The sequence below is a fragment of the Papaver somniferum genome, chromosome 9 (assembly GCF_003573695.1).
Source record: "Papaver somniferum cultivar HN1 chromosome 9, ASM357369v1, whole genome shotgun sequence".
Lineage (NCBI taxonomy): Eukaryota > Viridiplantae > Streptophyta > Magnoliopsida > Ranunculales > Papaveraceae > Papaver > Papaver somniferum.
Genome location: NC_039366.1, coordinates 133,430,366 through 133,502,454, shown reverse-complemented (window position 1 = coordinate 133,502,454; position 72,089 = coordinate 133,430,366). Strand labels below are relative to the sequence as shown.

Genomic DNA, 72,089 nt, shown 5'->3' with positions numbered 1-72,089 from the left:
ATATTTTTAAGTTCTTCTTCATCTTCATACTGTTTCTTATGCAAATCTTCATAGTTCGTAATTTTCTTCGAAACAATCTCCCTGCTATTGTCTTCCATGGATTTATCAAGGTTAGTTTTCTTTTTTCTTCTTTATGAGTTTTGCTGAAATTGATCTTGTTCATTGCTTTATTTGATGTTGTTTATGTGATTCCCATATTTTTGTTATTTCAGCAAAAGCACCTCCAACACTAGATTTACAGTTCAGAACCCCAACATTCCCAAATCACAGCATAAGGTTGTTGCGCATAAAAGAAAGTCTGCGAATGAGAAGGTAGTAAGAAACACTATCTTTTTCTAATAACAATATTGTTCCCTCTGTTTCTTATCTGGATTGTAATTCGCAGGGTGATAAAGATGTTAATAAACCTCTCAAGAAATCTCGCCACCTTAAAACTTTTCCAACTTCTGTTCCCTTCCATTTACTCATCTCTTCTAAATCTTCTGCGACATCTTCGCAAGATAAACCTTTATCTCCAATTCGCGAAAAAACTGCCTCAGACTTCATTTCTTCAGCTGACCTATCAATGATTGAAACTCCCCTTGTTGATCTTGTTGTGAATGAAACCCCTTCTCTTCCCATTGAGAATGTTTCTCAACCTTCTATCTCTACCAGTTCTCTACCTAAGTCTCTTCCTCTTTCGAAAGAAACCGTGGAAGGGATAGATATTGCCTTCAAAGTTTTATCTGAAGTTTTGGATGATGTCAAGAAGTCTTCTATTGATCCTATCAAGTCTAATGTTTGCGAAATTATGAGCAAGCATTTGGGTTTTGACAGAGCTGCTTCGCAGACATCTTTGGAAAAAGAATGTAATGCTCTTCGTCTCGAAAATCAGAAGCTTCAGAATGTTTTACTGGATCGTGAAAAACTTCGCAAGAAGAATGATGAATTGAGAGGTATGATTTTCTTATATGTGTCTTTAATTTTCCTTTTTAATTGTTTTATCCTTCGCATATTTAATTATCCTTGAAATCCCTCTTTCGCATGTTAAGCTTTAAACCAGAAACGAATAATGGAGAGATATCAATTTGAATCTGCTGTTGAAGAAGCCCGTGTTGATAAAGAAATATTGATGGATCAATATAACCAATTAGATAACCTCTATTCATATTCTCTTGATCATATAAATAATCTCACCAATGAAAATACCCAATTAATTCAAAGACAAGATTTATTAAGTAATGAAGTATCTCGTCTTTCTTATTCTTTAACTAAAGTTAATTTAGGGATGGAAACTTTATCAGATGAGAATAAAACCTTATCCCAAGAGAAGAGAACTTATTCAAACAAGATGGCGATATCTTTGCAACAACTTAGTATTCTTCAAAAAGTATGTGATGACCAAGAGAAATATCTTCGCTCTTTGAGAAATGAACTTAAAGAAGTAACAGAGTCATCTATCGCTGAAAGAGATACACTCATTCAAGGTAGAATATCTTTAAGTGTAAAGGCGAATCAACTTAAAGAACAATATTCCAAATTAGAAGAATCTTATTCTTCTCTTGGGAAGAAAAATGCCTTTCTTATTTCTAAAGAGAAAAATCTTCAGTCTCGACTTAAAGGTTTAGTTGGAGATAAATTTGATGACGCAATGGACCGTTGGGAGAATAGTTGTCTGTCCTTGATTCAACACCTTATTTCGTAAAAGGAAGGTAGTCATAATAATTTCACTGCCTTAATTATCTTTTCTTTGTCATACTTCTCTGAATTCTTTATCTTAATGAAATTTTGTATTCCATCTTTCGCAGAGTCTGAGAAGAATCTTCATTCTTCCATTTTTGTTTTGGAGGCTAAATATGCCAAAATTCGCAAAGAAAATGCACTGCTCGTTTCTACTCTTACTGGTTCTCGCGACCGAGCAGAAAGAAGACTTGATTATCTTGCTTATTTTAAGGATATTCAAGATAGGAATCATCAGAGAGCACTTCTTCGCCAAGTTCATCTCCGGGCTGAAGTCCTTGTAAATGACATTTTATTGTCCAAATCTCTTCCTCCTACATCAATTGATCCTTTAGAAGTAGATGATGATGAAGTTCCTCGTCCTGCTGATAGTGATTATGATTATGAAAGCGGTGCAGAGGATAATTTCTTGGAAGATTAAGAAGAGATTCCTTCTAAAGAAGCATCTGCTGGTGTTAATCAGAATGAGAAAGAAATTTCTCTTGAAGAGGTAATTGCTGGCGATAATCAAGATGCTAGTCAAGGGGGAGATCTTTTTCTACCGCCATAACTTTCCTTCCTTCAAAATTTCGTTTATGTATTCTTCCTTTGATGTTTTCATGGAATTCATTAACCATCGTTTTTGTTATCATATTACACTCCAATCTTTTGTCATCTTCATTAATTCTATTCATCTTTCTTCTAACTGATCCACTGATTTATTTAATCACTTTCTTGATTTATTAAATCCCTGTTTCTAGCGCCATTATGTAGTTGTAGGAAATCCTACACTACACCCCTCATATAATTTCATTGTTAATCAACCCATTTTTAGGTTTACACTCTTAATTTTATTGACCAATCTTTGAATGTTTTTACAAGGAAAGATAAAGAAATCAAGAATGATCTCTGCTCTCGACTTTCTCTCTCCTATTTACTTGTTTCTTCTTCAAAAAAGATCTCTCCCCCTCTTTACAACTCAAACGACTATTTATAAGGAAATACATAGTGGATGACAGCTAATCTGTCCTTTATTTCGGGAATGGTCTAAGACATTCTCGCAACCTTACAAATGTTAATTTCGCAAACTCTCTAATTTTCGCAGGACTATCATATCTTTCTCATGATCTTAGCTGACGTCATTTATTTTATCATTTCTGAAATTGTTTTGCGACGCTGTTGTGCTGTGTCATTGATAATTTTGCTGAATCATTGTCATTGCGAGATTCTGATCCTACATCTGAAAAGTTGGGGACCAATCCAACGAATCAGGTCAGCTGTAAATATGAACCTGCAAACACTATAAAATTCCAAAAAGATGTGTAAGTCCATTCCTAATAGAAAACAATCCTTAGTCGAGATAAGTAAATCACTCACATGGACAACCGACATAGAATCCATATTAGTTTCTATTCGAGAAGCACACTCTAAATCAACTGAAATACGTTCGGTCGACACATTATCTTCCCTAGAAATCATAGGAATCAATGCATTGACAACGTAAAAAGGCATAAAATCATCCAACTCGGCACAATGGTTTAAACATGCATCTAGTGATTCATCAATAACTCTTAAGTCTGGTTCTAAGTCCGCGGAAATAACATCTGTTAGTGAGTTACCTTGATTAACTATTCGAAGTCGCAATGCGTTGACAATATCAATAAGCATCGGGTCATCTGAATCAGCTAAGTGTGTTAAACAAACCGATAAAGGCTCAAAATCATCGGTACAAGTTATCTGACCAATATTAATATGTTCAACATTCACATCTACATTCATAAAATCACAAGATGGATCAGCGAAAGAGGAGCTCAACGGGACAACAATATCATGAATCGACTCATCATTATCTGTAACTAGAATCTCACTATTCGAATGACTAGAAGGTATCTCATGATGAACGTCTACTGTCTTAAAGTCGTTAGACTCAACAATAGTATCTTCTGTATAAATATGTTCTTCTAAATCATCATTATCTGAATAAATGACGTCTCTAACACAACTCTCGTCCTTTTGAATAGACAAATAATCAGTTAAATGATCATGAGTAGGGTAAGATACAATAGATTTAGATATTATATTGGTATCATAATTCCTAAAATCACTTCTAGTGTCAAGTTCATTTTCACCCTGATGGTATTGGGGTTGATACTCATCTGAATAACCACCCATAGCAAAATTATGTGGATTCCAAGTTTCATACCTGAGACTATTATAATCAAGAACTTCCTTATACCGTGACCCATACATGTATTCCCCAAGCGTCATAGACGACGTCTCGCGTAAAGCACTCATCATTCTCAAAAAGGCTCCTGAAATAAAATTCTTAAGCACAAAACAAGTCAAAAGGAAGAAAAAAATCCTAAAAAAATAAAAATACTGTACAAAAAAAAATAATATAAATAAACACCTAACTATTTACAAAATCAAAAATACTAATTACAATATTCCACAACCGCTCCCCGGCAGCGGCGCCAAAAATTGATGTGACTCAATAATGTTGTAGTAAAAAGGTTCGTTGAGACTTGTGAAAGCAATGGATTTTTAGACTTATAAAACTTAAAAGTAAAGAAAACTTATTACAAAATTGACTTCAAGATATGAGAAAATAACCAAGACACTGATTCCACTATTACACATGAATTAATGATGGTAAATAATCCAAAAGTCTAATTATCTTTTAAGTCCTTTATATCTTAACTCACTAATAATCAAGCAAATTCTCAAACATCAATTGTATCCCTTAAGCATAGATTATCTAAACAAAGCATAACTGTCTAATTGAATCACAACTGATTAGGAAAATTACGCAAACAATTTAAAACTCTGCAAAAGCAGTGATTGAGTGAATTATAATTAAATATTAGAGAAAATGTAATAGTTACCAAATTATTCATGCGTAAATATCTTCCTCATTGCCTTGGTTGTGAGAGAATTAGCACATCATCATGTTGGAAACACGCTCGAAATTCATTATTATTGCTCAAAAATGGTTTACAAATGATGAAAAGGGAGAAATATAATGAAAATCGGGTTTGTAATAGTTATATGTTTTACTGTTTCTCTAAGACCCACGCCTCTGTGTCGCAAACGCTGTAGCAAATAAGTCTGCCTCTGTTGTACGACCCTCGGCTGTGAGTCGTTATCACTGTAGAAAAACGACTGTCTTTGCTAGTCTGTTCTTCGTGTTCTTCAGCTATGCAGCAACAAAAATGGTGACTCTCTGCAACTTCAATTTCTCGCCTCTGTGATGTTCTAAATCCTCCCAAAACTCTCCCTCCTAGTGGTTTCACATGCTTGGCAGATAGTGACCATTCCCTTGGTTCGTGAACGGCAAGATGGTGTGCCAGCATGAGTTATGGACTTGGTAGTCCACTTGTTCCTTTTGTACCTTGAGCATCACATTGGTGCTTATTGTCATTTCATCTCCAATTTAAGCGGTTTATTCTCCGGTAATCCAATTCGCTTGTACTTTCTACAAAAGCACTAAAATGGTATCGTTAGCAAAGATATCGAGTCCTAGCTAGTATAAATATGGGTATAAAATGTATCACTTCCGTGCTTATCACTCGTGCAGTGGGATTCCATGTTGATAAAGCTTTCCAATTCTGCGGCACATGTGGGCATTTATGTAGAGGAGAGTATGCTGAATAATGCTTGTGGAACTGATCTAGGTCTTCATCGATGAACCTTCCAATGGGGTCATCAGCTCCGAGAGATTCCAACCATTTAGTGTAGTACTGCCGAGGCGAGACTACCCACTCATAGCATTTGATGATATCTTGGTCATGAGTGTGATTGAGTCCCCGGATAAAGGAAACATAGTTGAAAGTTTCTAATATGGAATTATGAGGGGGAATAAGACTTTCCTGCATGCGGAATCTGCTGATAAATTCATGTGCGCTTTCTTCAGGCTTTTGTGTGAGCCCTATTAAGGATTGGACCTTCTCCAAATGCTCGAAAGGTTGATCATCTTCTGAGTCGGAACTTTCCTCGACGAAGAATTTCATAACTAAAGATGAATCATGTCATATCCCGGATCCTCCTTAATTATGAAGAATTTAGTTTGTGTCCAGGTTGAATAGTTTCTTATGTTGAGAACGATGTAACCGTAAGCATCCCTGGAGATTCCTTCATGGTCTCTGACTGAGACGGGAGCATGAGTTGCTTCTTGTCAAGTGATGCCAGCAGCTCTCAGGGTTTTCAGCGGGATGATGTTGACAACAGTGCCAATGTCGACCAATGCATTTTGAATTCATTTCCCTTGAGCACCATAGTGATAAGTCCCCAGTCGTACATCTCCTTGTCCGTCACTGGTGGTTCAGGGAGCGTTTCCTGAATTGTCAGTCGTTTTCCTGACACAATATGGTTCAGTGCAGTAAACATATCATCTCTCTGTGCCTTTGACATGTACAACAACTCGCAGACGTGCTCGATTAAGGATTGAACTGCTTCCTTGACCGTCTGTTCGGAGGGTGCGAACGTTCTGATTAGGAGAGGACTTTTTTGCACTCCTTCAGTCCCCAGTTCCCCTGAGTCGGCCTTCTCTTTGAAAGTGCGTTTCAAATTTCTGCAATCACGTGTTGGATGACTGACATACCTATGAAAATGGCAGTAGCGTGCATTTTTCATTTGTTCCGCAGTTGGTTCCTTTTTGACAGGAGGTAGTTTGATTGCACCATCTTGGATCCAGACTTCCAGTAGTTCGATCACTTCTTCAATGGGAAGTGGGAAATCAGGAACTTCCTCATCATTCTGTTGTGATTGTGCATTTCTAGTTTGGTTGTCCTTCCTTGGAGCTTTTGGAGGGTGAGATGTTGGAGAAGCATTCTTATCTTGTTGTGCCTCGGCTTTTCTCTTGCTCCCTTCAGTAACATTCATGGAAGTTTCAACGTTGTATTGCTTGTTTATCAGACGCCGGGCAGCGCTGCTTCGATTGTCTTTTGATTCCTCTACTTTGACAGTTTTCGTTCTTTCTAGCAATGCGGGAGCATTAGTTGCTGATCGCTTGGCAGCTTCATGAAGTTCCGAAAAGGTCTGAAAGCGAAGATTCTCCATCAAAGATCTGTAAACAGAGATCATCCCATTGATGCACAAGTACACTAGTTGTTGTTCAGTAACGTTTGGATCATGAAAATCCAAAGCTTGAACCCTGAACCTCTTCACATAATCATTCGGATTTTCGGCAGTCTTCTGAGCCATCCTTCCCAAGTCATAAAGAGTAATTTGCTCAGAAACGAAGAAGTACTTCCTGTAGAAAGCATTAATCATTTCTCCCCAATTGGCTATGCTTCCTGGTGCGATGTTGTTGTACCAAGTGTATGCTCGACCCGTCAGGGATTTGGAAACTCCTTCAAGCGGACTACATGGTTGTGTTCATGTTCTCCCAATGCTTCCAGGAATCGAGAGACGTGTTCTCGAGCGTTCCCCGTTCCATTGTAGAGTATGGACGTGGGAGAGGTGTAACCCTTAGGGAGAGGAATCCTTTGCATGGCTGCAGGGTACGGAGGCTGATGACGGTGCACGGTTGTTGTGTGACCCCTTCCTCGATTATCCACAAAACGCTCCAAGTCTTCACGGGTGATGAAACCGGCGGGTTGAGGTTCTGCAGCTTTGCGGGTTTCATCATCGTCAGGGACTGGAATGACTTCGGGATCCGTTGGAGATGTTTCCTTGTCTTTCCCTTTGTCCTGAGTTTTATCCGACTTCTTGTCAGTGAGAGTTTTGAGGTAGTTACATAGCTCCTTCTGAGTAGCAGCCATATCCGTTTGATTCTTGGCGAGAACCTCCTGAACCTTCATGAGATCAGCGATAATAGGAGGATTTTCTCTGATTTCCTCAGGATGTTGACCAAAGAGAGGATGATTTTTGACATTGTTGTGAGGAGGAGTAGTGTCTCCACTACTGTTGGAAGCAGGAATAGTTTCGGGAATTCCATCGTTGTTGCTAGTGCTAGCATTATTCTTGTTACGATTCGTAACTGATCCTGACCTAAGATCAACCATTTTGCGAAAAGTGAGATTGCAATCGAGAGATCAATCTCCCACTTTGGTCACCAATCTGTGGATGGGGAAAAATGGGTCGCCGATTTTTTGGGAAGTGAAGAGACGAGCGTGCTGTCGAGACTCCTCAGCTGGGAAAAATTTTAATCCTCACACAGATGCACCACTGCAAAGGGGGTGCTTAGATTCGGGAAATCAATCTATATGACTCCGGTTTAAACCAAGACAATGGTCGTTCCAGTGTCAATTCGGTCGTAAAGAGGGAGATGGGTTGATCTGTAGAAGGAAAGCTGGGAATTATGTGGGATCAGTGATGATCGAGGATTGTGGGTGTGTTAAAGGTTTATGCAATATTGGTAAACTGTTGAGTTCGAATAAGCTCTGGGTGATTGATGAATTCTTGAGAGTAGATACTCGAGAAATTCTGTGTAGACGAGAGTCTGTCTTTTCATGTTTTTTCAATCATGTATTCAGAAACTTATTTATACTGTCAGAATGATGAACCACTAACCCTTGTAAGTGTGACGGTTCTTGAGTGAAAGAGTGGGAAAGTGGGAGATCGTGGTAAAGTCAGTTCCATGTCATGCGGAGACTTCTGATCATGCACCCACTACTTTGCTAACTCCTTCAACCTTTTGCACGACTTACGCACATTTCTCGTTGTGGATGAATCCACGTGCCGTAGGCCGCCAGACCAAAACCCTAAGTGATATCCCCCCATTTGTGACGTGATTGATGTCTCAAAAATTGTGGAGTCTATAGGGTAGACGTGTGTTGATTTAGTCAATTGTCGACTAATTAGACAAGGAGTCTAAGTTTTGGTGAATCGAGCATGAATGGTGAATGCTCATCGATTCATAGGTCGAACATGTAGTTCTCTGAAAAGATGTTAGTATTGTTGATTCATTGATGAATTACTGACTAGTTGAGCGATTGAGAAAGTATTGCTCAATTATGCGAATTATGAGAATTTGATGAGCAACTGAGCAAGTATTGCTCAATTCCAATGTTTTTAAATCGTAAATAGAAACGTGAATCGTTTTTTCATTTTCTTGAATCGAATCGTATATTGAATCGTGAAACGTAGATTCATAGTTTATTTTTGAAATGTATATTTGCTTAAAAGTGGTATTCAATTATGGGAAACATTTAACAAAAGTCGCAAGTAAGTGATTTACTTTGAATAATTGTTGGGTTAGTAACTGATATATTTTATGTTGTTTCAATATTAATCACAACAAGAAGCTTCGCTTAGTGGTTAGTGAACAGGTAAACAGACTGGGATGTCTGAGGTTCAATCCCCGTACAACTCCTTTCTAATTAAGATTTTTATTTTCGAAAATTCGAGTGGAAACAAGAGGTTGACTTGGTCAACGATTTAAGAAAAAGTCAAGAAAACCGAGTTAGTAGACTTTCGATTCAGGCCATGCGATTCAACTCGAGTTGCTTCAAAATGAAGCGAATCGTACGAGTCAACTCGTGACTCGTATGAGTTTAAAATCCTTGCTCAATTCTGCAAATTATGAGAATTTGATGAGCAACTGAGCAAGTATTGCTCAATTCACCAAGTTAATGATTTTTGATAATCTGTCGTGCAACTGAGCAAGTATTGCTCAATTCGGCAAATTATTGATGAATTGTCGAATATTGGTCAATATTCGGACAATTGAGCAAGTATTGCTAAATTCAGCGAATTATTTACTGGTGGCGTGACCCAGTAAAATATTAATTAAAATATCGGTAGATTACCGAATATTGTGTAATTAATTTATATGTTGATTGATAGATCAATCATAAATTTATTAGTGTTTGAAGAGTGCTCAGAATGATGGTTTCACAGAGCGTTCATTCGAAACCCTAATTTTTGATCAATTCTCCATCACTTGGAGAATTGCTGAAAATTGATCATGAGTGAGGAGGGACCGACCATATGGGATGATGAGCGACCATGTGATGCCCAGTGCTCCAGTGAGCACGCACCAGGATTCTCAGTTTGAGAGTTGGTGAAAAATCATGAATAAATGGTGGATTCACCATTTACTGAAAAATATTGTTGGGTTCAGCATTAGGTGTAAAACATAGGTATGAGAGATGGGACCGACCAATAGGGCATGGGACCGGCTCTTGGTGGTCACATGACCAGTTGTTGGTCGTTTGGAGAGTTCTCCAGTTGGTTGGAGAGAGTTCGGGCCCAGTATGAGTAATTGAGCAAATTAGGTCAGAATTGGGAAAATGTGTGGGACCGGCTTCGTGCAAGCCCTAGGAACGACCTGGTCGGTCATGGAGGCACGCACATGTTTCTATGATGTCCGTGTCTTCATACTGAGAGTTTCAGTATTTTCTGATGCGCATTTTAGCAATATCGTGAATTTTCAGAAGAGTTTCATCTTGGCTGAGAATTATCGATTTTTTGGTGGAATGAGCATGTATGCTCAATTCATCAATATTTTAAAAATATTAAAATAAAAATATTTTAATATTTATTTAAAATTGTTGTGAAAGGCTAGCCGGCCGTGTGACCATGTTGGCTTTTGGTTTTTCGTGGTTCGAGCAATATTTGAGAAAATGTGGAGAACTCACGAATTTTACTCAAACCCAGGAGTTTCATGAATTGGGGAACTAATAATTATGAGAAATTAGGGATTGCAAGTTGTGGGACCGTCCATGGCTAGGGCATGGCCGGCCGGCCAGGCTGCCCGGTCCCGCACACCTTTCCCTATTTTATTATTATTTCTTCATGAATCCTTGAAGTTATGGAGAGTCCTTGAAGATATGGAGAATCCTTGAAGATATGGAGAATCCTTGAAGATATGGAGAATCCATGAGTTTTTGTTAAAAACAAGGAGTTTAATTATAAAAAGCTAAGGATTGTGAGGTGTGGGACCGGCCACGGCTTGGGCATGGCCGGCGGGCTGGGTTGCCCGGTCCCGCACACTTTTCCTTATTTTATAATATTATTTGGAGAATCCACCAAGTTATGGAGAATTCACGAGTTTTGCAAAACAAGGGAAGTTGCTGAAACCAAGGAGTTTTCGTGAGTTCACGAAATAACAAAAAAATAAGGAAAATAACGGGAGGGGAGCGGACCGACCGTGGCTATGGCACGGCCGGCCGGCCGGTGGGCCCACCGTGAGCGCATCCATTATTTTATTATTATTTTAATGTTTTCTCCTGTTTTGCGAAGGATTCCCCATTATTTCACACTTTTGGACTCTCATTCGTGCGTCCGGGTGCTTAGTCGTGCATCATTGTCGAGTACACTTGCACCATTTTTTTTGGGACTTACTCAGTGATGGTCCAGATTCCCAGATGTTGAGTATTTATTATCAATTTATGAAATCAGTGAAGAATAATTCATGAAACTGAGTAATAAAAATGAATAGTTGTTCATTATTAATTCATAGATCATCTGTAGATTCAACTACGAATTCAGAATAATAGAACGATCATTACCACCCTATGGGATCATAGATTCGACCATAGAATCGGAGTAATAAAGATTTATCTATTACCATTTCATGAGATTAGCCGTGAATTCGATCATGAAATCAGAATAATGAGATAATATAATGTTTTATTGCTATTCCATGGGATCAGGCCGTAGATTCGACCATGGAATAGGAGCAATTGTTGTTGCCATTCCATGGGATCAGGCCGTGAATTCGACCATGGAGTAGGAGCAATTGTTGTTGCCATTCCATGGGATCAGGCCGTGGATTCGACCATGGAATAGGAGCAATTGTTATTTTCATTCCATGGGATCAGGTCGTGGATTCGACCATGGAATAGGAGCAATAATAGATTATTCTGGGAATTCAGTAGTGAATGTCACGGCAGAAGTAATCTACTTCAGAAAAGATATTAGCCAGTTAAAGCGTCACATCTATTCTGAGTGGTGCATAGTCAGGGAGTCACGATGTTGTTTACGACCTGAAGGTGTTAGTGTTCTCAATTTATGGAGAACCGCTTGAATCTATGCACTCTCTCCACATAATCAGGGAACGGTGAAGTGTCACCGATGTCCTGAAGGCGTCCGCTGCCCAACTATTCTTCTATGTGGAGGCGGGTCACTCTCCTACAGTCAGGGAAAAGTGAGTATCACCCACGTCCTGAAGGCGTTAAGTTCTCAATCTATGGAGAACCGCCCAAATATGTTATTCCGCATAGAGGTCACGATGAAATGCTGGGGATCGAATCGCTGGAGGCTTTTCGAAAACATACTCATCATGGCTTCGTAAAACATGAATTGTTGCATGCCATAAATCCGTGTCAAAAACATGCCTCATGATTTTACGGTTTTTCCCTTTGTTGAAAATCCACCATCTACAGCCGGGCCTATACCTGGTACAACAACATCGCACCAGGAAGCATCCCCAATTAGGGGGCACTGTTTAACGGTTTATACAGGAAATATTTCTTCGTCTCTGAGCAGATTACTCTTTCTGACTTAGTACGGATGGCACAGAAGCATGCTGAGAATCCCAATGATTATGTGAAGAGGTTCAGAATCCAGGCTTTGGATTACCATGATTCCGACGTTACTGAACATAATTGGTGGATTTGTGCATCAACGGGATGATCCTAGTCTACAGAGCCTTACTGGAAAATCTTCGTTTCCCGAACTTATCGGAACTTCATGAATCGGACAAGCAACTACCGCTCCCGCCTTGCTAGAGAGAACAAAAACTATCAAAGTAGAGGAATCGAAAGACCCTCGAAGCAGCACTGCCAGGCGTCTGATCAAAAAACAATACATTGTCGAGACTTTCGTCAATGTTGCTGAAGGGAGCAAGAGAAAAGCTGACCCACGACCACATAAGAATACTCCTTCAGTGTCCAATCCCTCAAAAGCACCTAGGAAAGATGGTCAAGCTAACAATGCACAACCGCCGACTCGACATCAACAGAACGATCAGGATGCATCTGACTTCCCCTTTTCTATTGAAGAAGTGATTGAATTGTTGGAAGTCTGGATTCAAGATGGTGTCATCCAACTACCACTTGTCAGGAAGGAGCCGAATGAGGAACAAATGGAGGATCCACGCTAATGGCGTTTCCATAGATATGTCAGTCATCCAACAAGTGATTGCCGAATCCTGAAGCACATATTCAAAGAGAAGGCTGACTTGGGAGAACTGAATTCAACATCCTCAGTCGTACATTCATCCACTGATGACAGCTCTGATTCAGAGGAAGCAGAAGACACTCCAGCGTTTGAGCATCTGGAAGCAGCCAAGGCCTTAATGGAACTGACGCAAAACCCTGAAGAAGATGCACACACTTTCCTCAAGAGGTTCCGCACTCAGGCAAGTCTTATTCCTCCTCATAAGTCCATACTATCAACTTTCAAGTTTGCCACACTGGTCCGAGGACTTAATCCTGCTGGTCACTTAGCACTCACCAAACACTATGAATGGTTAGTTTCACCTTGGAAATATTTCACCAAGTGGTTAGATGCAGAACCTCTCAAAATTCAGCACTCTACCGACACAGTCATCTCCAGAAATATGGCTAAGTTTGATAAATAGCATCCTGGATACCCCCCTTTGCAAGAGTGTCCATATGTACCACAGCCGTGGAACTCCACGACTCGAGGAATTCCAAATCAGCATAAGATATTCAAGGCACGGACAACCAAGCCTAACAAATTTAAGGAAGGAGATTTAGTTTTTAAGGCAGCTAAGCGTGATCTCCATTCTGCAAGAAGCTCTAGTTGGGAAGGACCTTTCATGGTTGCAAGATCCATAACTAGAGGATACTACAAGCTAATCAACACAGATGGCAGGACCATACCAGTGATTCATGAGAATTGGCTCAAAGCTTTTGATGTTTGAGGTATTCAACTGCTCAGATATTTCCTACTCAAGATACAAAAGCATCTAATTGGTTTTTAGGATTTTCTTTCACATGTATTTTCAATTCCTCCAAAATGTTTGCAATAATTGCATTCAGTATTTGAATTCAACAATTTATCAAAGTCTTTCATTTTAAATAATATCCATCAAATTCAAAAGAACATCCTCAATTATCTACCAATCCAAAACCAATCCAGAAATCAAAACCAAAATAAAACTTCACATCTCTCGGAAGTTCAAAATTCAAGGCATCATGGAAAGAAACTAAAGAACGTCAGCAAAATAAGATTTATGCGTTTCTGCATCCTACAAGACTTGCAAAGCATCTTTCACCACCTCCAGCTTCTTGGTCAACTCTGCAACTTCAGCCATTTTCTTCATCACAGTGTCGTTGGTGAAAGGCGTATTGTCTTTTACTGCTTTCCTGATAGCATCAATCTTTTGACGAAGCCACTTCAGATTGAAACCAAGTTCTTCAGCCTTCTTTAAGTTGTACTCCCAATCAAAGAGTACATCTCGAGTGACAGTATTCTTAGATGTGATACTGATATCATTTATAACACACAAGATAGCTTCTACTTTCCTTGTCAAGAAATAAATATGCTCTGGATCCTTGGTAACAACGATGTGTCCATACATCTCCCACATTTTCTTGTACATAGCAGCATATCCGGTGGGAACGCTAAATCCGCCAAGAAACTTGTGATATGGTAGTAGCTCACCAAATTAAAGAGAAAAAGAAACCCCTGCAGTTGGATACTCGTGCACTATTATCCGGTTCTCAGTCACTGGAGCGGCAACATCAGTAATCACAGGGACAACTTCAATAGGAGCAGCTTCTTCCATTCTCGATTCGGGTTCCACCATCTCAGGCACAATTGGAGTTTCCGCCACCTCCACGACATCAACAACCAGATTTTCATGACCCTGAGGTGCAGGTATGGAGGTCCCATCACTGGGATTTCCCAAACCATCATATTACTGGATCCATTATTCCCAACTTCGACATTTGGCACCTAATGTGAAGATTACATGGGATAAGAATGATTCAAGCATGGAAACCCAATACAACCATAAAATTCAGAAATTAAGTGAACTAACATCATATAATTTCCTTATTATGCACCAAAGACATGCGCAAATAGTGTAGAAGTCATGAAACACGTTTTCAAACGAGCTCAGCTGAGGAGGTTTTATACTGCCTTGTATTCAACGGTGAACTGGGAGCGATTGGTAAATAATTCAAGGTTGGGTCATATACCATTCTCTTTGTATGAATGTTATCTACAACATATCCAAATTTCATAGCAATCGGATGAACGAGCTAGGAAGTGTGGCCAAAACATCGTACAACATGCAATCTGGAAAAGTTCTGAAGGTCTCCTGGAAGTTCACTATTTCGCCCTTTTCAGGCCCTAAACATGCTCAAAATTAAAAAAGCTTCTTAAATAAAGCTTGGAAATTTCCTGGGCTTGAAAATGCATATGCGGATCATGAAAATCCTACTTCAGATGAGGATTATACAACGTTTTTAATAAAATATGAAGTCTGAAATTTTCTGACGACGTATTTCGGCAAAATTATCCATAAACTTACATTGATTCTCAATCATTCATTCACAAATGAGTAATTTCATAATTATATAAAGAAATTACATGAGATATACTTACTAGTGGAGTCTCTAAACCATTCGAAGGTTCGACAACACCGGAATCTCCATTAGCAATTCCGTTATTCCCATTCAGTTGGGAATTTCGGGAATCCAAATTCCCATGTCCCAAAGAAGATTGTGCTTAATCAACGCGCTGCTTGTCTACAATTATTTCCTCCTGTATGCACTAATATTATCATTAGTTCATTCAAAGGCATATTACGATGGCTAGCACAAAGGGAGATACTTACGTCAACTTCCTCATCAACGCTGGATCCCTGAATTGTTCGACCAGGAGCAAAGCGAAGACCGTCAATAACCAATGGATCAAATTTCTGAAACGAATTAACAATTTTCTTTTAAGATCCTAATTACATGGACGGGAAAGTCTCAATGACAAATAAAAGTGCTAACAACTCACCAAAGAAGCGGCAGGGGACTGAACATTATTCGGTATCATTCCATGAGTTGTCTTGCTTCTGCCTTCTCCACCCTGGGGACTTTCTTGAAGGCCTAAGAAGTTTACACAGACTCAAGGCCTTACATCAAGGCCATCCTACACCAAGTTAATGATTGATTAAAACACGTCCAGCTTACTTTCATCAAAATCGTGAAGAAAAGGGCTTACCTGTGTACATTCCGGAGATGTATTCCTCTTGTCACCACGAGAAAGGTACTTTAGCCTTGGTCGAGCATTAATCAAGTCAAAGTAAGGGAAATCTTGTGCTGGAGATTTAACATCCATTACAAAAGCATACAGACGCTCAAGTTGTTGACGCCAAAAGTCTATGTAACCCGGAGTCACGAAATTAGCACGATCATAGCATGTGAATAAATACTCATTTACCTCCACATGAGTGCAGTCCATATCAGCCTTCAAATACTCAACTGATGGTTTGTTCATGCGGTGACCGGGGATACACTGGTCGAAGCCCATCTGCCGAGCCGCCCTATCAAAGTTATATTCCTCTACCCGGAATCTCCCTGCATCGCTGATATTATGTGGCCAGAAGTGCAACTCAATATGAAAGATCTCTCTCCATCATTCAAGTCGGTACTAGTCTTCAATGAGACATTTTATTCAGCAGTACTGAAGGTGATCAATTTCGAAAACAGATCAGGAACCAACACCCAAGGGTGAAAATTGAACTCAAGTTCAATGCCCAAAATGTCAGTAATGCATATCTTGTGTTGCGGCTGCTTTGTGGACCATCTCATGATCCTGGCGTTGTCTTTCTCGAGGAAAGCATGGCGAGTGTCGACATTAGGGCCTTGCAAAACACTACGGGGAATCAGAGCATACTTTTCAAGATGCTCCCACATCAAATCTTGGAGGAACATAGTATTAGCATATGTTTCGATTTTCATGAAACCGTTAGAGACGCTAGAGTCAATAACCAAGGAGTCCAAATTGGCCAACAGCGAACCTAAAAACAGACTACCAATTGGAAGTTTTCACCTTTGGCCATCCTAATGGAAAAAGGAATCACCAACGGCTTCAACAAATGTCTATTGTCCTCAAGAACATCTCTGGAAAGCCACAAGCACAAGAAAGCAGCGATGGACATGGTACCATCAACAGGTTCTTCAGGAATTATATCTCTCGGCCACCAGTATCTCAACCATTGAGCATAGCAAAATTTGGGAGACCCGTTGAACTCATGCATCTTAGCTTCCAAAGTGCGAGATATCAACTTCTCCTCTGTATAGAGTTCTCCAGCGAAATTGCCGGTGACTGGAAGATGCAACAAAGCGACTACATCTTCTAAAGTAATCATGAACTCTCCCCATCTGCATATAAAGGTGTGAGTAGGGATACACCAACGAGCAAGCAAAGCCACAATACCTGGTATATGATTAATGGTCAAATCTCCAGCAGCTTGAATGGATCGTGTTACCTGTGCACTATCTAGCAAGGTCCTTACACGGCCGTGCCCTAACATATACCTTGTCCATACAGAGAAGTGCGTCAGCGGCTTCCGAGAAAGTTTGAGTTCCACATGAGAAGCCGAATAATGCTTTCCTTCCAAACAGAACCGAGTTATTGCTGAAGGGGATACCAACTTATTCATAGCAGTGGTCCTGGGATTTATGAGCAACCGAAACGAGGAACCTAAAGGACACTTTTCAGGCCTGTATAAATACTCAAAGAATCTATCTTCGATGTTTGGAATGTTCTTGGGTTTAAGAATTTCCTCCTTTCCTCGAGAAGTCCCAGAATCGCCATCCCTGGAGCAACCATCATCTCTAGAAGACGCATCTGTGGAAACATCATCTCCAAAAGTATCTTCTCTGGAAACGTCACTTTCAGCATCATTACGGGATCGAGTCATCTCCGCCAAATTGCTGCAACATTCTACACGAGTTTCATCAATACAATGGAATTAAGGCAATCAAACAATTACGATGCTCATAATCAGCGTCTACGAAAATGGTAATTCTAAACTCTTACCTATTTACGTTTCACAAACTTAGTGATAGCAGCGTGAAACTCCGCAAACTTGCTTACTCTTTCAAACCTGCAAAAGTAAGCGGAAAACTTATCATCCAAAAGTCAACATTGACTTTTCACGAAACTATGAACAATTCACATAAACCCTTCATGTGAATAGCCTGTGATTTTATACCGCAAAACATATATCATAAAATCATGAAACACAACTGTTTATCTCTAACAATTACCCCAGCTTGCTATTTTATTTTGTTTTATCAAAAAACAAACAAATAAAAAAAAAACCACTTGCGCATCTAAAAAAAATAAATTACGTGGGTTATTATTTTTGCTCAGTCGAGCATTCGTCTAAGAGCGAGGGTGTTTTAAATATTTGCAAGGATCCATATATCCCAAATAAAATTTAAAAGTTCATAAACAAATTTTATCATGAACTACAGGTCTTTTCAAAATTTCCTTTAACCCTAAGGATCACTAATTATTACTTTTATTACGAACAATCCTACGTTTCTAAAAGTATTTGCAAAGTTCATGCTTTGAAAGTAAATTTGGGTTTTCATGAAACCTAATAAACAAAAAAAAATTCTACTGCAACTAGACCATGTCTACGCAAAATTTTATGTATCTCTTTCATATTAGGGATTTTTGCTCGTTTACTAAACTAACGAAAAAGCGACATACATACGTTTTCCAAAAACAAATTCTTCATAAATCCTACGCATGATTGAAACTATGGGATTTTTTGTATTTTGAAAAACTCATGAATCATAGGAACGAACAGCAAAAAAAAAAAAATCACTGACCTGTCGCCGACCGAAAACTGGTCGGACGTTGATCAGCGGCGGTGATAGGCGTCGGTTCTCCGACAAACTTTTTCCTTCCCTGCTGAACTCGTGAAGGTGGTGAAGAGAAGAGGTACACGGCTGGGTAAAAAAAAATTAGGGTTACTTACCTTTTATATTATTTTTATTTCAAAACCTAAAACACCTGGGTTTCCTATTTTGGGTTTGGGCCCACGAACGCTAAACTGACCAAAACTGGGCTTTTAACTGACCAAATCAGCAGCACCTCATCTCGCCACGCTCACAAAATAACGCTTTATCACGCTATTAGGATCCTCACTCAAATATTTGCATGTACATGACATCATTGCGATAAAATCGAGGATTCTTAACAAACCTTTGCATACTGAGTTCAATCATTGATCTCATCGACTGAAAATCACCATTTAATGCATTACTGCGAAACATTACTGTTTTCCACTAAGCATGGGACTTAATGTTGATGGTGGATTTTCAGCAAAGGGTAAAATCGTAAAATCGTGAGGCATGTTTTTGACACGGCTTTCAGGCATGAAATGATTCATATTTTACGAAGCCTTGATGAATATGTTGTCGAAAAGCCCCACTGGCTGAGCGATTCGATCCCTGGAATTTCATCATGCCCTCTATGCAGATTAACAGTTTCATGGCTGCAGGAGAGAGACCCCCCTCCACATAGAGGAAATGATTTGGGCGGTTCTCCTTTGATTGAGAACAAGAACTCCTTCAGGACGTCGGTGACACTCATTGTTCCCTGACTATGTGGAGAGACCGTGTATAGATTCAGGCGGTTCTCCGTAGATTAAGAGCAGTAACACCTTCATGTCATAAACAACATCGTGACTCCCTGACTATGCACCATTCAGAATGAATGTGACACCTTAACTGGCTAACATTCTTTCTGCAATAGATTAATTCTGCCGTGACATTCACCACTGAATTCCCAGAATAATCTATTATTATTCCTATTCCATGGTCGAATCCACGACCTGATCCCATGGAATGGAAATAACCATTGCTCCGATTCCATGGTCGAATCCACGACTTGATCTCATGGAATGGCAATAACCATTGCTCCGATTCTATGATTGAATCCACGGATTGATCTCATAGAATGGAAATAAAACAACTGTATTATCTCATTACTCCAATTTCATGAACGAATCCACAACTGATCTCATGAAATGGTGATAGATAATTTCATTACTACGATTCTATGGTAGAATCCACGATTCCATGGAATGGTAATGTCTGTTTTATTATTACGAATTCATGGTCGAATCCACAACTAATCCTATGAATTGATAATAAATAACTACTCATTTTTATTACTCCGTTTCATGAATTATTCTCCACTGAATTTCATGAATTAGTAATAAATACTCAACAACCGGGCATCTGGACCATCACTGAGTAAGCCCCACAAAAATGGTGCAAGTGTATTCGACAACGATGCATGACTGAGCACCCGGATGCACAAACGAGCATCCAAAAACATGGACAGATGAGGAATCCTACGCAAAACAGGAGAAAAACGAAAAATAATAATAAAATAATAGGAGGCGCCCAAGGGCCGGGCGGCCATGCCCTAGCCTTGGCCGGCCCCATGCCTCTTCTATTTTTTTTCCATATCTTATTATTTTCATGAACTCATGAAAAACTCCTTCAATTTAGCAAAATTCCTTATTTGTGCAAAACTCATGGATTCTCCATAACTTCATGGATTCATGAAATAATATTATAAAATAGGGAAAGGTGTGCGAGACCGGGCAACCTAGCCGTACGGCCATGCCCAAGCCGTGGCCGGTCCCACACCTCACAATCCCTAGCTTTTTATAATTATTGCTCCCCAATCTCATGAAACTCCTCCGTTTCAACAATACTCATGGATTCTCCATAATTTCAAGGATTCATGAAAAATAATATTATTATAAAATAGAAAAAGGTGTATGGGACCGGGAAACATAGCCACCCGGCCATGCTCTAGCCGTGGCCGGTTCCGCACCTTGCAATCTCTAGTATTTTATAATTATTATTTTCTTCAATTCATGAAACTCTTGGTTTGAGCAAAATCATGATTCCTTCATATTTTCTCAAATATTGCTCAAATCATGAAAAACCAAAAGCCACCATGATCACACGACCGGCTAGCCTCTCATGTCAATATTAAATGTTAAAATGCCTGTATTTTAATATTTACAAAATATTGATCAATCGAGCATACATGCTCATTTCAGCAAAAATCAAGAATTTCAGTCAAGATGAAACTCTTCTGAGGATGCACGATATTGCTCGAACTCACATCAGAAAATACTAACTCTCAGTATGGAGACACGGACACCACGTCAACACGTGCATGCCTTCATGACCGACCAGAGTCATTCCTAGGGCTTGTACAAAGCCGGTCCCACATGTTTTCATAATTCTGACTTAATTTGCTCAATTGCTCATATTGGGCCCAAACTCTCTCCAACCAACCCGGGGATTGCTCAAACGGCCAACAATTGGTCCTGTGACTACCAAGAGCCAGTCTCATGCTCTCTTGGTCGGTTCCCCATCTTTCATACTTAGGTTTTATCACCCACTGCTGAACCGGCAATATTTCAGTAAATGATGAAACCAACATTTAATCATCATTCTTTCACCAACTCTCAAACTGAGAACCCTGGTGCGTGCTCACTCGAGCACTGGGCACCACATGGACGCTCATTATCCCATGTGGTCGGTCCCTCTATCACTCATAACCTATTTTTAGCGATTCATCAACCATGATCTGAAATTAGGGTTTCGAATAAATGTTCTACGAATCATCATTCTGAGCAAGATTCAGGAACTAATGGATTTATATTAATTTGGAAACCAACATATGAATTAATCATATAATATTTGGTAATCTACCAATATTTTAATATTTTATTGGGTCACGCCACAAATAAATATTTCGTCGAATCGAGCAACACTTGATCAGTTGTTTAAATATTGATCCAGCTATTAATATTTAGTAATTTGTCGAATTGAGAAAAACTTGCTCAATTACATGTCAAATTATCACCATTCAGTATTTTGTCGAATTGAGCAATACTTGCTCAGTTGCTCGTCAAATTCTCAATATTCAGCAATTCGTCGAATTGAGCAATACTTGCTCAGTCATTCAACTGGTCAGTAATTCATCACTGAACCTAAAATATTTACACCATTTCATAGAACTACATGTTCGATCCATGAATCGCTGAGATTTATCACTTATGCTCGATTCAACAAAACCTAGACTCACTGACTAATCAGTCAACAACTGACTAACTAATGCACGTCTGCCACTCAGACTCCATGATTTGTGAGACATCAATCACGTCAAATTGGGGGATAACAACTAGGGTTTTGGTATGGAGGCCTACAGCACGTGGGTTCATCCACAACGAGAAACGTGAGTAAGTCGTGTCAACGGTTGAAGGAGTTAGCAAAGTAGTGGGTAAATGATCAACCAAGTCTCCGCAAAACCTGGAAATGGTTTCACCACGATCTCCCACTTTTCCACTCTTTTACTCGAGAAACCATCACACTTACAGGGATCAAGGTGTTCACAACTCTGATAATATAAATAAGTCTCTGAACCCATGATTGAGGACAACAGACAACAAATGATCACTAGCTATCAGCAATTGTCTACACAGAATTTCTCGAGTTACTACTCTCAAGAATTCATCAATCACTCAGAACTTATCTGAACTCACCAGTTCACCAAATATTGCAGAAACCCTCAACACATCCACAATCCTTGATCATTACTGATCCCACATAATTCTCAGCTTTCCTCCTACAGATCAACCCATCTCATTCTTTGCGACCGAATTGACTCTGGAACGACCATTGACTTGGTTTAGGCTAGAGTCATACATATTGATCTCTCGAATCTAAGCACTCCCTTTGCAGTGCATCTGTGTGAGGTTAAGCAGTTTTCTCAGTTGAGGAGTCTCGACAGCACGCTCGTCTCTTCACTTCACTAAAAAACCAGCGACTCGTTTTTCCCCATATACAATAGTAAAACGAATTTTGTCTCAAGATAGGAGATAAAGTAGACAGACTTTTGAGTGATAGATAAGTTCAAGTCTCCACATACCTTTTAGTCGATGAAGTTCCACCAGTTCCTTGAGTAGTTCTTCGTCTTTTGTGATGATTGCCGTGGAGTTCTTGAGCTCAACTACACTTTCTATCCTAGTCCGAGACTTAGCTATAATAGACTAGAAATCAAGACTTATAGTTTTGGTCACTAACATTGACAAACATGCTTGAGATAGCAACGCATGCGAGTTCAACCGAGCAGTGCTCTAACACATGGTAGAACTGATCCTTATCCACATTGGAAGTCCTGGTAGAACAGATCCCTACCTGTATTTGGTGATTTCGTAGAACCAATCCTAATTTATGTTGGGAGTCATGGTAGAACCGGTCCCAAGATCAAAACTGATTTTCTACATTAACATACTACTTACGGTTTTGTGTGAGTTTGGTACTAGAGTTTGCTGAATAGAAAGTTTTATATTTCGACATAATTTGAACATGCACATAATTCTTATCTTTAATCGTTCAAATATATTCATTGATACTCAAGGTGATCCCAAACTTAAGTATTGAAAATCTTTTAATTATATGTTTTTGATTTTCTAGCAATAAAAACATATCTCTTGAAAAGTTATATTAGTTAAGTGCTAAATTAATATTTGATTTTCCAAAGAGAGATTTTGGAATTACAGCTTGGATATTAGTTGGAAATATGAAAACTGGAATCAGGTACTTATTGCATATCTTGAGAATCTTTTGGTTTTGGAATTTCCTTGTTGTCCAAAAAATATTGACATATAAATAGTTGAGTTTGCATTTATTGCAAATTATCCTAAGAGCGGGAAAACTTTATTCGTGTTGTTTCTGGTGGAGCCATCTATCAGGAGAGGAAAGTACCATATTATGATAAATCTCTTATGACCGCTCATTTAAAGACTTTGGTGGGATCAAGAATCTCTACGAGTACCGTTGGTGGGAAACTAGATAATTGCATTGTTATTTTAGTTTTCGATTATTGATTTGATTGATTAAAGGTTGTTGAAACTTGTCTTTCACCTAGTTTGATTATTCTTGAGAGCCTTCTTTGGAATATAGGGGTCACTCAAACTAGATTAAAGTACGAGATCTTTATATCTATTTCTAGATCCAAAGAGAACTTGTGGTCGTCTATTTTTAACAGACTCCGTTTTGTGTATGATCGATCATAAGTGGATTCAAGTTTGTGTTGTGCAGGTACAAAAGAAGGAGGAGGCTACAGATCATGTCCATTAAATAATCTCTTTTGGAATAGAAGGACAATAATGGTTGTTCATTCATGATCCGCAGATTGCTTCAACATCCGAGTAAACCACCGTCAAGGAAGAAGCAAGACGCTGCCAACTTGACCGCGTGGACGAAGAAGATGAGTTTTGGAAATTTTTCAGCTGGGATTCTAGTGTTGTCTTCCAGTGGCATTGCACCTCGCAACGAATTCTTTGTAAAACTGCAAATGAAACATCCAGCAGCCCCGCCCCCTTTTATTCCGACAGAAACTGTTTGTGCTAAACCAATAATGGTTGATTCCAAGGTTGTTCTTGGTGTTATCAAGAGTTTCCCTAAAGGAACTTGTGGTTGAGACGGTTTGCGTGCGCAACATTTAATAGATACATTGAATGGCTTGGCATCAGCAGTAGCTAACGAGTTATTGTCTTCAATTACAGGGGTTGTCAACGTATGACTGGCAAGAAAATGCCCCTATGTGTTAGGTAAGTTTATGTCTAGTGCATCCCTTGTTAGATCATAGATCGGTTAAACCCACCAAGCGTTGGTATGTCAAGTTTGGTTGTCATATTTAAGTACCAAAACTCATCTAGAGTCGCTTGATTAAATACTAGAGTCAACTTCGTTTAGGTTAGACTAGAAAGTCTAGGAATATTGAGACATACAAGTATTACTCCGAAGACCTGGAGAATGAGAATAAGAAACGACCTTCCACTTGAAGTTAATCATATTGAATTGATCTTATTTCCATTCCTAATGTATCTTTCAAGTCGTGCAATATTGTAAACATAACATGCAAAGCTGTATATATTGTATATAATACTCTAGTGGTGAGACTTCGTCATAATAGTATGATCAAAGTGTCAAGGAAAACATATTACAAAGTATAAACACTTATCTTTTGGAACTTCGTACATATGACATCGACATAATATATTGTATATATTTATTTGATTATGTGTGCATTATATAAGTGTGATTTCATCCTAGAAAACTATGTATCTTTGCATTAGTTTGAGGAAGTAGATGTATGAACTTGTTTTCATAACAGAAAAGAAAATCATAATTGGTCTTGCTATTTTTTGAATATCTTTTGGATGACCAGTGGAAGATGACTTAGGTAGAAACTATCTTAACTATGTTGAGACTTGACGTAAAATCGGTCATAGCCTACATAAATAGCTAGTTGTAATCGGTTATGAGCTATATTATAAATCAAAGTATAAATGATAACAAGCTATATTGGAATGGAAGTTGTAACCAGTCATAAGTTATTTTGTTAACCAAGATGAATTGGGAAGTTAGCTGTAATCAGTCACAAACTACCTTCGGGAAGCAAGTTGTAACCGATCACAAGCTAACTCGGGAAGCAAGGTGTAAGTGATCACAAGCTACTTTGTGAGAAAGGTGTAATCGGTTATGGCATGTATTGGGTATTATGTTATAACCAGTCACAACATACTTTGGAGTGATGGTTTAATCGGCTCCATGTATAAAAACAATAACCATGGTTCACATATTTCTTCGTGGTGTATGTGAATTAGGATTTTGGGTTTGTCAAGTTGAGAAGCTTCTATATGTCGACATATCTGAACATGTACATAACTCTTATCATTTATTGTTTAAAGATATTCCTTGATACTCAAGGTGATCCCTGGTCCGGAAAAGTGAAAAGCATTTAATTATGATTTTCATCATATGAGTTTTACTTACCAGCAATTAAAGCATATCCTATGGAAAATATTATTAGTTAATGTTAGACTAATATAGAAGTTTTTCTATGAGAGTTTTCGGAAATGTTGGTTAACATTAGTTGGAAATAGGAAAACCGAATTTAGGTACTTTAATGCATATCTTGAGAATATCTTCGGTTTTGGAATTTCCTTGTTTTCCAAACAACCTTGGTCTATAAAAACTTGAGTTTGTATTTTTTGCAAACTATCCTAAGAGCCAGGAAAATTTATTTCTTATAGTTTCTGGTGGAGCCATCTATTCAAATAGGAAAGTACCCTTATTAGGCGAAATCTCTTATAACCGCTCGTTTAAATACTTATGTGGGATCAAGAAGCTCTACGAGTGCCATTAGTGGGAAACTAGATAGTTGTAGTATTATTAGTTTTCGATTATTGATTTGACTGACTAACAGTTGTTGTACCTTTGATTGCACCTAGTTTATTTATTCTCGAGAACCTTCTCTTCTGATATAAGACTCACTCAAACTAAATAAAAGTATCGATGAGATCTTTAGAACCATGCATCTTCGTATCTAAAGACATCTTGTGATAATCCGTTGTTAACAGACTCTGTTTTGTGCATGACTGATTACAAGAGAATTCGAGTGTTGTTGTGCAGGTATTTGAAGGAAATAGAACATTTGAAGACGAAGAAGAATTCTTATTAGTTTTCGTATCTTGTGGATTTAGTGTACAAACCTTGATCGGATAGGATCCAACTATAATCACTTTATCTTTGATAGATTTGATTGATTAGTTGTTGCACGAGACCAACATCGCTTTATAGTTTCTCTTTGAGATCTATATTGATTGATTGTGAATCCAGAACTTGATTATTTCGGTAATCAATATTTAGATTGATTTGACCAGACAAAGGAGTTTATTAGATTAAACATAAGAGCCTTTCTCAACAACTCATCAAATATCTTTTGGCAAGATTGATTAGAGTGTTACCAGTCAGATTCTTCTTTGTTGTTTGGAATACGATCCAAAGGACTTGATATTCACGTGCGTGACTCTAGAAGTCGAAGGCGCAGGGATATTGAGGGAACTAAGTAGCTAGAGGTAGTATGCTTGGTCTCAACTATACGAAGTTGGTAGTAGATTTTGTATAGCGGATTAGTTCTGAGAGTATTCAAAACTGAAATAGGTCCAAGGGTTTTTCTGCACTTGCGGTTTCCTCGTTAAAAAAATCTTGTTGTGCCATTTATTTTACTATTCCGCAATTATATTTGGTTTATATAATTATATTTGATATCATCTAATTGTGATATGACTACGACATATTGGCTTCTCATATCATCTAATTGTGAGATGATTGCGGCATACTGGATTCTCATATCACCTGGATCGGTATTGTGATGCAAGAGATGATTGTGCCTATACTTGATGAGGCTAGTAGCATGCCACTGGATGCTCATTCGGCGATCAATCTACACGGTGTTGGCATATGCACCAATTACAAACTGGGCATGGACAAGAAAGTAAGCTACATTAATATGCAAGTTAGCGGAGCTTGCATAAGCCTAAGGAAAGTATGGCATGAGCCTGATTGGTGCACCATTAGCATGTACAATACAAATGCATGCTCTCAGTAATGCCTAAGTTAAGTAAATAGGCGAAATTAGGTCACAATGGCCTATGCGCAAGTTCAAGGAATGTTATATGCTTATAAAGGACCTAAAGGTCATAGATGCACATAAACATGCATTGACAATAGCCTTAATGGCTTTAAACCCTTTGCAGAACATGGGGTAAGATGGAATGGTGTGTAAGATAAGTTAGCTGCATCATGCTCTTCGAGCATGCTTGCAAGGGAAAATGGATGTTCATTTGCCTGGATTTAAGGCTCCGGTAAGTAGCATAATAATGACGCACCGGGGAAGTTATGGTATGCGCGCCCTAGCGCGCCAGACGTAATTTTCCGGTCCATCACAGTTGGTATCAAAGGAAGTTTTGAGATAACTCTAGGGACTATGCGGAGTTGGCTCGTCAACGAGTATTTTTCCTTCAAAAATGAAATAAATTTAGAGAGTAGGCAAACTTTTGTGTGGAAAAGAGTTAGTATCTTCCAGGCCAGTTACTTTGCGAATCGAGTTAAGATTTTTTTAAGTACTGTGAGTTTTCCAGGCCTCTATGGCACCCCACTTAAGGGTGGATATCCGGAAGACCGTTCGGAACGATAGACAGACATTGGGACTGAACATCCCCTCACCCATACGACATAGTTTGTGTTGTCAGGCCGAATCGCACCCCACTTACTAATGGCAACCCGGGAACCCGTATGGGATGCACATTCCGATGACATCTTCAACTTTGTGAACTTTAGGGACTCCTGAGTGTGTAGTATGTGATGCACATTTAGGATACCTTGTTGAGATATCCTTTTGGAAACTGGTCAATTGAGATTCTTGGTAAAGTTGTGGACTCATTTTGGATTCTTGAATTTGCGGTATGGGATGTTTGCTTAGAAGGTACTAACAGATGTTGCATGACAAACTGAAGAAACCTTGCATGAATTCTGAGCAACTGGTATGGGACTTTTGCTCAGGAATCCAAACCGAACAGTTTATCCATAATAGTTTTGTTTTGAATTTCGGGGACGATTCTTTAAAGGGTGAATGATGTAACACCCCGAATTTTTAGCATCGTGCATGCTCAAAGATGCGCCATGGCATGAGATGAAGCTTCATCTCAAGATTTTGTTGCGTTAATAGTAACATGGCGCATCTCGAAGACATATTGTCCAAGGGACAATGTTGCATCATCATTATGCGTTAGGCCAATTAGGTAGATGGCCTTGGGTGTTGCTACGCAATCATTGCGCATAATACGGCCTATTGGCCTAGAGCCAAATATTTCACAATCATTGTGCATTAGGCCGGAGCAGGATGGCCGAGTGCATGTTGCGCATTCCTTGCCAGTTATTCATAAATACATGACAACGACCATGAATAGTGAAGCAGACATGTCACCTGTTTTGGGATAAAAACTGATTCTGCTGTTTTTGGTAAATTTGGGTGTGTTGATGAGAAAAGAATTCAAACCCTAAACAAATGTACTGCACATGAGTACTTATAGACTCGAGAGATCAATCTTTAGGACTCTGGCCTAAACCAAGAAATGGTCGTTCCAGATTCAATTCGGTCACAAAGTGAAGGAGAAGGGTTGATCTTAGGGAGGGAAGCGAAGAAGGTGTTTGAGATAAGAATTGTTAGAGCATTGCTCGGTCGAACTCGCAAGCATTGCTATCTCAAGCTTGTTTGTCAATTTTAGTTGCCAAAAATATATGCCTTGATTTCTAGTCCACTTATAGCTAAGTTTTGGACTAGGATAGTTTAGTGTAGTTGAGCTCCAGACTCCACGGCGATCATCATAAGAAGACGAAGAACTACTCAAGGAACTGGTGGATCTTCATCAACAAAAGGTATGTGGATACTTGAACTTATCTATCACTCAAAAGTCTACTTATTTTATCTCCTATCTTGAGACAAAAGTCGTATAGATGTATAGACTTCGATCATACACATTTGCTATTTCGATTCGAGTTCATATCGCTTATGTATTTCTCGAAATATGTGTTGGTAAGCTTTTGCTTTAGCCGAATTCATCTTTACTCGTGACGAAAGTCATTTTGACATTTCAATATCTTGAAAATCGCTTTGATAAAAAATAGTTTGTAAATAACAACTGTATAACATCCTCTAAGAAAGTTTCAATGATTGAAATGAGAGTTTAGATTATGTAACCATCTTTGTATATAAGCATAGTGTGTTCGGACATTAGTGTATAAGTCCATAAACCGGGAACGTAAAGTGCGCATACTTGTGTGTGTACAAAATGGTTGAAGGAGACTAGGTATTAGTTTTAGGAGTATACACAACTTCTCCCGTCAAAGGATTGCAAATTAAGAAAGGATTTCCAAGATCTGGATATGTCCGTTGAGTCAGATCTGACTCAAAACAAACATTTTAGTATTCAAACAAGTACTTTTTGTAATCGACTCTAAGAGACGGGATCACAAGTGATCGGTATTTTTGCTAAGAGACGAGATTGAATACTCTCAGAATTAAGCCGTTATACAAAGAACAAAATCCAACTTCGTATAGTTGAGTTTGGTTGTCATATTTTAGTGAACCAAAACTCATTTAAAGAGCCAAAATCACTGAATGGGGAAGTCACCAATCCCTAAAAGCTTACCAACACATATTTCGAGAAATATGCAAGCCAGTTAAACTCAGTGGATGTTTCAAAAGAAAATAATTACACTCCTTGTTGGCTGAGGATTTAATCTTTATCATAGCGATTCTAACACAACATCCCTAAAGGTTACGAATGACACACTTCGGTTAGTTCTTGATTCTTGTTAATACTAGTTGGGCCAGTGGTACCTTGTTTACATTATGCAATCTGAAAGAAAAATAAAAACTCTGGTTCATGTTAAAAGTGATAGGTATTCAGATCCAGAGAAGTTTTCTCATGAGCAAGCAAATAACAATAAAATAAGAGCTTTTTAAGCTTTGAAAGCCCCGCCACATTAAATCAAAAAATACATCGTCACGGGATGGGGCGAAGACCGCGCACACCAAATCAAAAATGTATTGTCACGTCTCACCGGTGGGGCGAAGCCCCGCGCTGTCTCACACAAAGTATTAGCTTATAAGTAATTTTAAAGTGATCGAATGATCAATACGAAACATTCCGAGTCTACATCAAATGACTGTCTCACACAAATCGTGTAAGACCCTAAAATCTTGAAGAAGATTTCCAACCAGTTGGAGTGACATCTGAACTGGTTGATCGTTTTCATGATCAATTGCATGATAGAAATTTATGAGAACCCTGGCGTCAGGGATACGCCAGCATGACGTCAGCATCCTCTTCTCCGGCAACAGTAGCAGCAACAGCTGCCGACGACGGTGGCCTTCTTCGGCGACAGTAGCACCAGCAGTTGTCGGCGGCGGCAGTCTTCTCCGACATCCAGAATGGAATACTCTCAGAATTAAGCCGCTATACAAAATCAAACCAACTTTACACATAATGGAATACACATCAATTATATCGAAATTTTGTTAACCAAAACCAAAGACGTTAATTACTAATAATTAAAAATTGTCGAGAAGGATATTTAGCAAGGCCGACGCCCATAAGAAATAAGGACAATAATTCAATTGGTAACCAGGGTGCAGAGGAATGCAGGTGGTTCATTAAGTAATCATCACGTCCAGATCCCGTGTTACGCACAACAGGCTTTTTCAGTTTTTTAAATCACACATGAAATCCCATGTTCTCATAATTGGGGCGGGTATATATGTTTATTAAATCGCCACGCTATCTTGTTTAGCCACCAGAAGAATGATTGAACCCAAAGATGATTTCCATAGTCAATTGCAAACAGAAGGAGCACAGCACTAGGTCCAGGGGAGATCATACATTCATACCATACTCCTACAGCCATACTAGAAAGAATGAAGATGATCCTTATCTAGTATTCTGCTTTACTGACAAATGACGTGCAGAAGTGCCAAATTATCTCTCTGCTATCCTTGTATTGATACTTAATTAGTTTAAAGAGAAAAAGGTCTCTTTGTTGAAACTTGAAACAAATAAAGAAGAAAATCGAAGTTAGTGGAACGGGCAGTGTTATTCAACCGCCTATGGCCGGCAAAAGCAAACTGGGCAATAGATTACCATCACTTGCAATCATGTCTTTTCTCTTTCATTGACAAGGTCAAAACCGTGTAAAATTCCAAATAAGTACAATTCCCCACGGATTGTGTACAGAAACTTAAAATTTTTAAGAAGCACACAAGCTATCACCGGCAAATAAACTTATACCGGGAAAAACAACTCTAATCAAAGCAAAAGCACACGTCAAAAACCAAAAGCAAAAAAGTTTGAGGAACAAACAAAGAGCATCAGATGAGAAGCTCTTGACATACCTTTGAAACCACGATTATTGTAGCTCGCGAATTAAAACAAGAGTTCTAGCTACATTAAGGAAGACTTTCATCAACCTCTTCCAAGGGTTAAATCCTTGTGATTTTTCTCAGCATCATTAAATGTTTTTTGGCCATTTGCCTTCGAAGAGGGAGAGCTCAATCTCATCATAGTACCACACTCCATGAGCTTATCCATTGAAATCTTATTAGGATTAGTGAGAGATTTAGAAGAGCATTTCTTTATCTTACTAGATTAGTAAAATATTTAGAAAAACATTTTTTTGTGCTTAATGACCCGTTGGGGAAGAAATCCGCCACTTTAAACTTTATGCTCACATTGGTGTTGACTCCTTAAACCGGCTTAGACACAGCTGGTTTGTGATGCTAATAATCGTGTCTTCCACGAGCGACGGAGTTGAAGCAACCTCCTGTTTTTATTAAATCCCATGGAATCAGTTATATATTTTGAATTCTGGGCGAATTGACGAATCAAAATAAAAGGAATTTTATCCTTGTAATATCAGCGGGAAATTTATATCAGCATCTTTGTTATTACCTTCTTCAGTCTCTTCGGCCGGCAAAGTTCATTTGTTTCTGCTAAAATTCTTTTTCTTTTTCTTAACGATCTCATGAGAAACAATAACAACTTCTGTTTGGCTAGTAACATCATTGTTAATTGATCTGCATTCAGAAACCAAGTGTCCATAATTTGCAGTGGAAACAAAACTCCAGGACCTTGGGGATCTCAGCACATTGCCAAAATCCTTCTTTGTTATCCTCATCGCCATTTTCAACCTAAACACAATCTGGAATTTTATTTGTAAAGTCTTCTTCAACCAAAACATTAGCAAAGAAACCAAAATTTATAGTTAAATTGTTTGTATCTACCTGTATAGGCTTGACCAAAGCTTTGGCCATTGCAACAAATTTTCCTCTGTCCAATACTCCAAGAGAAGCTCCAGATACTTGATCCAAACTTTGGCTAAAGAAGTTCTATGCTTTTACGGGTTGAACCTCAATTCTCAATCCGTACTTTGAGTAGATGGTCATCTACTTTCCACGAGCTTTCTGACCAAATTTTAATCTTATCATTTGCATTCTCTAACTTGATAAGAAAGAACCCTTTTCCAATTGGAATGAGCTTGACTTCACCTTCAGCCTTCCATTGATTAAGCAATTGATCCCTAGCTTCTTCTTATCTTGCTTAAATCAAGCCTACCAATGAGACTAAATTTTCGCTGATTTAAACCATTCTTATACATGCTTTTAGTTAACTTGATTGCAGGTAATTCTCCTTATAGATAGGGAGGTAGTGAATTCAGAAAAGCAGCAGAAACAACTTTAAAGGTGTTGGGTTTCTCCATTACCACATAAGAAGTTCTTCAAGAAGGAGGGCCAACAAAACAGAAAGAGGACATGTTTCCATCATTAAGTAAGAAGAAGACAAACCATCTCAGAAAATCAGAAAAGAATGATCTGGTTAATCTCCCTTCATCCTAAATCTAGTTCACTGATGAGAAAAGATGAAGCTAGGAGGGATGAAAAAATTTAGTTCACTGATTAGTATTTCATCCCTCCTAATTCTAGCTCACTGATGTGTCTTGAAAATATTATATTTTCATGACAATGGGATTATAGATCCTCATTCAGCATAGATTCATCTCCAATAGTTAGGTCCTACAAGCTAGGAGGGATAAAATACTAAACATTAAGGTGTTAAAGAAAGTCTTAACTACATCTTCGGATTCACCTCCATGTCATATTTTTCATTAACTTTCTTTTTTAATAATTAATTAAAGTAAAATTTAAGGTTAAGATATCATCACATAAGATATTCTAAAGGTTATATCATATACTATCAGGAATGGTTTATTAGATCTGAGGCCCTAAATTTACTACAATTCGACTTCACATTAGAAAAACGCTTCATTTTCGTATTTTGGGCGGTTCTAGTTTTCATCTTACTGGATTTTTTTTTTCTTCGTCTTATGAGCGATTTTCTCACTACTTCAGTCTTATACTCAGTTTTCTCATACGAATCTTCTAGAATAGCCATCAGATTTACTTTATTTTTTTGTTTCTTATATAAATTCTTTATTATGTTATAGTCATTCATTTATCCCACATTATCTTTCCTTTAGTGTCTTTATCTCTTCTCCTTTCATGGCGTCCTCACTAAAACAAGATGAGCTTGGGGATCTCGCTAACCGTATGGGGGGCCTATTTGAAGAAGAGCGTCTAGATTCTATTGAGTTTCCAGATGACCCAGAATAAAAATATGCAATTGGAATAAATGTTTGCTTTTCAAGATAGTGAATTGTAGATATGGAATCAATATTCTTCATGATCTTCTAAGGGCATGGAAACTCAAAGTGCTAATAAACATGTTTGTTAGAGCATTGCTAGGCCGAGCTAACAAATTTTGATATCTCAAGCTTGTTGTCAATAATAGATATACGAAACTATATCTTGATTTATAATCTACTAAAGTTAAATCTTAGACTAGGATTAGAGCATGGTAGTTGAGTATTAGACATCAACGAATAACCTCAAAGATTAATGATTGGATAACAAACAAAGACATTTGAGAAAACTTCATCAACAAAAAGGTATGTGAAGTCCGACCTATCCTATTTATCATTCCATCTTTTAAGACTATGTCATATGATTTTGGTAGATTTAATATTAGAAATAAGACCTTTCGAGTTCAAGCTTGTCTTGGTTAAACTCTCGAAATATACTTTAAGCAATGGATACTCTAGATTCTTAGCAATCTTAGTAAGAAAAATTTGTTGTTCACAATTTTTTTTTTGTTTCAATTTAACAATTTGGAAATTTCCTAAGCAACAGTACTTATTATATATGGATATTGGGAATGTTTAAAATTCATTTTGTAAGAAAAAGAACTGCTTACTAATTCATTCTGCACACTTTATAGGTTCATAAATCAATTTCCAAACCACTACCAATTGACTATCGCGAACTGCCAAGGTTTGCAAACCCTTGTGCCGTAACTTTACGAATTGTTAGAGGTTTGCAAACCTTCCCAGTTATAGTATTAGCAGAAAGTCACGAACTACTCTACATAACTATGTTTGCTTTAGATATAATTCTCATAGACACTTCTAAGACAAATTTGTTCACAAAATCACGTTGTGCTTTTGGATCAATGATTAGTCTACAGTGTTGTTAAACACCGCTCATGCTTGTTAAGTTCAAAGTCTACTGAACCACTATGAACCATTATTATGCACGGTTCCAGAACCCTGGACTATAATGCATATTCTTTTGTGTGATTTCAAGGCAGACATCTCACATGATTATATGTATTCCTAATATGAATTCCATCTAAACTAAGAAAGTATTTGCTTGAATTTCAAGAAATCCTAGCTTGAATTCAAAGTTAGCTGGAACTTTAAAAATATATATAAATAGAAAAATCTTGCAAGAGGATTTCTTAATCCCTGACACTCTTGCGTCCTAGTTGCTAAGCTAGAATCGTCATTTATAACTTAGATTCTTCATAGAACTTCATTCTATGTTACGAATTTGAAGACTTCACTTAGGGATTCGTGAAGCCCAGTCTGAATATTGTCAACCTGATAGTTAGTGTATCCAGATCTTATTCTTATTGATCTTTGAGGTTTTCATATCAATAACGAGATAGATATAAATCAGAAAGTTCTCTTCGTCTTAAACTTTGTGATTTCTTAATATAAATATCTAAACTCTTCTTTGATTTGTTTGGATTTTTCTTGAGAGGTGGTTAGTAATCCAGCCTTCTCAGCTAACCGAGTGTAAGTTTTCCGGATTCGTGAGGATTGATGGATTCCTTCTACTACAAATAATTTTCCAGGCCAAGATTTAAAAATCAAAAAGAAAATCAAACTTTGTGATTTCTTAAGATAGATATCTAAACTCTTCTTTGATTTATTTAGATTTTTCTTGAGTAATCCAGTCTTTTCAGCTAACTGAGTGTATTGTTCTGTATCTTTGGGGTTTGATGGACTCTATCAATACAAATAATTTTCCAGACCTAGATTTAAAAATCAAAAAGAAAATAGATATGATTGTCTGTTAAAGGCATATAGGTATCAGATGTCTTCACCGAGGTTGAAATGACTTTACGTTGTAACGGACGTCATCTAAGGGAATCAAGTGCCTGGAATCGTACGAGGTTCAAGAGGCGTAAGGAACATGACTGCAGCAGAATTGCTTGGAGCACTAATTCAGTCTCAACTGCAATCTAGTTTATACTGTGATAGTATGCTAGTGTGTATAGCGGTTTAATACAGTATGGTGTTCAAAGATGGACGAGGTCCCAGGGTTTTTCTGTAGGTGAAGTTTTCCTCATTAACAAAATTTCTGGTGTCTTGTATTTCCTTTTCCACATTATATTGGTTTATCCTTAAAATAAGAATATGACAAGTAGTACATGATCAATATACATAGTTTAAGTCCTTATTATTTGAGATCAAAATCAAAACTTTATTATTGTTGAATTTGTATCTTTAAAGGTAGATTGCAAGTTTCATACTTGTTAGAATTCAGATACGACTAGATTGATCTCAGATATAGATTTTTCATATCGTCCAAGAACCATTCTACACAATCAGGTTCGCGGACCTTTTATCTAAACATATTGATTTTGGAAGATAAAGATAAAACTTTATATACAATCTAATTAAAGGGTCTTTGCTTTGATCTACTTGTGATTGTATTAGGTTTTGTTTATACATCTTGCTGAATGAAAAAATTGGTGGTGTACTTGGTATTCTCTCCTTTTTAATCTTGATATTTGAACACAGAATATATAAAGTCAATTTGAACACTTCTGCGATATGGGTGTCGTATTATCAAGACCACTAAGGTTCATCAATAAAGATTCACTAGTTTTGGAAGTTTACGAACCATACAAGGTACCCTTTGATCATAAATTTTATTTCGTTGATTTTACCGGTTTCCACAATGGTGTTCTCACCACTAAGAGCAGTTCCTGTGGCAATGAACAAAAGAAAAAGTTTGTTGAGCCACGTGGATGAACAAACTGCATTCTCCACTATGGTAAACAAGGAAAAATGAACAAATTTGATATTTTACGGTCTCACAAGTGATTTTATTAATGTAAAATAATAAGAGTGGGGATCCACTAAGATTATTTATATAAACTATAATAAGAGTTTGGCCCCACGAAATATTTAACTAATAAAACAAATAATAAAAAATAAACCCTAAATATAATAATTTGATTTTGGAGAGAGAAAAGCAGGGAGCGCTCATCCTTCCAACTCCAGCGCTCACTCTTCTAACTCCAGCGCTCACCCTTATGACGTCCGCATTTTTGGCAAGAACGCGCGTCCTTACAGACGCGCGTCTGATGTTCCAACTCGATGTTTAAATGAACAGATTTATTCATTTGAACATCCATTTTCTTGGTATGTTCATCCCATAATGGGAGAAAAATGAACAAACTCTAAATTTATTCATCCCATAAGAATTTCTCTAAGTATGCTTCTCTCATTACTTCAAAAGTGGTACCCATTCCCTATGGGTCCTAAAGACACTGCTGATATACGATGGAGTTCGCATCAAATTGGATATTAAAAAATAATTAAAAGTAAATAAATGTTTTTTTTACTCTAGCCTCAAAGAAGGTGGTTACAGCTCAAAAAAAAAAGTGATTATAAGGTCTGGTATCACTGTGGTATGTTTGGGGTATAATAAAAAATTTATTGTTCTATCGAAAGCTTGTGACAACGTTTTTGTAAGCAGTTCCAAGGGATTCTTTGAACAGATATCAGACAAGAGCAATGCTAGATTTTTCGATGATATCAAAGCCAATCCAAAAATAAAAATTCACTCTCTTTAACTCTCCACCGAATCGGGAAAATCCACCAGTAATAAAAATCCACTCTCTTTAACATACGTTGAGAATTCATCAAAAGAATAGAAAAAATTCAACTAGAATATTTTTGGACTGATCTCCCATCCTCGAAGAGACTCAAGCTAGTTAAAATAGAGTCAATAGTGGTACTATTAGTAAGGTGGACTCGTTGGGAAATGACTTGCACGAATGGGGAAATAAATACTTTCGTCACATTTCTAGAGATCTGGAAATGGGAAGTCAAAAACTAATGGCATTACAAAACAAAGTACATCTGATGGATATTAGAGAACATGAAAATGAGATTCTTAAAAGATTGAAATTATGTAGAAGAGTGATAAAATAGCCCAGGAACAGAGAAATTATTATAATTTCATACCCAAAGTTGGAAAATTACCAAAGCTTTACTCTTGTATGTGGTGCATAAGAGGAACAAGAATCACATTTTATGTCTTAATACTGATGATAACAATTGGACTTGTAATGTTGATACTATAAAGGAGTTACTTCTTAACCACTTTCAATCTTCACAAAAGATACCAATGTATGTTGTATTCACTTTCCTTCTTTGAATTTTAATATGATTACCTCTTTAGAAATAACTCTATTATTTTCATCCCCACGAAGACTAAATTTTGCAAACCCTAAAGAAAATGAGATCCTTAAATACCCCTGGGTCTGATGGATTCCCGACCATCTTTTACAAAAACTGTTGGCAAATTCTGGATCCTGAAATTAAAAGTCTTATTCAAGATTGCATTAAATATTATTCTGTAGCCCCTGGCTTAAATCATATCAATTTAGCTCTAGTACCCAATCTGCCTTTATACTTGGCAAATAGATTTTTAACAATATTATCGCTGCTAAATAACTATTACACTATATGAACCATTTAGACTCCATCATAGCTCTTTTCTCAAGCTTGACATGAGTAAGTCATATTGTTACTTATTTTTTGGTTTAACCCACTGGCATAGGTATATTAAGTCAGTTTTCAAATTTAGATGCCATAACACATTCTTGATTTAGTTTGATAAAATTAGTTTCAAACTAGATTAGGTTTAAGAAATATAGTATAAAGTCAAAGCTATCCTTGAAGACTGAAGATTGAATACTCACGAAGACATCTATGGATAACTTGATTAAAGGTTAGTAACTAATACTTGATTCTCTTGTTTATTCTACCTCTCTATCTGTAGAAACAGGTGCTCACTCTATGGAAATTCCTATGATGGTAAATATACATTTATGCATACACTCGAGAATATTTGACCCCAAGACTTTAATGAGAATGACCTTTATCCTGTAAAGGTCCTCATATTGCAGTGAATGAAAAATATGAATCTAACCATCCAAGAATCACTTGATTCCGATTTATAACGAAGAAGTTATGAGTTATTTATTAAAACAACACTAAGGGTGCACACGGTACGGTTCGGCTCGGTTCTTGCCGAGACCGAGTACCTGTACCTCCCTAGCCTCGGTTCCAAAATTTTGGACCGGTACCTGTACCTCGGACCTCGGTTCCGGTACCATTCGGTACACGTACGGTACCAGGTACGGTTCCGGTACCAATCGGTACTTATAACATGTTGATTTTCATTTCATAACAAAAAAAAAAGAAAAAAAATTTAAACTACGGGTGTAGCAGAATTAGAATTTGGAGTGCCGCTAGGTTCAACTTTCCTCAACTGGACATGTTTGGGTAACGAATCATCGTCATCATGATAAACATATGTGAAACCACTATGCCTAGTTAAATCCATCCCTTGCATTCATCTTCAGATGAAATTCTCAATAGCTTCAACTTGTATAGTATCAAAAACAATGGACCCACTGTTGCACTAACCCAACCAGCAATAACCAACATCTGAACGATATGTGCCGCTAAAATTTTTCCACCACCACCCATAAACAAACCGTAAGGTCTACCAAGAACGTCGTCGTTATATATCTGAGCAACATACTCTTTCTTGGCAAATAAAGCTGTAAAAATTATACCCCAAGTACCACAACCACCGTGCAATTGAGCTTCTTCTAATGGATCATCGTACTTGAATTTCTCTGCGAGCTTATTACATCCAATCAACACCCCGGACGCAACAAATCCGAAAATAATAGCTTCCCACGGTTCGAAAACAGAACAACCGGCAGTAATTGCAGCGAAACCACCCAACAAACCATTACAAACATCAGTAACATTCCAGTGCCCAATCAACAATTTTTTCCCGAACAAAGTCGTCAACGCGGATGTGCAACCAGCTAAAGTAGTAGTAACAGCAGTTCTGCTAATAGCACTCCATTGCCCATAATAACTTCCACTTTCCCCATACGTCTTCAAGATGGTAACGAAAGAACCAGGGTTAAATCCATACCATCTAGGGGTGAGCAATGGACGGACGGTTGCGGATTAGGGGTCACCCGCAACCAAACCGTCAAAGTTGCGGATTTGGGAATTCAAACCGTGACCGGCCCAATCACCCGCGGATTTGCCCTCTGCGGATCAGCGGATTTTGCGGGCCGGTTGCGGATTAACCGCGGATTTGATCACAAGAATCATCAAAAAAAAACTAAGTATAGAAACTAGAAAGTTACAAACTAGAGTACAGGCGTTTTTTTAACACAAAAGAGTTCTAATTCAGTAATTCAAAAGCAACAATAGACATAAGATAGTTAACAGCTAACACAAAAGAGTACTAATTCAAATGCAACAAGTCTGGTGCCAAGCCATATGAATCTCTGATGCCAAAAACTGAAAAAGAGACCTTGGATTCGAGTACTAGTTTATTCAATCCATGATAGATATGTCTGGAATTTCCTGCAATATTTCTGCCGCATCTGTAAAATGAGGAGGAGTTATAGATAATCAGTAAACACTAAATTTGGGCATCATTCTGATCATAAATTCCTAATTTGATCTGATATATCATAAGCCGAAGGAACCAATGTCACAAACAGCAGAAATCTTAAGAGGAGCAAAAATAAGCAATTCTCGAGCAAAAATAAGCAATTCAGTTCAATATCTAATCGCTTATTCTCATATCAAAAACATTCAAACAGGATCACTTCAATTCTGCCATGCCAATCAACATTCAGATAGACATAAGACAAACAAGAACTCCACCACAATCAGCAACTAATATACAAAGCAAGCTGTAATTTCAATTTCTAACCACACATTTCTAAGTTCCTTAAATGTCAGATATGACATAAAACGTAAAACACTCAAAGCACATCAGTTCATTTCTGCCATGTAAATGAGCACTGAGATCATAGACAAAACCCAAAACACAACTCCACAGCGAACCAGTAACTAAATTCAGAACTGTGATCTTAAATTTCTAACCATTGTTATTAGAAGAATATAAACCTTTCTTTGCAACGCTTCCTCGTCTATATCCCTTCGTCTTCAGCCGACTAAAATTATACTTCTTTTCTTCCTGGATGTGAAGGAAAAGCTATCAACATTAATAACCCCTTTTCCAAATATGATTTATTCACAAAAAAATGGTACCCATTGATTGAACCAATGAAAATCAAAAAATGAATTAGAAATTGAAAATGAATACAATTTAACCTTAATTCCCAAAACAAATATACACCAATTAGAATTCCCTGTACCCAATTGAATTCAAAGTTACTTAACCCTATTTCCCAAAACAAAATAAGAACTCAAAAATGAATACAATTAAATGAGAATGAATCCCCTGTTCCCAATTGAATTGATAATTGAAAGTTAACCCTAATTCCTAAAACAAAAATCTGAACTAAAATTAAAATTATCTAAATTTAATTGATAATGGAAACCACTAAATCATACAAATGATCTAACAAATATCAATCTCAAATTCTCAATTTTCAGTTCCATATAATCTTAGATGAAAAATCAAACTTTACACCAAATTAAAGTAAACCTAAAAGTAATTACCTTTTATGAAAGAGTCAAAGAATATTGAATAAATGAACAGAAAGTGGTATTTGCTTGAGGTTGCGAGAAAATCAAATCACTATCGCCAACGATAGTGATTAGTGAACAAAGAGCTTGGCTATTAACCTAGAAACTTAAAGAAACGAAAGAGAAAGAAGAGAAACTTCTCTGCAAATCGAAGATGAGACGATGAACTCGATGAACTCGAAGAAAAAAAGATGAGACGATGAACTCGAAGAAAAAAAAATGGCTATTAGGGTTTAGAAATATAAGATCCTTATATATAAAACCCCAACTTCCCATATTATCCTTAATACTTTTAATAAATTCCCTAAATGTCCTACGGTGCGGGTAATCCGCGGTTATCAAATCCCAACCGCAACCGCACCGCGTGCGGATTTGAAAATGCACCGGTGTCCGGTCCATAACTCTTGCGGATTGGTTTTTACCCGCAAACTTGCGGACGGATACGGATGAAAACCGCGGTTACGGTTTTTCTGCTCAGCCCTAATACCATCCAAACCACAACAAGAAAGTACCCAAAACAACTAACGAAGTGCTATGACCTTTAAGGGAAACGGCCCTCCCAGAAGCGCAATAGCAAATGCCCATTGATAAAGAAAATACCCGTAATCAAAACCACCATCAGTAGGAATATCTCTAAGACCAAAGAAATGTTTCCCGATGAATCCATTTGAAGGTGTACCATAAGCAAAAGCAAAACCGAAAAGATAATAAAACAAACCACCACCAACTGCATCTAAGACGTTTTTAAGCATTATGTTCATGGTGTTTTTATCTCTTACTGAACCTGCACATAACATAGAAAATCCTAATTGCATAGCGAATACTAAGTAGGCTAAGAATAATAGATATGTTGTGTCGGTTGCGAATCTTACGTCTGTGAATTTGTTCGTCACTGTACCGAATGAACCACAGAGATATTCTGTTGCTGCTGTTGAGTTCGTAAGTCCACCATCAGATACTCAGATGAAATAAGAAACCCCAGTAATTTTTCTATATATACCGGCACCATCAGATACTCAGATTAATCCCTAAATCTAACGGCTATTACTACTCGGTACATTTTGTCCGGGACGGTACGGGACTGGGATAGGACCGTGTACATGTACCTCCCTAGCCTCGGGTTCCTATTTTTTGGACCGGTACCTGTACCCCCTTTCTCGGTTCGGTACAAAAATAGGTACGGTTCCACCGGTTCCGGGCCGGTCCGGGTTTTCGGCTCGGTTTCTGTACACCCTTAAGCAACACTGATGATGTGTGTGTAAGGTTGATTTCGTGAATAGGAACTTGTGCACGAAATTTTGGCAACAGTTTACAAACTAAAACCATAAATACGTGACTAAAGGCCTATTTTAGTTAAGTACTTGGTATTTTCTTTCCTAAACAAGGTAGTTTGGTTTCCAAACCTAGCTTTGATCATTCACTATAAATAGAGGTTTCATATAACCATACAAACCATCTCTTGGAAAATTGTGTGTTAGTTGCATAAGTTTGTTTTTCACATCTTTATTCTTCATGAACCAAAGTGAGTTTTTGAAGACCTTACCGAGGGATCATAAAGTACAGGCAATTTATCTTTTTTGATAGTTACGAAACTTGTATCTGTTTGTTTCATAAACCCAGGATTTGATAAATCAAGATATATCTAGATTATTTCTAGGTGATCTTCTAAGAGAGAATCAATTAGGTTTTCTTGTCGTTACTACCTCGATATGATATGTTTACCTTGTTAAAAAGAACTTATATATACAAGGATTTTTCATATAGGTTCTCGAACGAAAAGGTTATCTTTTTCACATATGATAGAGTGGATTGGACTTTCTAAGTTGTGTTCTCCAAAATTTTGGTATAAGAAATCATTCCCATGAAATTAATGGCCAGCTGGAAGGATTTTTTAGACCCGAGAGAGGCATCTTTCAAGGCAGTCATCTCTCACTCATTTTATTTATTCTTTGTTTCCAAAGTTAAACCTGCATTATGAATAGAATGGAGCATGATACACTTTATTCATGCTATAAGATTAACAGATAGGCTCCCTTTGTGTCTCATGCAATGTTCACTGATGAAGTCATATTGTTTGACAGTCTTAATAAAAAAAAAATCTCTCCATTCAGTGTCATTCTCCATGCGTACGCAGCTTATTCAGATAGCAAGTTAACTGCAACAAATTTGTCATCATTTAATTCCGAAACCTGATAATATAACTGATTCATTTGATTTTCTTATTGGCAAGTTTGACTCTAAGATGAAAGGACGGAAGAAACACTTCATAAATCATGTTGGGAGAACTGTTTTGATTCAACCTTTCCGTGCTCTCGTACCATTATTCTATATAGCTACTACTTCATTCCCAAGTTTATGATTAAGAAGCTAAATCAAACAATAAGAAACTTATGGTGGGGCAATTTTAGAGAAATCGAAGCTTCATTAAATCATACGAGATTGGTTTATAAAGAAAAAAGAAGATCGGGGTTAAGATCACTTGAAAAGTTAAATCAATCTTTGGTTGCCAAGTTCACATAGAGATTTATCAACAATCATGACTCTTAGTGAGGCAGTTTGTTGAGGGCAAAATATCTTAGAGACACTTGCTTTCGGAGAGCAAAAAAGACCCATAATTGTTCAAGTACTTGGAGTGAAATACCGAATTGCAGATCCTCTCTGAAACTTGGTTACTTGTGGATTGTGGGGGATGTTAAAAATATTAAACTTTGGTTCGATCCTTGGATTACTATTTTGCATGGTTTTAAGCCTCAAATTGTTGACACTGTTGTTGCTTCCATTCAATTTGTTGCTTACTCCTGAGGAAGAAAAATGGAATGAAATTCTGGTTTGCAGTGTTTTTGATTAGTAAACTGCTCGACAATTTCTTCACACAAGCCGATTCATAAAAATACTTATGTTGATTGGCTGGTCTGAATACATTTGGTCCTTTCGTTGTTATGGTTTATATTTTATACAAAAGTTGGTCTACCTCTAGGATTTTGGTTAATTGTTCTTCAATATCTTCCATATAGGGGTGGATTATTGGTATAAACTTATGCAATAATATATGTTGTGCCCTTTTGAATTTGGATTAAATCTCATGTACTTCTCGTCCAATTTCCGTGTCGTTAAAGTTTTTACCAAGAGCTTCTATGGGCATTTGGATAAAAGATACTTGTTCATAATATGGATCAATATCATCAATTAAAATCGCATCTTTGTACCTTCCAATAATATTGCGACAAGGAATCCCAATAGATGTCATTGTCTTACAGTTACAAGGAGCGCTAAAGTCATCGTAGTCCTTATACAACTATAGTAGTGTTATCATATAACGAATTTCCTAATACAAGGCGTTGTGATGTACGTATACTCAGGAGCAACCAATCATCGTATTTGCAAGTTATCAACTTGTTGTGCATATTTTCTTTGAATTTCTTATTAATATTAGGGATATAACTACCGCCACAATCTCATTTAAATTGTATTAAGTAAATTTTTTGGTTGGTCGTGAGCCTGCTCTACCATACTTTTTGACTCAAGTTTGAAGTGTTTATAATCATAAGTAAACAAACGCATATATAAACATAGTTTTATATGTCTCCAACCATTGTTTCTTGCAATGTGCAACTACTTTGGGGTATATGCTTCAATTATCCTCAAACTCCTTCAAATTGTTTTCTTGGGCTTTCACGGTCATCGACTAAACAAATTTATCCCACTCTTTGAGTAAAAACATCCGTTTTACTTCATCTTCTCCATATTTCTCATCATCTTTATTTTATCTTCATCTTCTCTTCATGGGTTAGTTTACTAAGATGTTCATTTTTCTCCTTTGTATGTTGAATACCTTTCTTTGACCTTCCCTTTTGGATATTCCATAAAAAAAAATTATTCCTTGGAAAAATATTCCTTTACGACGTGCATTAGTGCTTGCTCATTGTCGATCACTATGACTCAAGAGTTTCTTCCATGCTGTATAACAAATTCAAGGTTTCTAATGATAAAATATAACTCTCGTCCTTCACACGTTCCATAAAGCACCATGCTATTGTGAGTAGTTTCTTGTCGTAAGTTTTGCCGTATAATGATTTATGTTGTTTCACCGTGTATTTTTGTTGGTTCGCTAACCACAAAGATACTTGCATAACCGTATTACCATTCTATTCCAACCTTTTTATAGTTGCTTTGGTCGCATAAATTGTAGACAGTAAATAGAGGTTATCTTGCCATCCATCTTAAACTTGTCGATAAGCTTACTTGGTTAAGTTCACCAATTTGACTTAGCTTGGCAACGTGGGATTGGGGGATGGGGGTGTCCAGCAAGACTTTGCATATCTTTATGGTTATGACAACCATTAAAAACTCTATACATTCATGTTCTTCGTTCTTATTGAATATAATATCGAATGAGAAACCGCACTTCTTTGACTTAGCCTTGTAACCACTCTTCATCTTCTTAGGATACACATAAACTTTTCTCTTGTGACTTACATATAATCCACTACAGTCACAAAACCAATTCAAAACGCTTAAGGTGTGATTGCTTGCTTAAAACTATGAGACACATGATTTCTTTTCCCTTCGCAATATCCCTTTCTTTAACTTAATTTTTAGATGATCATTCCTACATGATGCAATACAAAAGACCTTATTAGAAGAACTAAGCAAATTATTCAAAAATTTGGAACAAGAAAAGATTCGGTAACGTACTAATTTATTGGCACGGAAGTGAGTACCAGGCTATGACATCTTCAGCTTGATCATAAACTGCAACTACGAGCTATAAAAACATAACTTGTAAGATAATATATGTCAAGCAAACAGACAGAATCGACATGGCTTATGAAATATGACCTGTGGACTCTACCATATTGTCTAACAAAGATTTATCTGTGCAAAAACACTCAAGCATTCGTCACGGTTAGAATAAATCGACCATAACGACTAATACTTTATTAGGCCAATATTAGATTTAGAAGTCAACATGGTACTAGTTTACAACCATGACAACTTCTTATGTTTAATCAAAATTCTTCATGGTTTTATAAAAGTAAGGTGATGACTATTTATTTTAAAAAAGTGGGATATACCTTATGTTGATGTAGTATGTGTTAAATTACCATGTCGACTAAAGGAATCAGCAGGGTATTAAAACTACTTACCGTGCCGACTCTGTGTAAGATGAAATGATTAAAAAAAGTTACCCTTATTAGACGAATTAAACCTGCAAACATCACATTCATTTCCACGTAAAACGTACATCTGATTCTTTGCAGCTCATAATTCTTCATTTGGGTCATTTGCTTCTTCATTTAACTCAAAAGAACCATCATTTACGTAGTTGCTTTGAGTTGGAGGAATATATGTTTCACTGATCATGAAAATAATCCGAATTGCTTTTATTTTTAGCGTACGTTGATTCATCTATTGGAGGTGAAGATTCCCCTACATTAAACTTGTGATTAGAACCATTCATCTTACCAAGTTCTCAAAACCCTAGCTTTCCCCAACAAATTCTTCTTCAACTTTACTCTCTCTACTACTAACTATAATACAACTAATCACAACTATCTATAATTCCTCTACTTTAGTTGTTATAGTACGACTAATCTAATCAAATCATAACTAAAGGATTCTAATTAAATAAGGATATTTTAGCCATTAAAAAATATAAATATAGAGTTTTGGAATCTACTCAAAATGAACCTATTTTATCTTATTATCTAGTCTCTAATTAAAGGGTAGTCCATCAACGACCAGTTAAAAAAATGTCTAAAATTTCCTTCCCCAGTTTACACGGTAGTTTTATGTCACACGGATTTGGAACACCGCATGTAGTGGAGAATATGTGAATAATTAACTAACTCAGTTCGCGTCTCCGGCAGGAAGATCAGCTCTGGTAAAATATATGGGGTCAAGAAATGTCTTTATATATAAAATGGCTATCTTTCTGATCCCAAAAAGTGTTGGCCAAAAAGTTGACTCTTACCTCAGTAAATATTGGTGGGTTTGCAGGTAAAAACGGTTTACTAGTTTTTGGGGTAAAACTAGTGGAGTATGTAAGTGATGGATGAAGAAAATCATCTAAATCCTTAAACAAATGTTGCACGAGAGTACTTTGAGTTCAAGAGACTAATTTGTAGGATTTTGGCCTAAACCAAGATATTGTCCGTTCCAGATTCAATTCGGTCACAAGGAAGGAGAAGGGTCGGTCTGTAAGGAGAGAATATGAGAATGTGCAGAGGTCAATGGAAATTGATTGATTTAGAGAGATATTTTGTAATTGCTTGATAATTGATTGTCGTAGTTTCGCTTACGTCGAGTCTTACTTTGTTCTTGTTGTATTATCAAGTCATAGGTTGAGGAACCTATTTATAGCATATGTAGTTAGCACATGGATCTCCTTTAAGTGGTAGTGGTTGAAGAGAGTGGAAGAATGGGGAAGTAAAAAATCATATGTAAACCAGTTCCACTTTGCGTGTGAGACTTGGTTGATTGACCATCCACTATCCCATTCACTCCTTTAACTACCAGCACGACTTCCTCATATTCCTCATCGGATGTATTGCACATCGTACGTGTTGTAGGCCTCCAGACCAAAACCCTAGAATACCCCCCCTCCCCATGTGACATGAATTTACATCTCATGCGAAAGTCTACTTTGAAGACGTATTTTATATGGTCAATCGTTGGCCTAATTATACTACGAGTCTTAATTGATAAACTAAAAGTAGTTCATAATTCATGGTTATGATGGATGATGCATGAAGTGTTCGCTGAGATAGAAACATGCTTTGTGTACCACAAACGTTGAGTCTAGCGGCTCACTGATGATTGTGACATATCATTGTGCTAGATGAAGCAGCAATGGTAGTCAGATGATGTGTCAAGCATTTGACAGGAAGTCATATTAAGATGATTATTGTTGAATAATCATAGAAGGTTCATCCTCGATCCAAATGTCATAAATAAGTCGAATGACAAGCAAAGAGATTATAATATTAAAATAATAGTTAAGTGATGAACCAACTGAGTATTGGTAGATGAACTAATAAAACACCGATAGCTGGATCAGTATGAAATATTACCTCTCGAGTATTGATGGTTGAATCAATATGAGAAATATTACTCTGCAGAGCAATTGATTGTTGAATCAATACAATATTAAAAAATATTGATAGCCGGACCGAATATTAAATAATTAAGTAAAATATTGATTTTCGGATCAATATAAAAATTATTAGTGTTTTATTGTTGTTTGAACCTGTTCAGAATTATGCTCTGCAAAGCATTAGGTTCAAAATCCTAATGTTGATAGATGTATGATCCATGTATGATTGAGTGATTATCAATCAATGGATGAAATGGGACTAACCATTAGTGCTGACGGACTGACCATGTGGCGCCAAGTGTTTTGCTAAGCATTCACCAAAGTCAGTTGCAGAGCGGAGCAAGGATGATTAATTGATGATTAACCATAATTAAAATAATGCTCTACGGAGCATTAGGTAATAAAACCTAATTGTGATGGAGAGAGGGACCGACTAAGGGGGTGCTAGAACCAGCCATTGGTGATAGTGAGACCAACTAGTGGTGTATGGATGATAGTACAAGTTGATGGAAATAGTCTGAACCAAATATGGACTATAGATGATTATTAGGTGATTAATCAATGAATGATGTAGGGCCGGCTATTGGTAGCCAAAGGACCGAGCATAGTGGCTTGCACGTGTCGTCATGTCATCCGCGGACCTCTCCTGAGAGTTTTAGTGTTTTCTGATGGTCGATTGAGCATTATATTGTATTTTCAGATGAGTTTGATCTTGACTGAAACTTTTAATTTTTCTCGGAGGATGAAGTAGATTTTTGCTTGAAAGACCAATATTTGGAAATATTAAAGTAATATTATTTTGATATTTTTATGGTAGAATGTCATAATGGTTGCGGGACCACTTGTTATGCAAACCATATGGTCCATATAACAAGATTTTAGAATATATAAAAAATCAAAAAATTTAATTGAAAGAGGAAACCCTAAAAAATAAAATTTACATGAAAGAGGAGGGGTGGGGCACTGACCAAACGGCGGCGTGGTGATAGACGCATTTATGTGTCTATTTTGTTCTCAATGTTCTGTATTGTTAGACTCGATTAAATACTTATTGTGTTATTTTATGTTCTTGTAGATGTTTTTGGAAAAATAAGCTCTTGCGGCGAAATTGACTCGAAAAGTGGTGTTTTACACCCTAGGATAGAGTACTAAAGACACCCCAGAAATGCACCGGAGGAACCCAGAAAAATTACTAAAGGCACCCCAAAGGACATGTGTTATTCGAACTCCAGCAACGGATAAGGGGGCGACCACTGGATAAGGGGGCGACCACTGGATAAGGGGGCGACCACTGGATAAGGGGTGACCTTCTTCACAAATTCAAATAATGGTTTTGGAGGGAAAATATATTCTCTCCCTGGCAGATTTTCAAATTGATTTTCGATGGATTTGTGGAGAGACTAAATGGCTGGAATTAATTGGGTCATATCTATTGAGTATAACAAGATTATTCTGAGCGTTGGAATGAGTTAAATTTGGCTAGAATCCTCTAACTTTCAATCGAGAGTTAAACAGGGGAGATACGCTCGAGTTCTCTGTGAGAGGAATTTTTGGGAAATTTTGTGGACTAAATGGGGAAGATATCTGATCTTCTTAAGTGTTTATGCAACTATGGAAGTATTACAGCTCATTTGCGCAGGCAGAGGGGATGGAGAAGATCGTATCTCGGCTGACAGTGAAGAAAATGGAAAACAAATATTTTCCGAGTAATGGAGGATTATGTGGAGTTATTGCGAGTGATTCGTTGCGCCTGTTGGGTATAAAAGGGAACCTTGAGAGCTGATAGAGGGTTATCAAGAGTTTGGGGAATTTTTGGAGCCGAGAGAAGCGAAGGGGAGAAATCTCTCCTGCTGCTGCTGCTGCGCTCGAGGAGGAGGAAGAAGATGAAGAACTGACGCTCCAGAAGTGTCGTTCTTCAACAGTACCCACCGCAGTTCAGTTGTGTCGTTGTTTACAGCACTAAGGTTGTATCGTTCTTTACTACACTTCAGTTTTGTTTTATACATCGGAATTGTAACGCTTATAACTGTTGCGAATCTTTGTTTTAGCATTTTCTCATCTTTTAATCAACTTTTTGATCTATAAAAATGTATTTTGAGAACATGATTAATATGAGTAGCTAAACCCCAATACTGGGATGATGGAGGAAGCCATATTTCATGCATATGATAATTATATTTAATTCTTTTTGACTACTTGCACTTATTATTAATCGTTTTATGATTTTTCTTAATTGATTGTCATTTCATTTGATGGTTTATGCTTGGTCATAGTGCTTTTGATATGCCATGCTTTCGATTTACAGTTAATCTTCTAAAAATCTACCTTGGCAAGAATGAGAGTCCTTATTATTTGAGATATAACTATTTGTAATAAATATATGAATCCTGTGAATGATTAATGGTGGAATCCTGAGTCCCAGTGTCTCTTGATCCTGTGACAAATTTTGTGTATATATTTTTATTTATAAATCTTTTCAAGTCCGAGCAACGAATTCTTATTTACCGCAATCTTAATACTACAACAAAAATGGCGCCGCCGACGAGCACTTGTATATAGATTTATTTTTAGGTTTATTTTTATTTTTGTTCTTCTTTACGTTTTTGGGTTTTTGTCTTTTTCTTTCAGATTCTGGAAGTTGGAGCGAAAGAAAATTTTTCCAAAGTTTTTGGTGAATACTTAAAGATTGGAGTAAAAGGCAAAGCGAAAGGGGCGAAAGAAGAAGATTTTTTATTTTTTTTATTTTGATAAAAAAAAGAGAAAAAAAAAAGATATTTGTATTTTTTTATTTTATTTTATTTTTTTAGACTTTTTATTTTTCTTAGACTTTATTTTTTCTTTTGCACTTTTTTTTATGGACTTTGGAATTTCAATTTTGGGACATTATTTTTCATACCCTACGGAAGGGTATTATTAATTAAAAAAAAAATTATATATAAACTGTGTGCAGGGAAGGACGACGATTACTATATCGTCTCGGCCCCTCGGGTTCGTACATGACATAGGAGTCGTGGCCCGAGTCGACTTCAAAGGTTCATCCCCCGTCTGGTACGGTAGGTAAGTCCATCGAAACACTCGCGATTCTCCTGTAAGCGAGTTACTGTATTCCTTAAGGTGATTCATTGATTGAGGACGAATTTGGACTGTTTTTAAATTCCTAGTAAAGGCAAGGCCTGGACAATACAAGATAAGGGTTCGGATTTCATCACCGCTCCCTTCTTGCCCGTCTTAGGAAAACGAAACCTAACGCGAACCCAAGCTTAAAACTTGACTAGAACGAGACCGATAGGGTAACGCGCTTATTAGGAAAAAAATTCGAAGGATATTGGTTACTTTCTTAAGCACACCTCAAAGTTCAAGAAGGTTATTGTGAGTTGAAATGAACCGCCTTGTAACGCCGGTGAGGCCTTGGGTATCAAAGATCCATTGAGCTTCCCTCGCCTCAAGTTTCCTCACATTAGCTCGGATTGATTCCAGAGGGGTTTTCTCAAACTGTAACGAATTCCCCTTCGAGAGATAGAAGCAAGTCTAGAAACAATCTAAGTGAAACCATCATGCTTTTTGTTTGCTAGAAATCTTTAGGTTTGTTTTGGTGGAGTCGAGTCGGCCTTGTTTATGGTTGTGTAGAATTCCCTTGTAATTAAGAATGTCGAACTGGTATGACAGAAGCCAATACAATGAGTATCGACCTGAATTTGAATATGGACATCATCCTTTTTATGGCCATGTTGGGAATAGTGGTTGGGAACGCCATCCTTTGGAAGGATATGGGTCATACCCTGGTGAGCCCAATTACTATCCACACATGCATCAGTCTTACGAGCGAGAAGATTATAATACTAGTTCTTCGTCTCTAGAGGATACAATCAAACTATTGAAAAGTAGTCCTTTTTATGATCCCTTTGTTCCTATTCCTCCTTTAGAAGAGTCCCTCAGGAAGTTAGCTGAGTAGACGCGTAAGTTAGCTGAGATGAATAGTATAATTATAGACGAAAGAACTACAATAATGAGTGAACCTTCTTTAGAAGACCACCTCAAGCGGATAGCTGAGACGAATGAAAGAATTGCTCGAAATTACTTGAATTTCCAATATAGTGTATCCAATAATACCCTTGAGAATGAAGATAGTTATTTACATAATCAAGATAACAAGGTTAGAATTGGTAGCACTACTTGTTTTGATGAGTTTCGATCTTTTTCATGTTATTATGATGAGGATAGTGTTGATGGAGAATCATATTTATGTAGGAATAGTGATCAGGAAATAGATACTCCAATTGAGCTTTACAATGATAATATTATTTCTAGTTCAAATCCAAATGATTTTAATAATTATTCACCTATTCAAAAGGACGAGGATTTGACTAGAGATACCCTCGTTTTAGACGATGTAGTATTTCCTGTTTACAAAGCTGATAATGATTTAGAGGAACGAGTTTATTCTAAGAATAATGTTTTAGAGTCTAGCGATTTAGAAACAATAGTCTTAGACGAAGACCATAAACTCGTAGAGGTGATCGAGGATGAACCAGACTTAGAAGAATCAATTGACCATTTTCAGGAATCTGATGACCTAGAAATTAGGGAAGTTGTGACTAGTCTTTCTAGAGACACAGAAAACTCTAAGTTTGGGGGTAATTTTCCGTGTGCTTTAACTATTAGAAAGTTCCCTCGTGTAGGACTTGACATCTGTGCCTCAACCATCTTACAATATTATCTTCATACATGTTTTCCCGAAACTAATGATGTCCATAGAGAAGCTCAGTTGTTAGAAACCCATCCTCTGGTTGATGTGGTTAACCCAGGCTATGATACCGAGATTGACTTTGTTTTCCCACCAAAAAATTTTCTTCCAATTGTGGGAACATATGATTTTCAGATGTGTCGGATATTAAGTTTTGAGACTAAACCTAATTACTTTAAGATATTAGGGTCGACACATTTTCTTAAGGATGACCATTATTATGGTCAACTTTGTGAGTCAAATCTAATTGACTTAGAGGATCCCCAATTATTCAGGTTGTTGTTATGTGCTTCTAAGTTCTTAGTTGAGTTTTTCCAGACTCTAATACCTGAACCGAATCTTAGCTTTGAGGAAATCCAACCGATGAAAACCTTTTATTTAGACCCTTTTATAGAGCCTGAACCTGAACCACAACTAGATGTAGTTGTCTTAAGCAAGGGTATGTTCGGTATCTTCTTGGTCTGTTGCAGTTTCCTCTTCTTGTGGGTAACACTTTTTGATCCAGATGACCCACAGTTATTCCGGCTACTACTTTATGATTCTACGTGGTGACTAATCTTTGCTTAGTCTGGATGAAGACTTTAAACTTAGCACTTCTTGGGAGGTAACCCAATATTCATGCGACACGGTAATATCTTTCCTTATCTCTTTTGCTTCATTGGTAACAGTTTCTCCTTGTTCATGCTTTTAATTTCATCTTTAAAACATTGAGGACAATGTTAGATTTAAGTTTGGGGGTATGGGAGAAAGTTCTTAGTTGCAATAAATAAGCTCCAGAGACTAGAAATTTATGCTTATTAAGGTTGGCACTAACTAATCTAAGTGGATGGAAGCATTTTGGTTGTAGGATTTGAGGAACCAATCTGATTAGATGGAAACATCTAAAGAGTCTATTCATAAAAGCACAAAGCTCAGGTGTTAGAAATAACATGATAGTTGCACCATATCTCGTTGAGTCCTTTTCATTTATTTTTATTTTATTTTATTTTTTTCATTTTAAACTATGTTTCTCTAAGTGATTAGGTGGGGCACACGATTCAAGTTGTTACCACTGCTAGGTGAATTAGAGTGACTGAGTTCACTTAAAAAAAAAAAAAAGACCGGACCAGTTAGACCAATCGGAATAAGTATTAACACTTGGATAGCAATATGCATGTGTTCTCCCTGTTTCCTTCGCCTAAGCAAGCGTGGAATGCAGGACCCGTGGGAACTATCGTGTAATCTGCTGACAAGAAGCATGCGCTTGGATCAAAAAGATCTATTCATGCCGTTAAGTTAAAAAAAATGGTTATTGTTCTGTGTAGGCAACTGCTGGTTCCCTTGTATTTTCCAGTTTGTTGATCTAGATTTAAGTTATTGACCAATGGTTCCCTTGTATATGCCAGTTGTGTTGATATTAGTCAGACCGATATCTCAGTCTATTAGGATAGGTTCATTCTGGCAGTGGCCTTCAGACAGATATGTGAAACATCGATCATACGGTTAACATCAAAACCATCTACATTTTTCTATTTCCATCTCCTTTTTCTATCCATATGATTAGTTTGACTCCGAATATGATTTCCATAGTGCAACTATCTGAGTAGAGCTCTGTCACTTTATATGAATTTTAGTATGCTTGAGTGCAAACTCGTGTACATCAATTGGAATTTCGCATCAGGATACTTCCTCCTGTAGTCAATAAGTATGCCAACCAAGGAGATTCTTTAGTGCCTTCCAAGGTTCTGCATAGATAGCTAGGGTCTGGAGTAATGGTTTTGTGGGCACACCTCTGGTAAATCCTCCCAAGATTAACTCGGTTTTATTTATCTTTTATTAGTTTTGCTCGAGGACTAGCAAATAATAAGTTTGGGGGTATTTGATAGACGCATTTATGTGTCTATTTTGTTCTCAATGTTCTGTATTGTTAGACTCAATTAAATACTTATTGTGTTATTTTATGTTTTTGTAGATGTTTTTGGAAAAATAAGCTCTTGCGGCGAAATTGGCTCGAAAAGTGGTGTTTTACACCCTAGGATAGAGTACTAAAGATACCCCAGAAATGCACCGGAGGAACCCAGAAAAATTACTAAAGGCACCCCAAAGGACATGTATTATTCGAACTCCAGCAACGGATAAGGGGGCGACCACCGGATAAGGGGTGACCTTCTTCACAAATTCAAATAATGGTTTTGGCGGGAAAATATATTCTCTCCCTGGAAGATTTTCAAATTGATTTTCGATGGATTTGTGGAGAGACTAAATGGCTGGAATTAATTGGGTCATATCTATTGAGTATAACAAGATTATTCTGAGCGTTGGAATGAGTTAAATTTGGTTAGAATCCGCTAACTTTCAATCGAGAGTTAAACAGGGGAGATACGCTCGAGTTCTCTGTGAGAGGAATTTTTGGGAAGTTTTGTGGACTAAATGGGGAAGATATCTGATTTTCTTAAGTGTTTATGCAACTATGGAAGTATTACAGCTCATATGCGCAGGCAGAGGGGATGGAGAAGATCATATCTCGGCTGACAGTGAAAAAAATGGAAAACAAATATTTTCCGAGTAATGGAGGATTATGTGGAGTTATTGCGAGTTATACGTTGCGCCTGTTGGGTATAAAAGGGACCCTTGGGAGCTGATAGAGGGTTATCAAGAGTTTGGGGAAGTTTTGGAGCCGAGAGAAGCGAAGGGGAGAAATCTCTCCTGCTGCTGTTGCTGCGCTCGAGGAGGAGGATAAAGATGAAGAACTGACGCTCCAGAAGTGTCGTTCTTCAACAGTACCCGCCGCAGTTCAGTTGTGTCGCTGTTTACAACACTAAGGTTGTATCGTTCTTTACTACACTTCAGTTTTGTTTTATACAGCGCAATGTAACGCTTATAATTGTTGCGAATCTTTGTTTTAGCATTTTCTCATCTTTTAATCAACTTTTTGAGCTATAAAAATGTATTTTGAGAACATGATTAATATGAGTAGCTAAACCCCAATACTGGGATGATGGAGGAAGCCATATTTCACGCATATGATAATTATATTTAATTCTTTTTGACTACTTGCACTTTTTATTAATCGTTTTATGGTTTTTCTTATTTGATTGCCATTTCATTTGATGGTTTATGCTTGGTCATAGTGCTTTTGATATGCCATGCTTTCGATTTACAGTTAATCTTCTAAAAATCTACCTTGGCAAGAATGAGAGTCCTTATTATTTGAGCTATAACTATTTGGAATAAATATATGAATCCTGTGAATGATTAATGGTGGAATCCTGAGTCCCAGTGTCTCTTGATCCTGTGAAAAATTTTGTGTATATATTTTTATTTATAAATCTTTTCACGTCCGAGCAACGAATTCTTATTTACCGCAATCTTAATACTACAACACGTGGCCGGCCGGGTGTATGTCCCCGCCCATGTATTTTTATATTATTATTATTATATTATTATTTTATCTCTCTTCCTTTCTTCTTTTGATTGGTCTTCCATATCCTTGTTCATCCATGTTCTTGGATGCTCTTTGGAGCATTATTACTAAATATATAATGCCTTTTACTCGGGGCTTACTCGGTGGTAGCCCTTATGCTCAAAAGGTGAATATTCATTACTAATCCATGGAATTTAGCCGGTAAAAGCCATGAATTGAAGTAAAAAAAATATTAGGGTAAAATAGTATACCATGAACTTATCTGATAAATATTCAACACTAGATTTAATTAATTAGTCACTATATACTAGCAGGTAATATGTCTAGGAGCATTTAATTGATTCAGATATGAGATGACATCATCATATTTCCTCTGAATATTATTCTGGGATGAGTTACAGCACCAGAGACATCTTTCGATTGAATTTTCAATATAGAAAGAGTTGCTCGGTCGCTCAACACAATTGATAAAATACATGGAATATCCAAAGGTCTGCCTCAGATGCTCTAACATTGTTGTGACGGACCGGAAAATTTATGCCTAGAGCGCCAGGGCGCGCAGGCCATAACTTCCCCGATGCGCCATGATGATGCTACTTACTCTGCCTTAAAAATAGGCAAATACACGTCCATTTTCCCTTGCAAGCATGCTCGTGGAGCATGATGCAGCTAATTTAGCTTCCACACTGTTCCATCTTACCCTTGTTCTGTGAAGGGTTTAAAGCCTTGAAGGCTATGGCCAATGCACCTTACATGCATTGCTTCCATGTAGGAAATTTATCACTGAATTTCCTAAGTAGCTGAGTAACCGTCATACTTCCGAGTCTTGTCCATGCATAAGGCATTCCTTGGACTTACGCATAGGACATTATAGGCCTAACACTACCCTTTAGCTTGGGGATTTCTGAAAGCATGCACTTTTCTTTCTCGTGCCAAGGGTGCATCAATCAGGCTCATGTTGTACTCTCCTTAGACTTATGCAAGCTCCGCTAACTTTCATATCGACGTAGCTTACTTTTGAGGCCATGCCCAATGCACCATTGTTACATGCCTAAGTCAAACGCCTTGATAGGAAGTATGAGCGTCCAAGGAATGGAATTCAACTAGCCTCATAAAGTATGGCCACAATCATCTCTTTCATCGAGCAACCGAGCCAGATGGTATGAGAGGTCAGATTGCCGCAATCATCTCACAATTAGATGATATGAGCGACAAAGTGCTGGACCGGCAATGCTGCAACTCATTGCGGCTGCCTACGTACCTTTCCCTACTCTTAAGGGATCAATCACAGACCGTAGTTCATCCTCGAAGGGACAAGAAACTTAATCCAACTCGTTTGCAAGATTGTGGCCAAGCAATAGTTGTAATGGCCTAGTCCGTATAGGTCGTTCCATCAAAATGCATCCAAGTGATGAATACTTGATCCGAGGCATGGCATAGTGATAACCATGCTTAATACGCTCCAATAACCATTCTTAATACGCTCCATTGGCAAGGGTACGCATCTATAAATGAGGCTTAGGCATCATTTATACTCTTCCGGCTAAGCTATGAAGATTACTTGGTGCATAGTCCGCATATGCACCTTCAACCAACTACCCCTCCCTATATATGTTAACTTGACATTTTTACAACTTAAATTAGGGGAGCAAAAATCATTCATCAACTCCCAACGCCGTGATGGATGCACCTTACTATTCTGGCCAACTGCAATGTACGACCGTGATGGTTGTACATTCAGTTTTGGCTCACAGGTCAGTTCCAATGCCCGACCATGATGGCTAAATATTTACTGAGCCAGGTCCATTGTAGGTCCGTGACGGCTGTATTTCCGATTTTGGCCCATAGGCCATTCCAATGTACAACCATGACGACTGTGCATTCCCAAGGCCAGCCTACTCTGGCCTGTTACGATATTGGTCATAGCCCAATAACCTGCGTAATACGCCGTTGTGGCGCTACTTTGTTCTAGGCTAGCCACCCAACTGGCATAATGCATCTTTTGATGCAAAATTGTCCTTTGGATAATATAGATTACACCCCTTGGTACCATATTTGCCTTGACATATATTCCCACGACGCGCGATATGTCATTTTTGGTAGCGTATTGGCATAGGACAATGTTCCTTTTATTACACAACGGATGCTTTGGATGAAGCTTCATCTCAGGCTATGGCGCATCTCTGAGCATGCACCATGATAAAAACACGGAGTGTTACAATTGGCGTCATGTGTTATTAATTTATGAGGTTACGGAACTGCAATTCACTTCTCTTGCGGTGAAGATATGATATTTTCTACATTCTGGTGCTGGTCAGAGATACATATTTTCGTATAAGATTTTACGAATTTAGCCTTCGTCGAAAATCCACCATCAAAATGGGGATATGACACAAGATTAAAGAAGATAAATATGCACTTGTTGGCTTTGATTAACATTTGAAAAACGAAAAAAGAATGAGGACTTGGATTCCTAACTAGTAAAATTAATAATCTAACTATGATGGCTAAAACTGTTTGTAGGCTGCTTGAGAATCCAACCTCTCTCCTAGCCCAAATACTTAAAGTTAAATATTATGCTAAAGGGGAAATGTTAAATTCCAATCGTCCACTTTCTGTCTCTTGGATATATAAATGCCTTCATGACACTATGAGTAAGACTAAATGAATGGTGGAAGAAGGAAACTTTATTGATCCTTGATTTGACAATTGAATTCCTGGGACATGAACACCCACACCAAGACCAAATATTGTTCCTGAAAAAAATCTAAAGGTGAAGGACTTAATAAGTCGGGATACTATGGGATACAACAAACCTAAGAGATGTATTTGATCAATTTTCAGAAGAGAAGATTAACCAGATTCCCTTGATTTGTTTGAAGATTAAACAAATTCCCCTTTCCCTTGATCTTTATACTAATAGAAGGATTTGGATCCCATCTAAGGATGATAGTTTTTTTTATTAAATATGCTTATGCAACTCTTAGTGTAAGTGGTGACACTAGTAATGATGATCTTTGGACTTGTATTTGGAAACAAAATTACCTTATATAATCCAGTTGTTTGTCTGGAAAGCTTAAAAAGGAGGCCTATCGGTCAATAAAATTATCCATAATATAATACATACCTCGGCCTATACATTCCCAAGGTATATAATGGAAACCGAATTAATTATGCATGCTTTGATCCTTGCCAAGGTTTTATAAGAGTATGGACTCTGCTAAGCATTCAAAATACAAACTTCCAAGATTTTACCTTAATTTGATGGAGAAGATACTAGGTGCAATTACACTGATGGGGCTTTCAGGATTCTACCTTAATTACACCCATATCAAAATCAGTCTAGCAGAGCAGAGTATTTCCTATTATTAGTTTGCCTTTTATATCCTCACTTGCATCTCTACAATAACTCTGAATAAGATTATTTCTCCATGGTGTCTTCGCCTAGAGATTTGGTTAAAATTAATACTGATGGGGATTGGATTCTTAACTCTCTGAACGGGGGAAAAGGTTTTATAATTAGAGATTTAATTCATAGTTTCATATTTACTGAATCAACTAACTTTATATGTTCTTCTGTAGAAGAAGCAAACATATGCCATTAGAGATGTCTTGAAAGCCGTGAAGGAGAAAAAGATGGATCCATTGTAGAGAGTGACGCAGCAGTGATTACTAAGAAAATTAATAAGAATATTTTCTTGGGGGATCTCTATACTCACAGTCTTAACCATGAAATTAGAGCCCTAAGTTCGAGTTTTCAGTCTATTTTATTTGTGTATGCTAGTCTTACTTGTAATGGAGTTGCACATGAACTTCCCCAATGTACGCCATATGGCATGATCAGGCCCGCCAGTCTGGATACCTTCCCTTAGCGGCAATCATAGGATGGAGTAGGCGTTTGTATTTATCTTGATTATAAAAAAGGGTATTTTGCATTCCTCCCCTAACAAGATTGCTAATTTGCATTACCTACCATACAGAGATTAAATTAGCAAAATCTCATTTCTTTACATATTTCGTCAAAGACCAGTTAGCTAAGTCACCAGCTTTGTACAAGTGGACCAAAATATACACGTGAAACATCGTTTACCCAAAATACCCTCCCATATAAAACAGATCTTAGACACGTATGTGCCATCAAACGAAAACATCTGATTGTTCTGCGCCATGTCAGAGAATGAATGGTTTAGATTTATCACCTTTTTGGTAGCTGTTGAGGATATAACATGTGCCCTTTCGTCTCTACAACTCCTCCTCCATCGAGCGGGAATAAACAATATATAGAGAGAAAAAACTGAAATCAGTTTCAGAGAAGAAAAATCCCCAATTCCGCGTGAGGGTTTCGTCAAAGAGAAGGAGAAATTGATCGGAGTGGCAAGAAATCAGTTTCCTTCACTTGCTCTTTCATATGTGTTATTAGAGCTTGGTCGCGATGAATTAGCATCGAAATCGATTGTGAGTATTTTGTATTTTTAGGGTTTTTGTTGTTTCAGTTTGTTTTTCATTTTAATGATACGGTATACGATTACGGTTATGACTTTGATGTCAATCACATTGTTGTTGGGTCTATACTATGATGCTCTGATTTAAGGATATTTTCTATGATTGATTCAGAGGCGAAATCATATGTTTGTGATGTGGTAGTTCAGTATAGGGTTTCTGTTATGTCATGTAGTGTAGGATTTGGTTGTTTTTTTAAACTAATTTGGCATGATTTCAGGTATAAATTTTACTTAAGCTCTGGGTTTTTTTCCCCTGTGATTGTGTTGTTTTATATAGAAATATGATAAATAAGATGTTATTTATATGTTACAATGTTGATTTTGATGGTAAAATTGATTTAGGGTTTGGGTTATGTTGCAGTGAAAGTATTGATTAAATACACTACAATGGACAATGGCCTAGACAAGAACCTATTGGTGGATTCAGTCTCCTTGATTACATGAATGGAAAGGAGGTGTATTGGCCTAAGTATAATGGAGATACTTTGAACATGATTGACTTGTTAGACAATGTGTATGCATGTGTTGAGGGGTTAAATGGAGAGTAGTGTCTATTTCAGTACGTGGAGAGTGGTTTTCTGTATGATGTTGTGGATGATAGAGACTTTCTTAAGTTTTGGAATGAATCAGATCAAGATGTGCCTAACGAATTTCATTTGTTCCCCATTCATGAGGGACCACTTAATGTTATAGTATCAAATGAAGAAGTTGAAGTGAATGGTGAAGTTATTTGGCAACTGACACAATCTCAGACAGAGCCATTTGTTATTGGTTATATGTTTGAAGATGAATAACCAAGTCATCATAGCATAAAAGTATCAGAAGATGATCCAAGTAAGCATGCCAATCAGCAGACAAGTCAGACTCCAGTTGAGCAGACATGTTAGACTCCACCAGAGCAGACAAGCCAAAAATTTAAGATACCTCCCTTTAGTAAATATAGAAACTTGTATTACCTCATTTAATGGTGGTTTTACTTACATCGTTGTAGGAGTTTGAAGATAAATCACCCATATTTTTGTTTGCACTTTAGAAGTGGCGAAGATGTATCCTATCAGTTTTGTTGGAAAACAACATATTTGGTGACGGTGGATTTGTGAAAAGGAGCAAATTTTTTCCTCTGCAAATCCGGTTTATATAGAACTGGCCATTGAAGCCCAAATTCGAACGTTCAACGGACCCTCCATTTTTTATGCTTTTCAGCCCTACACGTGTTTGATGGTACGTTTTGTGCTTTTCTGTCAAGGGTATTTTGGGTAACTAAAGTTCCACGTGTATATTTTGGTCCACCTGTACAAAACTGGTGACTAACTAGCCTTTGACGGAATATATAACAAAATGAGATTTTGCTAATTTAATCTCTTTATGAGAGGTAACGCAAATTAACAATCTTCTTAAGGAGGTAATGCAAAATACCACAAAAAAAAAAAAAAAAGGCATCGGTTAACTCTAGTTTAGACAGACGCCTAAAATTAGTCTCTTGGTAAACAAAATGTCGTCGTTCACAACATGTTTGAATAATATAACACAATTAATCAACTCTTAATGAAAGAGGAGAAGAAAGAAAAACGAAAGAGAAATAAAATAGAGTAAGGAGGAAACTTCACAACTCCTCTCCTTCTTCTCTTTCAGACATCCGGACAGACAGACAGACAAGACAGACCTGGTAAACCTCAAATCTTCTGTCTTTCTCCACAAATCAACTGGCTTCTTCTTCTTCATCTGTCTCTGTCCCCTGTCTTTTCTTTTGCTTATATTGTATCACTACAAATTCGATGTAGAATTGTTTAAATTGCTTAATTTTAATCGATACTTTTAATGTGCTCTTGTTAAATCTCTAGAAATCGTACCTGAAATTGAAGATTTCGACAGGTTTTGCTTATATCTACTACTATACTAGATTATGAATTAGGTAGTTAGACAAGTTAGATAGAAATATTTTCCCTTAATATCAAGAAAATGAATCATTGACTTTTTATTGTTTATAGTCTACTCATTTATGAATCTGTAAACTTGGGAATCATTTAAATGGTGATATAGGAAGAGGGTTTCGATATTTTTTCGAAGTTTAGAAGAAATGGGTAATACTTGTGTAGGACCAAGAACTGAAAAAAATGGTTTCTTTGAATCTGTTTCTGCTGCAATGTGGCCATCTCGAGCCGTTGAAGATTCCGCTCCTTCGACTCCAGGAGCAACATCAAGAAGAGGCGGAGGAGAAACCACCATTGAAACAACAGTAACAACAACAACTACCACTACAACAACAACATCATCATCTGATGTTTCTCCACCGCCAAATATACCACCAGAGCAAGTTAAAATCCCTGATAAAATAGAGAAAACCGAAGATGCACCACCACCACCACCACCACCAAATCCACCACCTCAGAACCCCAAAAAACCACACCACAAGAGAGTAGCAAGTGCTGGTTTACTTGTAGATTCTGTCTTACAAAGGAAAACCGGTAACATAAAGGAGATTTATACCATGGGAAGGAAACTAGGACAGGGTCAATTTGGGGTTACTTATCTTTGTGTAGAGAAAGAGACGGGTAAGGAGTTTGCGTGTAAGTCGATTGCAAAGAGGAAATTAACAACGCAAGACGATGTTGAAGATGTTAGGAGAGAAATTCAGATAATGCATCATTTGGCAGGTCATCCGAGTGTTATATCGATTAAAGGGGCTTATGAAGATGCCGTAGCAGTTCATCTTGTTATGGAATTATGTGGAGGAGGGGAGCTTTTTGATAGGATTATTCAAAAGGGACATTACAGTGAAAAAAAGGCAGCCGAACTTGCTAGGGTCATAGTGGGAGTAGTTCAAACTTGTCATTCTTTAGGAGTTATGCATCGAGATTTGAAACCCGAGAATTTTCTATTTGTTAATCAGAAGGAGAACTCACCCCTTAAAACTATTGACTTTGGATTGTCGATATTCTTTAAGCCAGGTAATCCTAGAAACTTCATTCTTTTGTAGTTTATCTCCATCATACACTTACATTTCATTTTTGTAGGCTTTACTGCATAGTGAGATCTGGATTAGATTGAATTTTTCATGCATAGGCTGAATAAATATGGAGAGACTTGCCTAACTGTTGTAATGCATTTGACCCATTGGGCAAGACGCCTGCGAAAGTCTCATTGAGTCCCTGCATCAGAATAAAAATTTCAGTTAGCTTTGCTGGATTTTGTGGACTCATGCTAGAGCTGGATCCAAATCCTAAGAGTGATATTAATGCTATCTGGAAGTCTCTTCGTGGTAGTAAATAATGATATGGCATGATTCGTCATTTGTTCTAGTCCTGATCAAATTTGGAAATTCTTCTCTTTCAGGAGAAACATTTTATGACGTTGTTGGTAGCCCATACTACGTTGCTCCAGAAGTTCTTCGAAAGCGCTATGGTCCAGAGGCAGATGTTTGGAGCGCTGGAGTGATCATATACATTCTGTTAAGTGGGGTTCCTCCATTCTGGGCTGGTGAGTGTTGTCAAATTTGAAAATTTAAAAGTACCATAGTTGACAAGTATGAGTTTTGAATTTCAGTAATCATCACTAACTTATCTCTGCATTTTTCGTGATGTAGAAACTGAGCAAGGGATTTTTGAACAGGTCTTGCATGGTGACCTTGACTTTTCATCAGAGCCATGGCCTAGTATATCAGAAAGTGCAAAAGATTTGGTTAAGAGAATGCTTATCAGAGATCCTAAAAAGCGGTTAACTGCACATCAAGTACTATGTGAGTTTATACATCTTTTGCTTACCACTAGAGGTTGCTTGAGTAGTTACTGGGCACATATCCCTAATTTTATGCTCACCGGTTAGAATTCCTACAAAGTAAGTTGGCATCGTATAAAAGAGCTAATAAAGTTTTCAACCCGCTGCGGGAACTTTTTTTTTTTTTCCAAGTATTTTTAGGAAATCTACAAAACCTTTGCAACACAGTTAGAGTAGCGTTGATGTTGTTTCCCTTCAAATATGGCTTTGCATTTTCTGTAGAATAAACATATTTCCAGCATTACTAACATCTGGCTTGTTTTTGTGACAGGTCATCCTTGGGTTCAGGTTGATGGGGTAGCTCCTGACAAGCCTCTTGATTCTGCAGTTCTAAGTCGAATGAAGCAATTCTCTGCTATGAACAAGCTTAAGAAAATGGCCCTTCGAGTAAGGGCATACCAGAATCATTTAAATGTTGTTCAAAAATTGAATATATTTGAATTATAAACAAATTGCTGTTCTGTTTAGGTGATTGCGGACAGCCTCTCTGAAGATGAAATCGCTGGACTTAAAGAAATGTTCAAGATGATAGACACAGATAACAGTGGACAAATCACTTTCGAAGAGCTAAAAGCTGGGTTGAAAAGAGTGGGGGCCAATCTAAAGGAGTCCGAGATGTATGCTCTAATGCAAGCGGTAAGTATCAGCTCAGCTCTGTGAGTTCTGAGTTGCACAGAAGCTGCAACAGCTTCATGTGTATCTGTTAAATCAGCAGAAGTTTGGCCAAGGATTATTTTCATGCTTTCTATCTGTAATTCCTCTTTCAATGGAACTGCAGGCTGATGTTGACAACAGTGGCACCATTGATTACGGAGAGTTCCTTGCTGCAACATTGCATCTAAACAAAATTGAACGGGAAGATCATCTATTCGCAGCTTTCTCATACTTTGACAAAGATGGCAGTGGCTATATCACGCAAGATGAGCTTCAACAGGCATGCGAGGAGTTTGGGATTGAGGATGTTCGTATAGAAGAAATGATCGGAGAAGTTGATGAAGACAATGTAAGTTGTTTAACTTCAGTACTTCTCTATGTTTAGTTATATTTGTACGCCCTCTGATTTGATTATGCAACACCAGGAGTAAGTTACAATAGTTAATTTTAGAACTGAACACTAGACATATTTAATGTTGAAAATGGGTCGACTAATTTGGGTGTCAATCAATCTCCTAATCTTTTGCATGTTTAACATGTTTCATCAGGATGGACGCATAGATTACAATGAATTTGTAGCGATGATGCAAAAAGGAGACGTCATCGGTTTTGGTGGTAAGAAAGGTCGGCAAAGTAGTTTCGGCATTGGGTTCAGGGACGCACTAAAAATTGGTGGTTGATATGTAGAAGAAAAAACAATGTTGAGGCTCTTATAGTCTAATTACTTGTTCAGTAGTGTCGCTTTTCATCATTTTTCCTACAGATTTTGAGATTGAATATAGGAGTCATACGATCACCAAGTGTGCATAGAGAAACAGAAGTCTTGTTCTTTTCAGCGCATCAAAATATGTCGAAATTGAAGTTACACGGAGTGAATTTTGATGTTAAATATTTAGGTTGGAAAGAACAATACAAAGATTCTTGTATCACCTTTTTCTTGTAGACGTATTTTTGTTATTTAAACCTGGTTTCCATTTATACCTGGCTTCAGTTCTGTTTAGCAGAACTGTAGTCTCTAGGAGCCATCTCATGGAACTGTGAGAAGATGATAGACTATATGAAAGGGCAATATGAGCTCAATGAAGTGGCAGTGTCGCGCAATATGAGCTCAATGAATTGTAGAACTACACACTACATCACGCAGCACAAATCTTATTCTTATGTGACTTCTCAAGTCAAGGAAATAACAACAACTACTTCAGCGAAGAGAGTAAGAAGTTATATTTAGCCAAAAAAAAAAAAGAACACTTGGGAGGGGGTCTTTTCCTCAAAAGGATTAGCTCCTATGGAGTAAACAAATCATAGTATGGACTCAACAAAAGAGAAAAATGGTTGGGCAAACGGGCAAATTTAATGGTTCGCTCATTGCGGTTCTTGGATTGCCGCGCGTCTCGTCTCTGACCGCGCGGGTTACCACAAGCTGCCGACGGCTATACTGAATCCACGTGGTCCATGTAAATCCGTCGGCGGCTTAAGTGAATCCGCACGGCCTTTGGATGTGATTTTCATCATCCAACGACTCTAATTCTTTTCCCTATAAATTTAGTTCATTTCAACTAAAAATTCACACCTATTTTTTCTCTTCACTTACTATAATTTGTAGAAAGATGCGTCCACCCTGTTAGTTCAACGAGCTCAGTATACGCGAGAAGAAGATTTTGAAATTTGTAGAAACTATGTGTTGTTACAAACTCAGCTTGCTAAAGCACATTATCCGGGTGTGAGTTTCTGGAAGGATATTTACTACGAGTTCTGCAGCGATACCTGTAACCTGAGTCGTCGTGCTATCTGTGAAATAGAAAATCGTTTTTAAACAATTAAGAAAGAAGTAAGTGAGTTTGTAGCTTTAACCAGTAGACCAATAAATATAGACTGAAGGGTGAAACTGATGCTGAAGTGGTCAGAAAATCTTTGGATGAATGGCGAAGATGGAAAGGTATGGTTTGTTGTTTCCAAAATTGTTTCGAAATCCTTAGGCAGTTGGACACGTTCAACCCTTTCTTGCTAGATGTTGTTCCACCGAGTACGTAATGCTTGATTTATATATATGTAATTTGATTTGGAAGAAAAAAAGCACTACTTTTCATTAATTAAGATTAGAATTACAGTCGCAACATAGTTAAAAGTTACAACTCTTCTAATGTCGATCCCCATTGTCTTCTTCACCATCATTCCATTCGCCAAGATTCGGAAGGCTCCCGCTTGCCAACAAATTTGAGAATTGATTTATATCTCCTTCGTAATTTGAGATGGCAGGAGAGGGTGGTTGTATACCTGAAGGTCCTACAAATGTAGAAAAGGTTGCTTGTGGTGGTGTAACATGATAATAAACCTCATTTGGGTTCCAGGGCAAGAATGGTGTTAAAAGGCGTCTCGGATCTGGTTGAATTACTTGATGTTGGGAAACATGCACAGTCTTATTCTTTTGTATCTGACACTTTTGTTTCTCCCACCATTTGTGTATCATCACCTTCGTGACATGATGCGTTGCTCCTAGAAGTACTGCTGGAGTGATCACAATCATTAGGATTTATAGTTGGGCTAAATCCAAACATAGTATCCGTCTGCCATTTCCGAACCGTCTGCATGTGCAAGCTCGCCCATTTGCTGATTTAACCAATACAAAATCTTAAACTCTTGTTTTAAATGATCTTTACTAGCCTCCAAATTGTAATATGGATAGGTCCGTTCCATAGTTTCAAAACAATGGGGATCGTGATCATCTCACCTTGTGAAGTTATGCTTGGCAACTCCCAACATATTTCAGGCTTATTTGATGAACATGATGAAAAACTTCCATTTGTAGTTGGGTAAGTTTATAAAACACGGTTCTTCTGAAGGCGGATGGTTAGGAATGAATTGCCTATTACGACCCATACTTCCTAATGCTGGGAAATAAAATCTATAGATGTGCATGTTATGAACACCTATGCATGCTTAGAAATCGTCTGGTACCATTGTAGATATTGTTCTTCAGTAATATGAGATTGAATATTTAATTCATACCTCTCCCATGGATGTTGTCGCAACCTATCATAATCTGATGCAGAGACTTGCATCTATTTTGGAGGGTTGATCGCATATGCAATAGTATGATGCAATTGGAAAAGTAGTCTTTCTTCAAAATACCAAACACCTATGTTCATTTCCAGGGTATAAAAAATAAATCTAATCAAGAATAGTTTGTACCTACGGATCTGCGAACACAGAAAAATCATTGTAAGGATGAAAAGTGACATCTTTGTATCTCCGAGTCATTTTTTAATGCCTATCAACAAAACTAGAAAGCTCTCTTTTTCTACCGGTGTCGTTTTCCCAGTTATTCTTTTGGTATACGTCCATTATTGGAACTCTACGAATATTGTCCCTAAGAATTGGTTTACCAACATGAAAGTAGGTATATCACGAATACTTAAAAAATTAACATATAATTTAGTATATTGACCTTTTTTTTTGTTCATAAAAGATACTTAATTTAGACATCATAATTTAAATAATTACCTCGATGATGCCCCAAAGACCAGAAAAGTTCTGAACACCTATCGATGTCGCATCAAGGGCGTTGTATAATTATGCTAAAATTGTAGACCCCTAATCATAATTTGGTGCAGTATCAAGATGTTGTAATAGTCCAAGCCAACCAACGTGAGCAACTGTGTTAAAATTAGGAAAGAACGTCTGACTCAATGACTATAAGAGAAATACTCTTTCGAGTTCCTCATATTCATCTACATTTTTTTAGTGCTCCTTTTGCGTAAGGAAAAACTTCAAAGTTGAACAATGTACACCACCTCCTTTCAACTAACTATAATCTGCTCATACAATTGATTCTGAAAACATAGGAAGAAGCGTTTTCCATCTATCACCTCTTGCCCGTCCGTTTTGGAATTCCATAAATGAAATAAAAATTAAGAGGATAATTCATATGACAAGAGTGATATCGTATAATTAATTGTTCTACATTAATCAATAATTGCTCAAAAATAAATTTTAATTTTTTTTTGATGCAAAAATAATAAATAAATTTTAATTTATGTTAAACAAACTTACCTATTTCGAAGTCCATGAAATGGAATGTGTGCGTCGTAGGCCACCACCTTACCATAATTATTCTTGTAACCGTGCAATTGTGTTTTCTGTGATTTCTAGAATACAAAATAAAGTGTGGCTAAGTTAGGCTAGATAAAGAGCGGCCGCGATTTTGTCTAGGAGGGATAAATCTACGGGTGTGGTTTTTTTGACTAACCATTATAAATACTTTATTAATTAGTGTCCAATTGATTGCTCATGATGAATGATTAATAAATTTTTCATGATAAATGTTCGTTTAATTGATGAATCTAATAAATACATATTTTTATTAATAAATAAGTTTATTAAAACTATGTATATATATTGATCGGTAAAGAATTTGATGCTGGCGATTTTCGAATTCAGGTAACTGGATCATCACCCAATGACTTTACCACTATACTACAGTGATCCCGGTTAAAAATTATATTAATAATTTTTAATGGTGGTAGTGAAAGAAACAGTGGGTGGTGGAACAGTGGCAGGCATTTGTGAGAGGTGGAGGTGGTAACATTAATGCTAGCGGAAAAAATAGTGGGCGTGACTGGTTTTTACATACAATGGTGGATGTTAGTGAATAGTAGCGGACAATAATAGTTTTGTGTCTTTACAAAATGGGCAATATTTTATTGTGATAGATGTAGTTGGTTGTTTTTAGCACAAAACACAAATACTTTGAAGAGGATACAAATCATATAAGACAATATGATCATGACCGCTGGATCATCGAAATAGGATCTCAACTATTTATAGTACCCGATCGAATAAATCACGGTTTTCAGTATTAAAATAAAACTGATTATATTTCCAGAATATAAAACAAAGTTTGGACAAGTTAGGCTAGATAAATAACGGTCAAATTTATACTTGCAGAACATAAATCTACAGCTATAAATGATCTTGTTTAATTAAATTTTAATAATAAATGTTCAATTGATATTTCATAAAAAATCATTCTTTAATTAATCAAATGAATATATTTTTGTTGATACATAATAAATTTATTTGATATTAATCATATCAATAAGCATTAATGGTGGGCAGTGGTGGGGATAATCGTGATGAGTATTGGTGAGACTGGTGGTGTGATGACGATAATGTGGTGGTGCAAGAAGTAGGGGTAGTAGGGTGAGAAAAGGTGTCCTAAGATAGGTAAATTATTTAGTCGCCCTTGGTTAATTTTTCTTTGTTTTGTCTTAATTTGGTTTTAGTTTTCAAATTACTTTTTTTTATCATTTTTTAAAACTAAAACAATTTTAAAGGCTAGATTTTTCCAAAAAAGAAGATGTTGTGATTTTAAGATTTGTCGGGTAGGGGGCAGGAAGAAAAATGAAACCTATAAAAAAAATTGACTAAACACAAGGCCACACGCGAATTAATTGTAATCAGTTCAGTTTCTCACATCTCTCTTTATTCCCCTTTTTTTGTCATGGGTTCCGTCGTTATTTCTCTCCTACTTAATGGGATTATGCAAGGTTACCCGTGAATTAATTGTAATCAATTCAGTTTATCACATCTCTATTTATTCCCCTTTTTTTTCATGATTTCTGTTTTTGTCATTTCTCCCCAACTTCGTGTAATTATGCGTGCTTGAGAAATAGTTCATAATAATAGGTAAAGAGACAAGAAAAGAAATTGATCAAGAATTTAATATTATTATAAATTTTAGGAAAATGAATAAACATAAATCTATGTAAATTGGGAACTCAACAATTTATGTCAAAGAGAAAAATTAAATTCTTGTTTATTGGTGAAAACTGTTTCTGCTGGTTTCAGTAAATTTGTGTCTGTGTAGATGAGAAACGAATCTAAACCCTAAACAAATGCAGTGCAAGGGAGTACTTTAGATTCGATAGATCAATCTGTACAATTCTGACCTAAACCAATAAATGGTCGTTCCAGACTTTCTTCGGTCACAAAGTGAAGGAAATGGGGTTGATCTTAGGGAGGGAATCGAAGAAGGTGTTGAGATTATGAAAGTGTTGGCTGTTTATGAATTGTATCAGAATGTTGAACTGACTTGCATAATGTAAGCTATCAGTTCTGGGTGTTTTCTGGATACGGTGTTAATAAAAACTTGGTTTTCTGTTGTTTGAAAATAGGTCGAAGAACCTATTTATACAAGTCATTTGAGTGCAATCCTCATCTCGTAGGAAGTGGAGAAGGTTAAGCGATGGAGTAGTGGGGTCGTGTAGGGATGGTGATTGTCACACGATCACGCCTTTGCCCACTTCCCTCATTACCGTTAACCGTCCTTCTTTTCCGGGCACGTTCTCGTAAAGAGCGCATTGCATGTCGCACGATGTAAACTGCCAGACCAATACCCCAGTAGGTATCCCCAGTTTGTGACATGTTTGATGTCTCGAGTGAGTGGGTCAAGTCGTGGGACTTGCCGCAAAAAATAGCATACGGTGCTATTAAGTTAAATAACTAAGTTATATATGGAATTGATATTCATAAAATATCGTACGTTCTCGATGCATGTAATGCATCGCTTTTAAACAAGCAGCTCAAAACAATCGATATACATGAA

General features: G+C 37.3%; 1 protein-coding gene and 1 pseudogene across 1 annotated transcript; one reads left to right on the top strand and one right to left on the bottom strand.

The window, feature by feature from the left end:
• Window positions 1-38,988: 38,988 nt before the first annotated feature.
• On the bottom strand, window positions 38,989-44,559 carry LOC113312601 (annotated as a pseudogene).
• An 18,025-nt stretch (window positions 44,560-62,584) lies between these two features.
• LOC113307585 (calcium-dependent protein kinase 10-like) lies at window positions 62,585-66,463 on the top strand. The gene is made up of 7 exons (XM_026556027.1): window positions 62,585-64,005; window positions 64,391-64,534; window positions 64,641-64,793; window positions 65,103-65,218; window positions 65,300-65,467; window positions 65,610-65,834; window positions 66,034-66,463. Exons 1-7 carry the CDS (start codon window positions 63,135-63,137, stop codon window positions 66,163-66,165), a joined length of 1,809 nt encoding a protein of 602 aa, XP_026411812.1. The 5' UTR covers window positions 62,585-63,134; the 3' UTR covers window positions 66,166-66,463.
• The last annotated feature ends 5,626 nt before the right edge of the window (window positions 66,464-72,089 follow it).

What these genes read in the sequence shown, in the direction of transcription:
- LOC113307585 (XM_026556027.1), top strand. Translation starts at nt 63,135, where the DNA reads ATGGGTAATACTTGTGTAGGACCAAGAACTGAAAAAAATGGTTTCTTT. An exon ending in GTCGATATTCTTTAAGCCAG is followed by an intron (nt 64,006 to 64,390) that starts GTAATCCTAGAA and finishes CTTCTCTTTCAG; the next exon opens with GAGAAACATTTTATGACGTT. An exon ending in AACTGCACATCAAGTACTAT is followed by an intron (nt 64,794 to 65,102) that starts GTGAGTTTATAC and finishes TTTTTGTGACAG; the next exon opens with GTCATCCTTGGGTTCAGGTT.